The sequence below is a fragment of the Pinus tabuliformis genome, chromosome 8, assembly GCF_031772625.1.
Source record: "Pinus tabuliformis cultivar Carrire ecotype Pingquan chromosome 8, CPIR1, whole genome shotgun sequence".
In the NCBI taxonomy this organism is placed as follows: domain Eukaryota; kingdom Viridiplantae; phylum Streptophyta; class Pinopsida; order Pinales; family Pinaceae; genus Pinus; species Pinus tabuliformis.
The window spans coordinates 1,893,125,934-1,893,198,022 of NC_142294.1; positions in this window are offsets into that span (position 1 = coordinate 1,893,125,934).

Consider the following 72,089-nt stretch of genomic DNA (forward strand, 5'->3'; position numbering starts at 1 on the left):
ACTTTAATTCATGTTCACAGGTCACAGTGTAAGACAATGTGTAGTTATGTGTAGCCATTAATGGTATTCTTTGTGTATCCATAGAAATCAACTATGGAACTACACAGGTAGCCAAAATCAAGGATTTGTACCATGAGATCCTGGAATTCCACTTTCTTTGGGATTATTTAGATTCAAAATTCGCAGGGGAATGCTATGGGACACATTTTTGGATAGCAAGAGATACAAACATATAGTTATTTTCCTAATGTGACAAAATGTCATGTAACAGATTGCCCCCTAAAGCACAAAGTCAAAAGAAATATTTTGATGATTGAAGTTCTTTATCATACGAAGGTTTGGGTTAGATGTTGTAGTCGAAGACCTAAAACAATCAAACAAAAGTTAAAAATCAATATATAATATCATTGCTGAGGTAGCCATTCCCATACTCAGAACATAAATGTATCAAAGAACAGTACGAAAATACATCTGAAGATCCATGTCAATAGATGACACAGTGTGGACGCAGCCAACAATGGATATATGTTTTCAATCATGAATATTTAATAACTCCACATAGCCTAAATGGATGAAACTAGATCCAAGGTCTTGATCTCCACCTCTTGATCTGTAGTACGAATATAGCCATGCGAGTGAATGTCTGTTAGTCGAACTTGGTTTAAACCACTTGATTATTGGTCAATGATTTGAACCATTAACAAATGCGAGAGAAACCACCAATAACAACAATGGCTCTCAAGGTACTTTTAGTACAATCTATGAAGTGTTAATAGATGTGTTGAGGTCGAACACTCGTAGAATCATTCAATTAAAGGTCAATGATGAGAACTTATCATCAAAGGCGAGGAACCTACCATTAAGGAATGTAGGGCTCAAGGTATTGAAGGCTTCTAGATCAACCTCCTAGATAATGAATTGAATTCGATCGGAAAAAATCCATCGCAAGAGGGCCTACGACATGAAACTCATGTCAAGTTTTGAGTAACAACATTTTGGAGTAATTCAAGACTATCTCAGGGATGGTCGATATAACTGAAGGCTAAGACTGACAAATTAATTTTACTGAGGTCAAACTTCTTTTGAACATATTAGAGACACGAAATAATGACTTTGCAGCATTTGACTCAAAAATAAAACCAAAACCAACTGAAGACTTTCAAAAGTGGTATGGTCAACTGAGTAGAAAATGGATTTTCCAACTCGGACATGAAAGTGACAAAGTGTCATATTCAAGAGCGACATACTACCTTTTACAAATACAAAACAAAGATTCTTTCTCACTTTTACCCCACCATTATTGGCAATTACCTCTTTATTTTTTACAATATTTAGGATAACATATGCTTGTCCTGTAAGCTCATCCTTCGGATGAGTCCTCCGAAGTATTTTTAACAAACCCTAAGAAGGAGTGGTTCAGTCTCTTCATGTTGAACGAGTCTTCTATTGTTTATATTTTACGATTCCAGTAAAGGGGTAACTCGATGTCATTTTCAATGTTTAAAGAGTTTGAAAATACACAAAAAGAAAACACTTTCATCTCTTTCAATGTAAATTTTAACGAGTCCAAAGAAAGTAAAGCTCGGTGTTTTTTAGTTTTAAGGATTCAGAAGAAAAACATAAGTAAAATCCATGGTTGAAAGAGCACGATAAGCTAGGCATTGTACCAACAATACATGGTGGTTAAAACCTTGTTAATAGCTTCCACTTGGCCATTTTCTTACGGGTAATATGGAGTAGAACTGTCATGCCACATGCATTAGCTTTGTGGTAAGATTGGTCATCATATATTTTCGAAAATGGATACCATGGTCTGTGATGATGGTTTGTAGAACTCTAAACCAAGCAATTACATGATTGAACAAGAAAATGGATGTTTTTTCACCTTCATCCTTATATGTAGGCATCACCTCAGCCCATTTCATAAAATAATCTACCGCAAGGATAATATACGCATGCCCCCCAACCAAGTGAGGGTTACATGTAAGAAAATCAATGCCTTATTTAGGGAAAGGACCGATAGAAATGATTGGGTGAAGAGGAGTTGGATGTGCACGCATTTTTCAATCATAAATTTCACCGCAAGCATAATATACCCATGCCCCCCGGTCGAGTGAGGGTTACATGTAAGAAAACCAATGCCCCATTTAGCGAAAGGACGGTCAATAATGATTGCATGAAGAGGAATTGGATGTGCACACATTTTTTAATCATAAAGTTGACAATTATGGCATTTCAGGACTGTAGTTATGCAGTCTTTAAACATAGAAGGCCAGAATACCCTACGCACATGATCTTTTTATCAGTGGAAAACCTTGACATGACCACCAAAAGCTCGGAATTCATTTAATGCCTTTTCAACTTCCTCATGAGTTAAACATCATTGCAAAATAGAATCGACACCACAATGATAAAGTGTATCACCAATAATATTATATTGTTGGGATTGATACTAAATATGGTGACAATCATTTCAACTTAGTTCTGGCCGAAATGTTTGGGTATGAAGATAAATGGTGATATCTCCATACTAGGGATCTAAAGTACTGATTAGAAAGAGAGATTTGTTTGGAAGAGAATCCTCTACCACGTTTTCCATTTCAGTACGGGGAAAGTCACACAATAATTCAGCGAATACCAACTATTTATTAGATTTGGATTTAATGAATTCCAAATCAAATTCCTATAGGATTACTATCCATTTAGAATACTTTGCCCCATCAATTGTCTGGTAAGAATGTAAACCATGGGGTTCCAGTCAGGAATAACAGTAGTTTTGCATAATAGATTGTAGTGACGGAAATGTTAGACAACTTGAACAGCTTCCAGGGCCAATTTCTCTACATGTGAATATTTTTCTTTGGTTTTGTTCAAATTATGACTTAAGTAATATATCACATGATCTTCGTTTGATTCATATTCCTAAACTAGAACCATGCTGGTGGTGGCATCGGACACGACTAAGTATAAAAATTAGTCTCGGTGATAATCTGGAGGATGCAACAATAGTGTATGGGTCAATGCATATTTAAGTGCATCAAAGGCCTTCTGAGCCACTTTATCCCAGATAAATGAGATTCGATTTTTAAAAATTCGAGTAAAACATTTAGTCAACTTGACGTAGTTCTGGATAAATCGATGTAGAAAGTTTACCTTCCGTTGTAAACAATCGAGTTGGCGAAGACTGGAAGGAGGAGGCAGATTCAAAATAAAATCAACCTTCAATGGACCGACACAAATGCCTTCCTTTGAAACAACAAATCCTAGCAATCGACCAGATTACACACAAAAAAAATACTTATGTAGATTCAAGTGATTATTGTAATGACGACATCTGATAAAGATTTCTCAAATGCATTGGATGGTCTTATTATCTCAGTGAATGCACTGGAAAGTCATCCAAATAAGGTTGCACAATATGCATGATATCGTGAAATGCATAAGACATAGCCCTTTGAAAAGTTGCATCAGCATTCTCCAAACCGAATGGGACTTTTTGATGGGCAAAAGTCCCCCCTGGGTAGATGAATATGGTTTTGTTTTGATGAGTTGGGAGTATATTGATTTAATTGTAGCCACAAAATCCGTCCATAAATGAAAACATTTCATTTCTAGCACATTCTTCAATGATTTGATCAATATAGGGAGTAGGATAATCGTCTTTTGGACAGTCCTTATTGATATCTTTGTAATCGATGCATACTCTATGTTATCACAAAATCGTGTACTAAGGGCTGCTACTTAGCAAGATCTCATGCAACTATTTCAAACCAGGCTTTAGACTAAGGCTTAGCCTCCTTAGTCAGAGAGGGCTCTCTCACAGATTTTTGATATGGATCAATGACAAGAAAAGATGGCTAACTCTTCAAACAGTACATAAAAGTAAGCTGGTTGGAACAACAAAATAACACCTCTTCCATTGGGCTCATGGAGTCAAACACCTCTGCAGTAAACTATTTACTACTCAATCATGGAAGCCAAGGCATATAATGTTTAAACACTCAGAAACATTTCTCAAGAAGAACCTCAATTCATAAACATACACAGGAAGTCTGAGCACTAGGTGAATTCAAAGTGATTGCATGTCTATTGAGATGTAAAACAGAAAGGATAAAGACCAAACCATATATATTCTGAGCCTTTGAACACAAGATGAATCTTGGGAAGAAAAAGTAATCTTTCTATTACTGTCAAAAGTCTTTTTACATTAGCCAATATAAAAACTCTGTTTTTTCATAAATCTCCAACCCTACTTACATCAGAGTTTTTTCTATATATAGGTAAACCAAACTAAAACTACCTCGAGTCTCCTCCTCCAGCATGAGGGGAGCTCGATGATCCATCATTAACTAACCTTATCTATTTTTAAACAAACTTATTAAATACATAAGGTATTGTGCTGTAAATACATAGAGTCCTAATCACATTGAAATTCTAACTCTATCTCCTCGTATGCATGATGCCTTTCTTGAGCTTTGACACCTGCACATTTTCTGTTGTGACCGAGATATGTTGAAGGAGCATTCACTGAATGAGCTGGCCTTGGATACTAGCTGTGTAGATGGCTCATTAATTAGTAAAGATGAGTGCCCTGTTTTCATGGTCCCTGTCTTCCATTATTCTTTACTACTTAAAGACCCCGCTCCAAGCTCTTTAATTCCTCAATAACAACGCATAACACCATATGTCTCATGATCTGGATGCCTTGTGGACTGAACAGGTGTACAAACCAAAAATTCCGGTAACCCTACCAGAACCCTAGTAATTCGGTCATAAAGTACCTTTAAGAAAACTTTAGCAAAAAGCAAAATATTTCACCTTTTCTCCAAAACTTACACCTGTCACTGTTTGAATTGCTATGATAGCCTTGTATGGTCTCCCTCCTGTCCTCGAGGCATTCCTTTCAAAATTCGCTGACCTCATCATCAAATTCATTGTTTTTTTTATAAAACAGCATCTACAGCAGTTTCGTAGCGCGCGCTACGAAACTGTTGTTTTTGTCAAAACAGAACATATTTATCTTGAAGCGCTTTCTGCTTAAACTCATGATTTCTTCAGACATTTTGTACAGGTGTTAGGGACCTAAATAGTTTCAAAATGATGGAGCTTAAACCAAAATTTATCAAAACTTGAAAAGCACCTTTCCTTTTAAATCAGTGAGCTAGTTTACCTAGCTTCTTCTTCAAACTGCTAACCTCTTTCTTCAAAGCCTTATTTTCATTTGTCTTCTTGTAATTGGCCTCCGTGGCTTGAACACATATTCTTCACTAGGCTCCTCAAACCGTAACCTTTTAGAAGCCTTTGATTTCTTCATGCTCTCTGGTGAGGATTGGGTTAAGTCAATGTGCATTGGCTGCACTGGCTGGTCCTGTTCAACCTCTATTGGCTCAATCTGCACTGGCTGATCTTGTTCAAGCTCGATTGCATCAAGTAAATTAGTTAAACTAGCTTTTGACATAGGACTTTCTTCAACAGCAATTGACTTACCTTTCTCCTTGCTTAACTGACCTCTGGTTTTTACTCTTGACGCCCTTTCAACTTCACTTGGTCCAGGTGTATCCTTCTTCTGTTTGACCTTCTCTTTTGATGATGATTGAGGTGTCTCCTTGACTACCAAGGGCTTCACTGGTTTCTTCAACTTGGTTTTGGACTTCTTCTGATCTTTCACCTCCTTTCTAAGCTCAGCAAGAGTAGGTTCCTCAATTGTTTATTCTCTTTCCCTAACAGGCAATGGAGTGAGGCCTGTCTTGCTCTGAAATCCAGCCATAAAAATAAAGGAGTTCCAATCTTTACCAATCTTCTGCAAACCATCTAACACTAACAGCTTTACCAAACCATGGTGAAATAGTGATGTTTCACAGTCATCTTTTTTCAGTTGAATTTTATCACACATTTTACTAAGGCTTCTGAACAAGTAGAAGGGGATATCTATTGATGCTTTGCCTGTGAAATGTAACAAAAGTTTAAAATGATAGGAATAAACTTTGTTATACCTCCCTTCGCATGTTAAATATTTTTGGATGCATGTAAGGAGCAGTGCAAAATGTTCCTTCACGTAACTCCTTGGCACAGCCTTGGTAAGATCCTCATTTACATAAGGCTCCTTCAAGAATTCCTTACAGGGGCTCATATCGAATTTGAAATTTTTGAACCATTCATGTCCCCCTCTAGGAATCTCGGTCACATTAGAAATGGCTTCTGGAGATACAGGGAATTCTAGCATTGACACCTTAGAGTTTAAACCAGTAAAATTCAATGCAAAAGCTTTTGTTACCTCTGCATGCCCTCCCTGCAACTTCTCACAAAACCTCCAGCAACCAGCATTTTTAAAAGCTCTTGCTACACCTTCATCCTTTAACGTAAGATCAATCCCCTCAGGTTCTGTTCTTTGGCACCTACCGGATCGATGCTCCCTCTTTTCCATTTTACTTTGAAAACTTTCGGACAGAGAACTAACAGCAGCTTCAACTCAAAAGGCAACTTCGAACTTTGGAATGCAGGCTCGCTTGCAATTAGGTTCTTTTAAATGAAAACTCGGGCTCCTTTGCGCTTCAATAGTCTTGTCATATAAGCAAGTCAATTTACGCACTAATAACAAATATCATGACACTACCATACATCATAAAATCACTTTGAATGATGTTTATGTGCGTGGTTCTGAACCTCATGGCGGAATGATGACCCATAATGACCTGGAGAGGACATCAACTGACAATATATGGACGGACCTAATGACTCATCCCCCCAGACTTGACATTTCAAGAAAACGCGCTGCAAAATCCCCGAATCCCCGATTTCGTAGCGCAGACAGTCATAAATTAATGAAATGCACTACGAAATGGCTGATTATTGACACGCTACGAAAAGGCGGAAACATCATTGCGCTGCCAAATTGGCCAATCAGACTGCGCTGCGAAACTGCGCAAAGGACCAATGATGCAAACAAGACAAGACATGCCTTAAACAATTATGATGGAGGATGATTAATGGTTTTTGAAAATGATTCACATCAATACCTTTTTAAAACATGATCCCTAAGTAACACACATAGGAACATAACCACTAGACAACTCTTTTTTGAATATGAAATTTTTTGGACATCATTACATACATTGACTGCAGTTCTAAGTGATAACACTCTAAAGGTTCCATATTTCTTGTTAATGGGTATGCTATTAGACACCCAATTAGTTAAGGGAACTGGGTAGATGAAACATGCTTTGAGTAGTTTCTTGACCTCAACTTTAATTGCAACAGCTTTCCGCGGATGCATCGGACGTAATATTTGTCTGATAGCTCTGGCATCTAGGTAATTCTTGATTTCATGTATTACAATGCTTGGGTCAATTCCTAGCATTTCCTCATAGGACCAAGAAAAAATGTCACGGAATTATTGAAATAAGGCCTTATAGGTTCGAATTTCTTCGACTGAGTATGAGGCGCATATGTGAATATTTACAATAATTTCTATTGTAACTGAGATGTCAATGGTAATCATTGCAGATATATTCCCCAAATTCCTTTCAGACTCGGCTTGAATACTGAAAAGGGTGATTCTGGAATATCCACTGTCTCAAGTGAAAATATAGTGGAAAAATCATTCTCGATTTTATCAGGGTCAGATAGAAAATATGAATGATGATGGTAACCATTCCATGGTATTTCATCCGAATTCATGACCTTCATGATACTCTCATCAATTGGAAACATGTAATCGAAAGGATCAGAGAGTGAAACCAGTTATAACCAAGGTAAAGGAGAATAGTCATCATTGATCATATCCACTCAATCAATATCATAAGATGAAGGGCCAAAAAATGATTGTATTTCCTGATAATCCAATTCAAAAGGGCTCAAAGGTATCTCATTTCCATAGGAAGCTAATTTATACTCTAAAGGAATTTTCGTAGTGCTTGATGTAATTATGTTAAACTCGAAAATATTAGAATGAAAAATTGGTGGAGGCATCGTAAAGGTTTCCATCAATAATGAGACTTTGAGTAAACCAACACCAATATCCTCATAAAGAGTGTTTATTTTTCTAACAAAAGATATGCTACTCATAGAGTTAGGGTCTGAAGTGTAGTAAGACAACAGGTCCACTTTGACAATTTTCCCTTTGTGAGGAAATTGTATCATTAGAAACAGCGATGAGACCACTGCTGACATAGCATAGTTCTAACTTTGACCAAGAAAACGGTTGTAATTGAGATGAGAATTAACAACTTCAACTTTGATCACGATCGTTTTTACCTCTAGCTCTATGGGAAAATCATTCAGGATCCCATAAGGATGAAAACGTATTCCACCAAAGGCTTTCACAGTGATAGGTGATTGATTGATGGTTATATAACCTAAATATTTCCAACAAGAAATCAACATAATGCATGTATAAGATCCTTCATCAACAACTATGTGAAATACTCGTCTAGTTTTAACAAAAACTAGAATCTGGACTGACATTTGATGAGGGAGTCTCTGGATATGACTCTCGAGATCAAAGATAATTAGGTTAGAATCATGTGGATCAATAACTTCTATAGCTGATAATAAAATATTTTTGTGTGTCAAGCACGTTTGCAGCACCTCCAGAGTTGACATTGCAGAAGGAGACATAGCCAGGTCTTCAATAATGTTATAATTTTGTGTAGCTCTAATGTGTGGGTTGAAAGCTGATTTTCAAACCACACCTTTGGGAGGTGATCAATTAATCATGTTAGGATTGGGTTTCTCGATCTATAATGGTTCATAAGGAAAAGGAGGACTTGAATTGGAAGGTTGACCAGATGAGCTAGCCTCATTTCCATTATCAACAGGATGCTTAGACCCATAATATTTTGATCTCATAGCTACCATAACTTCTTACTAATACATCATCATGATATCTTGCAATGTGGAAGAGGAAGATGTGTTATGAGAAACCATTTTTCTATCTTGAGAAGGAAATGAATCTTTACAAACAATGGGAGTTGGAGAACCTTTAATGAATTTGGAAACCTCTGTCTGATGTAAGCATTCCTTAGTATAGTGTTCCTCATTGAAAATAAGGAAAGGATAGTGAGTTTTTTGTTTTTCGTCCTTTCGCTCAGTTTTAGTAGGTTTCTCTTTTGAAGAATCATATTGTTTTGTTTTGCCTTTCCCCTTCTTTTTACCTCTATTTGATTTTTTCTTGCTAGTAGATAATTTTACGGCATTAATCTTAGAAATAGCTTCTCGAGAAAGGCTTTAATATGGTGTATCTTGTATGTCCAAAGTCTGAGTACTTTTAGAATTTTTATTTTTCCCCTTAGAATGTTGGATAACAAAACCTATAATACCATCAGCCACATTAAATCTTATAGGAGACGTAATGATTGGTTCACCTGTAGGGCACGGTAAATTCAGGATTTTCTTGTACAAAGTGCCAGATTGAGTGTACACTAAGTCTAAGTATTGGGCATGAGAAATTACTTGCTCTTATGTGACGACACCTCCCTTAGAAACATCCTTCATAATAATGGGAAGAAGTTACATTGTAAACCACTTAGCTAAAATATGATCTAGAATAAAAACCTTGACTAAGAGACATCTACATCTCCATTCATGGATATGATCAGAAATGTGAATCTATTTTGATTGTTTTAAAGAATTCAATAGTTCGGTATCAGTATCATAATGGATCAGTAACTAAAAGTGGGTTAAAAACCATTGTTGAAATGGTGTTAAAGTTGTGGAAAGAAGTGTGAGGTAGCTCAATTTGACATTTGGTTGTCGAACCATTTAAAGTTCATTAGAAAAGGAGAAGATGGATGGAATCAACGATTAAAGAATTGGATGGGTCTTCTCTCGATTTGCCTTAAAATTTGGGTATGTCACTCGGTAGCTTGGTAGGAATCACTAGCCAATAAGGATAATAATAAATAGGATCGTTGGTTAGTCAGGATAAATCTGGTAAATATAGCATTGCAATAAATGGTAACTCTTGGTTAGGTTTTTTTGGTAAAGTTTGATAAATTTGTGGGTTAATACTAACCCCCGGAGGAGGATACCCAAGATATCCTGGAATAGCCTGTGCAGTTGGAATTGGAATTCAACCAGGGTATCCATGGTGAACCATATCGGGTTGAGGTTGAACGGGGACTTGATAAGTATGACTAGGGTACGGTTGACACTGAAAAGGTTGAGCTTGACCCATTTTCCCTAAGTAATATTCCCCTGTATAATTTGAACTTGCAAAGGTTTACCTTGAACAAATTGACTTTGAACAGGTTGACTTTGAATAAATTAACCCTGAAAAGGTGGGTTTTGGAAAGTTTAACCTTGGAAAGGTGGACTTTGAAAAACTTATCCTTGACAAGGTGGAACTTGGTAAGATTGACCTTGAAAAGGTGGGCTTTGGAAAGCTTGACCTTGAAAATGTGTTTTCATTGTTCTGAAAATGGGTTGCCCGATAGGAATCTGTGGTATAGACTAGACTGTGGGAATAGTTTGATAAGCAAAAGATTGCGGGATTTCGTTAGTAGTCTGAGGAACAGGTATTTGAGGGGTTACAGGAATATTCATTTGTGATACTCTCAGAATACGTGTCTGAGCATAACTTGGAACTGGCTACGAAACAAGTGTTTGAAAAGGGGTATGTGGTGAACTATGAATAGGTCATTGAATCGGTTGCTGAATAGTTGTTTGAGGAATTCCTTGGACATGTTGTTAGACAATTGTTTGAGGAATCCCCTTAATAGGTTGTTGGATAGGTATGACGATACTTGGAATAGGTATTTGAGGAATACTTTGTCTAATATGCTAAATAGGTTGATAAAGTGGCACTTATGGAGCAACTAGACCATAATGTTGGTTAAAAGTGGGATTCCAAATAGTGTTCGTCCCAGGATAAGGAGTGCCAAGTAAATGTTGATTTAGAGAAGGTTGACCTAGACTAGGCTAAGGTATCTGACCATGAGTTCCAGTAAAAGATTGACCCTTAGCAATTGGTTGTCATCTAGGTGGAGGATAAGGTGATTTCCCCAAGGCTGGAAATAAACATCAGTCGGCGTTACTTGAGGGTTACTTGAATTACCATAAACCATGTGAATTTATTGGTTTGATGTCATAAGCACTTCAAGCCTAGAATTCATGCTCTGAAAAGTAGATTTGGATAAACCAGATGACCAAGTAGAAGGTTGGGGAGAAGAAGCAGCTCCTAAAAAGGTCCTAGTAAGTGACTGGTATCTGGGAGGAACTGATGAACCATCATACAATAGTGATTTTGGGGAGTTGGTAAACATATATGAATCAATGGGTTGGAATAGGAATTTATGACATAGTTATTTGTAGTGAATAAAAAGGAATGCATGGTGATGACAAATTTTGGCCTAAAAAACTCAAAGTGGTAGAATACCAAGGGTCAAGTCGAAAAGGAGAGAAAGGAACTCTTGGATCAAAATTTTCGCTACCGACAAATGGAGAATGAGTTGTTTCAAACTCTTTGGTAATAGATTCAATTCTAATTAAACCAAGAGGTAATTCCACCGTAACTATCAGCTTCCTTTGATGTGAAGGTGGCTCGGGAGTAGGATCTATAACAGTTGAAGGTGATTCAGGTTGAGAAAGTTTGGACTCGGGATGTTTTGTGTCTGGTTTGCTTAGTTTAGTATCTGAAACTTCACCAGTGTCAGATTCAGTGTGAACTACTTCGGTAATCTCTAGACCAAAGTAAACTAAACCTGATTCTATTTCTTGCATTGGATTCACTTTAGTTTCTACTATCTCAAATTGTAAAATTATTGATGCTTCAAGTTCTTCTAAGGATTTTTATCTTGTTGACTTTGACCTTTCATTTTTATCTTTTCCAATTGACTTGGTGTGCATCAAGGAGGTTTACCTTTCATTCTACGTGACTACCTTGGTGATTCATCCAAGATGAAAATTTATCACAAAATTAAACAATATTCACTATCCAATCCTAAGGTATCTAAAAATAAAAAGACAAACAATTAACACATGCTAAAAAATCTAAGGATTCCAACCATGCAAACAAGATTTTCACAACGAAATCACTAGTTGGTAATGAAATACAACGCTGCAAAAATCAAAGTGAAAAGTTGTTGTATATAGAGTGAGGAGAACCAATTACATTGGAAACCTGCTTAACGAAACAATCTGGTGCAAGTAACTTCACGTATTCCATCTTGAACGAAGATTACACTCCAAAAATTCCAAGAGATTCTAATCAACGTATATTCTAGGTACAGTAGGACCTTCCCTTTGTCGTCACCTTGGGTAATAGCCCTAGGATTATGGTCACTGAGGTTACCAACTACAACAATTATGCCTGTGATAACAGTCGCATATCGGACATACATGCAAGGGCAGAGTAACAAAGCTCAATCCCCTTCAAAGTTCCTCAACATGGTTAATTGGAGGTTTACTTTCAAGTGACCCCAAGTACAACCCCATTGTAATACTTTTAAATCATTGTACCATAGCCAATGAAGTGGGTACGGTCACTTCACCGGGTCCGATATGATCTCGTGCTTGACTCCTTTGTAAGGGGAGCTTCCCAGAGAAAAATTGAAATAATTGGATTTATCTCCCTATCGCAAGATTTTAGTGTTTGTATGCAGCTTTGGAAAGTTTACTCACTTCCCTATTCCAAATCCCTATAACCTAACCTATTGTAGTTGGAAAAGATCCCTAAGAATAAAAACTTTTTAGATTGATTTCATTTAGCTTTGGTTTTAATAATTGTTCTTACGCAAAGGTAATGGATGTGAAACTTGATGAAATTGTGACTTCACACAATCCTAATGCAATCAAAAATGATAATACAATATTTTGTTTCAATGAAAATCTATCTAAAGTAAGGAAAGAGTCTTTCACTTTTTCAACTAAAGTATAAACAAAAACTCTAAACCCCACTACAACCCTTTTCCTAAAATGCAAATATGCAATTCAAATCACCCAAATATTGAAAACAAATTCAAATTTTCAATTTTCCTAATAATACAAGCAAATAAGAAATGTCTCTTTTCATACAATCAATTAGAAATTCGAAATATGCAACAAGAAAACAATAATTACTAAAAATAAATTTTCTTTAATGGAATGTTATGAAATCACTTGCATCAAAAGTATGGTTCATGAACACTTCAGCAACATAAAGAAAAACGATTTTCCATTTCAAAACTAGTACAAGAAGTATTTTTCACAAAAAATACCTAATATTGCAAATCATTGATTTTTACACACAAATCAAACTTTCGCAAAAGAGAAAACTGGACTCAAAAACTTATGTAATAGATAGAAGAAAGATAGATAGTCAAAAAGACAAGACTAACATACCTCTCTTTTGATAAATCAACCATTCATTATATAAGACTTACCCTAATTTGAAAAAAGAAGATAATCACAAGAAAAACTCTTCATAACACTTAGCTCAACTGAGAATCACTCGCAGGAGGTTCAAACAAGTGTAAAACAACAGGAAAAAACCAAAAATTTGGATTTAAAGAGAATAATATAACTTATTTTTTCAAAAGTTTCAAGCATGTGTGCGAGATCTGAATTAAACCTGTGCAAATACGCTCTGTTTCTAAAAGGAAGATGCGCAGAAGTGCACACTGTGCCTAAAGTAAAAGTGAGCAGAGCAAGGAAATTCAGAAAATTAAAAAATAAATCAAATCTAACCCAAAATCCAAATTTCCAAAATTTCCAAACACTCAAAGAAGGCTTATGCAGCAGGTTGAAAATTTCAAATAAGGAAAACTAATGGAGATTGAAACAATTCCCTAGCGGATTCGCCAATTTGTTATGTGGACTTATCCCTTTTGCATACAAGAGAGATCTCCCTAGACTTAAAAGAACCATAGTAACAAACCTTTCTCTAGACTATGATTGATTGAAAGTAAATAGAATGATAGAGGCCTCTTATTGATTTAACAAAATGATTGATCAATTCCCTCAAAGACTTCGACCATTCACTCCTTGATGCTCTAGATGTACTCTTGTTTCTCCCGAAAAATTATCCATAATTTCTTGAAAGAGATATGCATAGAAAGAGAAAAACAAGAGATCAAAGCATCCAACATATAATCAAAGAAATAAATGGACTAGTTAACCAATTATATCTCATAAACTAATCAATATGCAATCAAAACCCATGTAGGTGATAATGGAACCTACAAATTAAATCAGTGAATATTTAATTGAGAAAGAACAATTTCTTTTATATTCATAAAACTGGAGAAAATCCTTACCACCATATAGCCTTGATTTTACAAGTCCCTTCTACAATATCCAACCCTATCCCTTGCAAGAAAATCCTTCTAACCTAATCTCAACTGCATAAACCTACTTCCAATAGTCCTCCCCCAATCCTCAGACCTGTAGTAGCTTTATAGCCCAAGAATGGGAATTTTTGGATCCATTATCCAAGGGATGAGATCCACTAATAGTGGGATAGAGGTTCCACAATGGAAGGGGAGTTACTCCATGATGGGAGGGATCAATACTAAATAGGCACCCATTCAAATCTTGTTGGTTGTGATAGATGCTACCAACAATGCTTCTAGACTTTAATTTTAATTTTTGTGTACTTTAAGTCATGTTACTAGGTCACAGTGTAAGACAGTGCGTACTTATGCGTAGCTATTAATGGTATTCTCTGTGTATGCGCAGAAATAAACTAGGGAACTACGTAGGTAGACAAAATCAAGGTTGTGTACCATGAAATCTAGGAATCCCACTTTCTTTGGGATTATTTAGATTCAAACTTTGCAGGGGAATTCTCCACGACAAATTTGTGGATAGCGAGAGATCCAAACCTATGGTTATTTTCCTAATGCAACAAAATGACATGTAACACCAATGACTCCCTTCATTCTAAGCATACAAAAAAATATTACATTGTTTCTAATTCTCATTTTCTTTCCAACCTTGGGATCATCGCTTGTTTTCTCAATAACTTGTTTAAGCCTCTTATTCTTTAGTTTGTAATCAGTTTCTCTATGCCAAACAATTTGACATTTATAGCATTGATTCAAATTATTCAAAGGAGAAAATAAATTTTTGTACATGGGTTTCTTCATCCTTTTTCTGATTGGTCGATTACTTTGTTGATAATTTCTTATTCTTGATTTGAGATTCCTGTATGATAGGTTCACCCTACAATTTGTTTCCTTGTGTCCATAATTAGTGCAGGTAAAGCAACATCTTGGAAATATGTCTGCATACGTGGAAGAAAATCGATTTCTAATGAATCGTTTAGGTGCCTTTCGTGCACTTCAATTTGCCTCTCCAACATTGCTCTTTTGCTGAGAAAAAATTCTCTTCATATTGCATTATTGTTGTTGGATATTTGGTTGTGTACTCTCTTTGTATTTTTTTGTTGCATTGACTCTCTATTAGTTGTTACTTTGTCACCATTTATGGTTGATTGCATAAAGGAAATTGGTTTCTTTCCCTTTGTCTTTGTTGTTGAGCTAGACTTGGCCTCAAATACAGGACTAGTTCTATTCGTGAAGACTCTCTATGCTTCCATAAGCTCGCTTATATTTTGAGTCCCCTTTCCAAACTTATGATTCAAGCTCAGCTGGTTCATTTCCTTTTCCAAATATTTCCTTACAAAAACAAATTATCTTTCAAGCCTCTCACAATCATGATTCTTCTCACTTAGTTTTTGGTTTAAAGTCTCTTGTATCTTCTTACCTTCTTCAATTTGCAGTAGCATATGTAACCACGTCAACTTTTTCTTTGATCAGTAACTTATTTTGAGATTCATTTTTCTTTCTTTACCTTTACATTTCTTTAATAGAACTAACCAACTCTCCTTCTGAGTCAACCTCATCCTCTTCACCATCAAAATTAATGGATTCAAATTCCATATGGTCTATAGCCATAAGCATGAATTATTTTGGAATTTCATCATATTTTTCCTCATCAGAGGATTGGCCGCCTTCACTTTCAGATGAGTTGGCATCTTCGGTGTAGAAGCTCTTCTTTTTAACTTTATTCCTATCCTTTTTAACTTTATTGAACTTCTATCTAGGATCATATTCCTTTTTCTTCTTTTCATGACACGTAAAAGCATAGTGATTAACTTTACCACAATTAAAGGAATTCAATGGTAACTTACCTTTGTACTTGCCTAAGAAGCTCTTGAGATTCCTCGTGAACTTGGCTTATTCTTCATCTTATTCACAACAATAATCATCATGCTCTTCCTAAGGCTTCTTAACTACCTTGAATGTTGACTCTTTTGCTGCAGGATTTCCATTTGAGATTCTCATCTCATAAGTAGTGAGTGTACCAAGTAGTTAGTCCAAAGTGAGATTCTTCAAATCTTTCATCTACTCAAGTGTTGATACTTTGAGTTTAAATATCTTAGGGAGAGGTATCAATACCTTTTGAACTACTACAATGTCTTTTGGTTTCTCATAAATGCCTCTTATAATGTTCACAACCTCATCAACTCTCAAGAAGTACTTTGTAATATCTTCGTCATCATGCATATTTAAAGACTAAAATCACATTCTAAAACCTTGAAGTTTATGTTGTTTTCATCTTCATAGCATCTACTCATCTTGTCCAAAAAAAATTGGAAGTTGTGCAATCCATGACCTTGGCAAGTTATAATCCAGGTAAGCCAACAAGTAGGGAATTCTTGGCTTTAGCATTGCATGTGAACTCCATATTCTAATATTTAGTAATGATTTTTGGAGCCTATTGATATTATTCTTCCACAACATCCCATACATCAAATCCAAGTGATTGAATGTAGGTCTTCATCCTTACTTTCCAAAACACATAGTTTGTTCCATTGAACATATGTGCCCTATTGGTGAATCATTCTTCTTGCTTTGCCATAGTCCTTGATATTTCTTCCATATATTAATTTGAGTTGAAGTAACATGGTGGCTCTGATACCAATTTTTATAAACTAGGACAATACTCAAAGGGGGGTTGAATCAGTATTGTAGGAATTTTAAAAATTTCCTTCACTTGCAATGATATTAAGACACCAATAAATTTTGCATCAATTAATTCATATGATTATGGTAAGAAATAACATATCTATCATAATGAGAACATATACTTTCTTCAAATATTTCTTTCAGTTTATTCACAAGGAAACCTACAACTCGTTGTTACAAAATTCTCTAGCTACAACCAGCAGGAAGTAACTACTCCCTTATTTATCAGGTACAATTGCTTGCTTGAATCTTTTTTTTCCTTTGTCCTACTCAAAATATGTCTTCTGAATTTTCTCTCCAAGTCAACAAACTCTGCTCTATTGTTTCTTTGAGAAAAACTGAGTTAAATTGTTGTTTTCCACAATTCTAGTGAATTACAGGATTTAGTTGAGCTTTTCTATCTTTAGCGATATCCAACTTTGGTTATTATGCCAAGTCAACCTCTTAACTATTTGTTCCACCTTCGGAATTCAAACTCGTTCATGTATACATTCTTAAACTTTGACGCTCCTTTTATATTTGGCATAACTACCAAATTCTAAGTTGTCGACTCATCCATGCCAATATGGCGTATAATGCCAAAATTAGTTGTTGACTCGTTCCATGCGCCCAAAGGCCTTAACACTGCCAATTATATGTATATGCCTTACTCTTTGCGGGCTTAATGTTATTCTTCCAAATAAATATATATTCCTGAGTGCTTTTAATAATAAAAAAATTGTTTCCAAATATGACTTCATTTGCCCATTTCTCTTTAAGCCCTAAGGGATTATTTTTCACTACAAATTCCTTTGTGCTCTTGGTTTCAAAAACACATAAAATTTCCATAGAACATGACCTGGGCACACATTTAGTTTTGTGACGGAGGTTTCACATGGCCATAATTTTTTCATCTCTCAGACCCATCATCCTAACCATTTATCTTTGTGTGCCTTTATTTTCCTTCTGAGATTAGCCTTCCGAGATGATGTTTTGCGTGGAGCCACACTACGCTCTGTTCTCGTTAGTTCTGTGCTTCCCAATTATACTATCGATGTGTCCTGGAGCACTTTCAACCCAACAATTCCTCCTTTGCACTCTTCAGAATCCTTCTAGGGTCAACCCTCCAAGATGACATGCCCCTATGGGTACCACCGTTATGCTTGTCGACCAATCATAATACCATTGGGATGATCTATCTTTAACACCTATCTGCCACATGTTCCTGGCACCTAGTTAACCTGCAATATCTTTCTCTACGCACTTTAAAAACCTTCCAAGATAAAGCCTATGGGATGACATCATGCTTACATCATAAATGACATGTGGTGCCTCCAGAGTGTGACATGTGTCACCCAAATTTGTCCCACTAAAGTACCTGGAAACACTTAATATTATAGTCACATGTCCCCTAGCCTGACATCATGTTGACTTCATCTCGGGCCAATAAAATGTTGTCATGCATCCTCTCGGGGAGGAGAGAGAAAGGTTCTTGAGCCTTGTATTTTTTGAACAATTTCCTCTATTATTTTTAAATAAAAAACAATTGGATTCAAGTATTTTCCCTGTTGTGACTTCCATGTGATCTAGTTTCCTTTCTATTAGTTTCTTCTATTGTTATTATTTGACATCATCCCAAGCCTTACCTCTTGCGTTGCTTAAAATTCTTTCGAGCAATCTTTCGCAAGCTTACATCATCTCGGGCATGCATCATCCCAGTCACTCCCTTAGAACGCAACTTTATTTCTTCCGAGAAGGTCCCTCAGGGATGAGTTTTCCATATGGCCTTCCGCTTGTTGAACCTCACAATTGCTTGTTGTTTACACCCTTTTTCACTCTATCTATTTATTTTTTACCTTCATAATCACACATTGACCATCAAATCATAGCAATTATGACATGGCAGGTACAAAATTGTCTTGTATTTCATAAATTGATAATTTTCTTTATTATTTAGTTTAATGTTTGCTTCAGCTACTAAATTATGATGATTTTGCAGCTAATACACAATTTTGCATCCAATTCTGTGGTTTGACAGAATCCAAGGTGCAAGCTAGGAAGTGAAATATATGTATAGGTGGAAATTGATGCACACAATGATTTCCTCCTATTCTCAAGAACCAGATCGATGGAAACAGGTCTTAGCAATGCGGTCAAAGGAAAATTCAACCTTTGTAATCGGAAACAGGCGAGCGAGAACAAGATTTGTGCCTCATGATTTGCTTTGATAATAGAAAATCCTAAGAGAATTATGAAATATTATCTTTTCAAGTTAAATTTGGTTTATGTTGATAGGGATTAGGCATATAGCTCTGAACAATTAATTGCCATGAGCTCTATAAATATGCCTCTCAGTAGAAATGAAAATAGTGATAGTGAACACGACAGTGAGACTTAAGCTTTGTTATTTGATACTCTGTTTTAAAAAAGAATCGCTTCATTTTCTCAATGCGTGGTTAAAGTGCTTGATCAATAACATAGTGATTGCTTGCTTCTCGTGGAGGGACCCCTCGAGATAGTAAGGATTCTTGTTTTGTTTTAATATTTAGCTATTAGCCTTATATTCTTGTAGATTTTTGTTTATTCAATTGAGTATTTATGTTTTCAATTTTCTTTCAGAGTTAAGTTAAAATCATTGTGCTAATCATTCTTACTATTCATATTTTGAATGCACATGGATAAAGCATAGCAGCAATGATCTAGTTTCACACATATTTTCATCTTAGATAGTAGATTTATTTGCATAATTAATTGTTAAATCTAAGCATGTATGATCTTTAATTCAAGTAAGTGTGAGTTTTTTTTAAGCATAAGTTTGTTTCATTTCATTTTTCATGCAAGTGTGATTTGTATTCATGTAGATGTGTGATTCTCTTTAAACATGATATTTCTTAAGTGAGACCAATTTTCATTTATGCAACAGAGTGTGAATTTCATTTAAGAAAAGTATGGATTTATTTTCATTTATGTAAAGTGTGAGATTGATTTACATTTATACAAGTGTGAGATTTATATTTTAAAGTAAAGTGTGGAATCTTATAAGTAGAAGTAGTTTTGTTTGAAAGCAAAGAGTGTGATCATCATTGTAGAGATAATCTTATTTTCTAGGAAGAACTAATTTGCTCATATGCATTTCAATAACTTAATTTAATTTAGAATTTATATTTCGATAACTCAATTTAATTTAGAATTTGCATGAATAACCAAAGACTTCTAGCACATGTAGTGCACTTACACTTCATCAGTTTACTATCCTTGGTTGATAATTCATATAAGTAATTTAAGATCAATTAAATCACTAAACACCGCTACAAATCATATTCCAACCAAAAGCGTCTGACGCCTGTTGACTCCACCCAGAGATACATCATCCTGAGCGTTCCCATAGTGCGCTCTCTTTGGCTCTTCCAAGAAAGCCTCCTGCTAGGATTGCGTTATGTAAGGGCTCCACCATGAGCCAATTAAAATTATTTTGTTATTTCGTTATATACTCCTTTCTGGTCCACCTTTAGCCACTCCACTACATTTGGAAATATTCCAAACTTAAATCTAATATCAGTCCTCCAACTACTATTGGCTCTGCAGTTTTGACTTTTGGGGGTCCTCAACATTGACTGGCAATATCTTATGATCCAAGAGGTTATTTTTTATCTTCCGTATACCATTGGAAAAATCTTTCAAAGCTCTATCCATCTAAGTGGATTCTAACTACATTTGAAGAGAGATTATGAACTGGAAATGGATTCAAAAATCTTGCATCATCTCCACCTTTTCCTTGAGCATACTTTTTCACTCATCTCAGCTTTTTCCTTCATCCTAATCATTGTTTTCTAGTAATGACAACACATTTCTAACACTTCAAATTCTTCCCTCTATCATTCCTTGTTTCTCTAAGATAACTGAACTTAGGGCTTACCTAAACAACCCTCACAACAATGTATCAATGGCACATGATTAACTTTCCTTAGGGAACAGAATGATCTGCCTTCTATCATTAGTTTGGCTCATCAAAATTATTGAATATAAGGTCTTCAATATTGTGCCTCCAAAAAATCCCCTAACTCCACTCTAGGGTCATTGAATATAGGAAACCAAACATTTGTCCTAATAGTTCTTGTAGGACAAACTTCAACCAATCATTCCAAGAAACTATCAACATAGAAGATGCAGCCCAAACACTAATGAATATGTCCTTAACTGGCCTCTACTCAGGACTCTAGGAGTCTCAATCATGTGCACATATTTCATAAAAAAAGGCCTAGTTATAAACCTTTGTAGCCACCTTAAATTTGCGGCTCCCTCAGGCCTGTAACTTTGCGGTAACCCTTATTCCTTGCCCTTATAAACCTATGCAGAACCTTGATAAGGCTTATCCCTTATCCTATATTTTTACTAGAACTTTGTTAGGAAGACACAAGGATATCAACCCTCATTTTTTGCACATAATGCAAGCTTACCCTGATCACAAAGATTACCCAACCACATGTGCACAGAACCATGCTCTAAATCACACCTCTAACAACTCCTAACTCGGCCTTATCCATAACAAAATACAAGATAAAAACACATCCTTCTTCTTCACTCCAACTTGGAACCTTTAGGTATGTAGCTCCTTAGGCTAGTCTTCACAATAGATTGATGAAGCGAACAAAGTTCCTTCTTGTTGTTGGGAAAAGTATCCAATACGGAATGACCCTATCCCACTCTAAGGGTGATAGTACCTCAGCAACAACCGAATGTAAAGCTATTCGAGATTACTTCTTTATGAAATGTAAGAGAGAGGAGAAAGAGATCCACTAACCGTTATCTTCCGCTAATGGTTGATCCAATCTTCCCTCTTTGCTGCTTGCTCCCAGCTCCTTGCTCTTTCACTGGCCCAGCTAAACCAAGATCCTGCAAAATAACAAGAAAGGGAAACTACAAGAAGCATACATTCATAATTGATCCAAGGATTAGAATAAATCAAATATACAAGTATCAAGACGCCATTGAGACACATGCATATAGAAGAACCTCAAATGCTTTATTAATGGAAGAAGTAAAGTTCTGAGAGTGTTACAACCATAAAAGGCCCAATCCAGCAACACCTCCCAGCAGAAAGAAATCTCCTCTTCACCTCCTTCAAAGCAATCACCCAATAGTTCTATACTCAAACCAACAGCACTTCCTTACATTCACAAGATTCCAGCCTCCATAGACCTCATGAGAGAGCTCTATATATAGGAGTTTTGGAGAAAGGATGAGTCAGCTTGAGCTTGGCATGGAGCTGACTAGTGTCCTCTCCCACTTCAGTTATTCTTCAGTTCTTGAGTCCACTTGGAGGTTCTTGCTTCCACTTGGAGATCTAGATCCTCTTACTCATCACAAAGTGAATTCCTTGATCCAAGTGTCATTTTGGAAGCTTCCTGGGCATTTGACACCTTGCAGAATGACTGTGCCACTTGGCCAATCTCGCCCAGTGCAGGTAGCCTTCATTAGAGTTGAAATTCAGCGCAGGTACAGAGTGGAGCAGTTGACATTCAGCGCAGATGCTCAGTGGAGCAGTTGACATGATCCAGAATTAGCTTGTTTTTTAGTGTTTTCAGGTGGAGAACTGATATTTAGTGCTGTGGTTTGCTGACCTTGTTCCTCTAGGGGTAGGAACAACATGTTTAGGGACTTTGGATCCCTCAGATTATTGACATTTCATGCTTCATGTTGTAAGGCACAAAAATGTCTATAACAGTTGTCCCCTAAAGTATGAGGTCGTTTATCGGGTGAAATGCTTTATCAGGAGGATCCGAAGTTCATTCAATCGCTGAGAGGTGACCTGTAATAAAATACAATACAATACATTATGATTCATTCTGCTTTCATGATCTAGCTGAGGCGGGCATTCCCATGCTCAGCTTTATAAATTCATTCTGGTACATAGAACAGACGATCGTCTGATGGTAGACTGATAATTCTCTGCTGAAATTATCATCCTTTGAGTAGGATGATCATCTGCTGCAATGATGTACATATCAAATGTCTTTATATCCTGAATATATATCGCAGCCCGGATGGATGAAACTAGATCCGGGGTCTTCAAAACTCGTTCGATCTTCACTCTAAGTACAAGTCGATCCATGTGAGAATTGCGCTGAAGTCGAACATGGAAAGACATCGCTTGATTACCGGTCAATAACGTAAACCGTTAACAAGCGCGAGAGGAATCACCAATAATTACAATGACCCTCAAGGTACTGCAGTACAATTCACGTGGCGTGAATAAAGGACTTGGCATCGAACACCACGCAAAATCTTCCGGTCGAAGGTCATTGATGTATACCTGTCGCCGGAGGTGAGAAACTTGCCATTGAGGCATGCAAGCTTCAAAGTACTGGGGGGGGTGTTCCTAGATCAGCTTCTTGGATAATGAGCTGAAGTCGACAAGAAGTGATCCGTCAAAGGAGGGCCTTAATTAATCCCACATCAGTGACACGGAACGGAGCTAATGATTTTAGTGGAGGTGAAAACAATGTGTGAAATATGATTCAGGGTGGCGATCATGGGTGGATGAAGGATAATGTATGGCAGTGGATGGGACACGGTTGACTCTTTCTGAACAACATCTCTTGAACATATAACGACACTAATGTGATGGATCGGTAGCATTACCCCAAATGTGGATGGTTTGGTGAGGACCATGGTGATGAGACCGGTGAATGAAACAACCCAACCCGATGTGATACGGAGGACAAAGTATCATGTTCAAGAGCGACTTGCTACCATTAAAGCTTTGAGGTTCTCCCAATTTTTCCCCAGTCATTTCTGACCAGTACCTCTTTATTTTTGTCAAGCTTGAGGAGGATAACATATGCTTGTTCTATAACCTGCCCTTCGGGCAAGCCCATCGCTATGTTTTAACGAGCCTAGCGATAGGGAAACTCGTTCTCGTCTAAAGACAAGTTTGTCGCTATTTAATCATTTTAACGAGTCTAACGACAAGGAAAACTCGGTCCTTTTCATTTTTAGAGAGTCTAAAAAGGTACAGAAAGTTAACTCCAAAATTCCTTTTTCGTCATCTAATCCCTTAAGTCCGAAAAAGTATAAAACAATACAGAAGGGATGAGTTTTCGATAACTTTAACGAGCCGAATAAAACAAGCGCTCGACCTTTTTGTGTAATAATCCCTCAGGTCCAAAAAGATTAAAATCTAGAGGAGGGATAGCTCTTCCGGTCACTTTAACGAGTTGGAAGGCCCAAAACTCGGCAAACTTTTCATATTTTACGAGTCAGGAGAAAAGAGCTCAAAGAAGACTCGTCTTTTGAGGAACGAGTGATAAACAGGGATAGCAGCAGATTCCAGGTACAGGTTGGAATTTTCCAATCACGGCAGTGTCACAAGGATGGCTAGGTGAAATCACTCTTCGCAGCTGTTCCTCAAAATGGGTAAACAATCATATGGAGGTGAACGATTGGCCAAATGGAATGGAGGTGGCAGGTGCAAACACGACCAAGGCTTTTTATGGCTAGTAAATTTACGATCACAATGGTTATTTACCGGAATAGGTTCATTTTTTAATGAGCTTAAACTCTGGGGGAAACTCTTGCTCACGCTTTTCTATTTTTTAACGAGCATAGATTCCACGGTAAAACTGCTCGATCTTATGTTTATTTTTTAACGAGCATGAACTATGTATTAAAACTGCTCGGTTCTATGGTCAAATTTTGATTTTTTACCATTACTAGCTTTTCTCTTTTCAAGTATAGTACTGCATTTTCAATTGCTGCAACAAACTTTGTTAGAAATGAATAATATTTGCATGAAAATGAGATTATAACCCTAATATTTCACTTTGAACTACGTAAAAAGCCCTTAAAAGGTGTTTTTACCTCTCATTTACCATTTCATTTGCATTTGGTTTGTTGGAGCTCTGGAGGTGCCTCTTCCCCCTTGATTTTCACCAGCTGATTCCGGGAGATTCTGCGGACGATTTTCGGCGCCGTATGGACCAGGTAGGAGCTAAACCCTAGCTCTTTCTTTTCATGGTTTCATTTCTCTGTTTTAGGCCTGTTTCCCAGTATTTCTGAGCCCCAGGGGTTTTGCAAAATCGCCCTAGTTTCAGCGCAGGTTCCCCTTTCGAAACCTGCGCTGAAGGTCAAGCTGCCTTAAGGCAGCCTGACCCTCAGCGCAAGTGGGAGACTCTTTGCCTGCGCTGGGCTCAAAAACTGAGTTTTTAAGGTTATTTTTTGATGATTTTTCCGCCAGTTTTTCATCAAAATCAGGAACTTACTCCTTCTCTTGTTTGCTTTGCAGGGAACTTTGAACAAAATGTCCCTTACATGGCGAGAACGAGAACATGAAGAGGAGGACATGATTGCCCTCCATGATCCGGTCACGGTGAACGCGCTGCGGAACTGTGGCCTGCTGAAGTTCTTCCGTATCTCTAGCATGAGAGCACAGATTTCTTTGCTGCAGTACATGCTTGATGCTTGGGATCCTGTTAACCAAGTGTTCCAGATTAGGGGAAAGGCCCTCCCCTTGACCATAGAGGACATGTACTTCTTGACTGGACTGTCAAGACGAGGTCTGGGGGACTGATTCCACCAGAGATTATGTCCGCCAGTATTGCAGGGAGGGTTCTCAGCCGAGCAGAGACGGCAAGATTGTTATCCGTGAGATTATTGATCGGGCTCTCAGATCCATTATGTTCACTATTGGTAGGATGGCCGGCAGTGCAGCTCTACATGTTGCCAACAGGTCTTATATGCAGCACGCCTTGGAGTGTCTCCAACCGAAAGTATTCAACTAGTGTGATGCAGTACTTGTTCAGATGAAAAGTCAATTGACCAAGGTAAAGGACGGGAAGCTGAAGAACTTTGGATTTGGTTCTATTCTGACTGCCTTCGCCTTGGAGAAAATCCCACTAATGCAGCCTCAGTACATCATACTCGACTTGCCTTCTCCGACCGAGCCACGCATGCAGAGGTGGGTCGACCACATGTCTAGGCATGCTGGTCAACCTCAGATTACTTTTACTGAGGCCTTCTTTAGGTGGTTCGAGCGCCAGGAGATGGCGTTTTCCGAGTATCCATACGTGGGTATGGATTTCCGAGGTGATCCGGATTTGGTGCTACCGGATGGCGAACAGTGGGGCGCCATTGGTAAACTCCTTGACCATATTACTGTTTACTGTTCTTATTTATAATGTTGTTGTGCTTTATTCTATCAAGACTTTTAATTGTACTCTTGGGTGCATGCAGATATTGGTCCTGTTCGTCCAGCAGTTCGTCCGAGATCGCCAGTCGCTGCCCCGGCAGCGGAGCCTGCTAGGAGAGTTGTTATTCGCGACCTTGACGATACTGAGACCCTTACAGCTGTGCAGGAGCAGGTTGAGAGCCTTACTCGTGGTCTTCCGGATGTACAGATTGACGAGTTACCTTTACAGCTGCAGCAGCATACTATTGGTGTGCCTAGACGATGGACTCGTCTCTTGCGCATGATTGCACAGGCCGTGACGTACTATCATGAGCACCACTAGGCTAGGGTGCCCCCTAGCATCTTTTGAGTTTTAGGTCATATGACCAATTTTGTCTTGGTTACAGAACATTATGTATGAACTTATATAAACAGCTTATATGTATTTTGATTTTCGAGTTTTATTCTGGTTGATTTATGTGATCCATATGTACAATCTTTGATGATGTGTCCCTTTTATAAATGTTGCAAATGTCTATCTAACACATAGTTTGCTAATGAGTCAGTTAATGTGTTTAAGTTTCTTGAAATATGTTGATATTGAATTGAATCAAATCGTCTTTCCAAGATCTTAACCCTTAGGAACATGCGATAAATAGCTGGATTGCGAACAGAATATATACCATTGAGTTGTAGTATTACGAGCTGTGAGTCTAGCCTGACAATTAGTCGGCGTATGCCACGTGTGATGGCATCAGAGAGTAGTTCTATCAACGCGTTGTACTCAGCGATGTTATTCGTTGATTGCCCAATACATACACCTCTGAAACTTACTAACTCGCCGCTTGGATCAAAAATGGCCCAGGCTGCGGAGGATAGGTTCCGCGAACTACGACTCGCTCCGTCGGCATATCCGACACATTTCTCCATAAGGTTCGACATCTGCAACGAATGAAAAAGGTGGATCACTCGACCAGAACAAACACTTTAGCGAAAACAAAATACAACAAAAGCATGCAGGTTACTATTTAAGCATAGTAACGCTTGAGGTACAACCCGTTACGGGGCTGCGCCAGTGGAATTCCGTCATAATCCATTAACTCATAGGCTCCTTTTGCTAACACCCTCTTAACAATATAGGGGCCCATCCATAAGGACTTGAATTTTCCTGCTCCCAATTTATCGGATTCTTGGTCATAAAGCAAGACCAAATCACCTTCTGAGAAGACACGGGGTTTGACGTTTTTGTCGAACTGAGCCTTGACTCGTTTCTTATGGGCCTCGTTAGCCAAAGCGGCATCACGACGGGTTTCATCCAACTGGATTAATTCCAAGAAACGAGCCTCTTCTTCTGAAGTTCCGGGGAGAAGATCGATTGCGAGTTTAAGTGACGAAATTTCGCACTGGATTGGCAAGACTGCTTCCAGGCCATACACCAGTTGAAAAGGTGTGAACCCGGTTGCGTTCTTTACCGACGTTCGGTAAGCCCACAAGGCTGAGTACAGGATTAGGTGCCACCTTCTTTTATGAACCCCAATCATCCTTTGCAACATACGCTTCAGGACCTTGTTGATTGCCTCAACTTGTCCGTTGGCTTGCGGATAATATGGGGTAGAGCTGTCGTGAGATAGCCCTAGCTTGGCAGCTAATTCAACCATCATGTGATTGCGAAAATGCGACCCATGATCTGTAACTATAGCCTGTGGTACGCCAAACCTGGCGACTACATGATTGAAAAAGAAAAGGGCAGCTGTTTCACCAGTGTTATCCAATGTAGGCATCGCCTCGGCCCATTTGGTAAAATAGTCAACAGCGACTATAATATACCCATGCCCCCCGGTCGAGGTGGGGTTACATTGCATGAAATCGATGCCCCACTTGGCGAAGGGCCCAACAGCAACTATCGGCTGTAAAGGTGCGGGTGGTCGTCTGGTTTTGCTATCAAAAATTTGACAAGCATGGCAACTTCTGACTGCTGTTATGCAATCTTTGAACATGGTTGGCCAGAAGTATCCTGCTCGTAAGATTCTTTGTGCTGTTGCATATCCAGACTGATGCCCCCCACACGCGCCTGAATGACAATCATTCAGGGCTTTTTCGGCCTCCTCATGGGTAAGGCACCTCCTCAGAACTGTATCGACACCACGACGGTAAAGTGTATCACCGACGATCATGTAGTCTTTTGCTTGGTATCGTATACGTTTTTGTTCGGAGCGAGAGGTGTTAGGCCTGAACTTTTGGGTTTGGAGATAAACTATGATATCTCCATACCACTCATCGCTTACAGATATCAGAAACAAACTTTCGTCCACGATTGACTCTTCCGATGTTTCATCGTTGGACGACGATGGGAGATCACACAATAATTCTGCGAAAACTAGAGCTTTCTTTGATTTGGATTTCACAAATTCCAGATCAAACTCTTGAAGGATCGCTATCCATTTTGAATATTTGCCCCCCAGCAACTGTCGCGACAGTATATAAGTCATGGGGTTGCAATCTGACAAGATGGTAGTTTTCCGAAAGAGGACATAATGTCGAAACCTTTGAATCGCTTGAACAGCTGCAAGCGCTAGTTTTTCAACATAAGAATATTTACTTTCTGTATCGTTTAAGTTTTTACTTAAATAATAGATAGGATGTTCAATTCCATCGACTTCTTGAACTAAAACCATCGCAATGGTCGTATCCGCTGCAGCCAGATACAGGTTAAAATCTCTTTGATAGTCTGGGGCGTACATTAATGATGCTTTTACTAGACAATCTTTCAGAGCATCAAAGGAAGCTTGCGCCACCTGGTCCCAGACAAATGGTACATCCTTTTTCAAAAGACGAGTATAACCCTTAGAAAGTTCTGCGTAATTTGGAATGAACCTCCTCAGAAAGTTTGCTTTCCCTTGGAGTTTCTGAATCTGAAGCAAATTTGAAGGTGGAGGCAAATTAATGATTGCCTGAACCTTGCAGGGGTCGAGACGAATCCCATCCTTATAGACTACAAAGCCAAGCAAACGACCAGAACCGACGCAAAACACACATTTGTGCGGATTGAGTCTTATCTTGTAGTGTCGGCAACGTAGAAATATCGCTCTTAAATGCTGCGGATGATCAGTCCGCTTTCGCGAATGAGCCGGAAGGTCGTCGAGATAAGGTTGAACAATGTTCTTGATGTCATGGAAGGCATAATTCATCGCCCTCTGAAACGTCGCCCCTGCGTTCTTTAAACCAAAGGGTAATTTTCGATAAGTGAATGTGCCCCACGGACAAATAAATGCAGTCTTTGACTGGTCCTGTGGGCGGATATTTATTTGATTATACCCGGAAAATCCATCCATAAATGAAAAGATTTCACATCCGGCGCATTTATCAATTATCTGGTCGATGAAGGGTGTAGGGTAGTTGTCTTTCGGACAAGCTTGGTTTACATCCCTATAATCAACACACACTCTAATCGTCCCTTGTTTCTTCATAACAGGGACAATATTCGATACCCAATCGGTTAAAGGAACTAGGTAGATGAATCCAGCATGGAGGAGTTTTTCAACTTCCGCCTTAATGGCAGTGGCTTTCTTCGGGTGCACTTGCCGAAGTCGTTGCCTTACTGGTTTGACATCAGGATACATTTTAATTTCATGTTCAACGATACTCGAGTCAATGCCTGGCATTTCATCATATGACCAAGCAAAGACATCTCTGAATTCGCGAAAGAGAGCGTCATATATTTCCAGTTCTGAAGGGGAACAACCTTTGCCGACATAAATATTCTCTACAACATTTGTTTTAGTCGAGATATTTATGGCTATAGTCTCTTCAATATTGGATAGGTTTCGCTCGGAATCCACCGTGTTTACAGTATTTGTTAGGAATTCAAAAACTGAAGGGTGATAAAGGTCACTTTGAGTATCTTCTTCATATTTCGGAAGAAGGGAACGATGGTGGTAATCATTCCATGGTGCCCCCTCAATCATCATTGATCGTAAGATTCCTTCGTCAGTCCCATGTACTTTCGACCAAGGATCTAATGGGGTTCCATATTCTTTAGACCTATCTACCCAAACGCTTGACGAGCGTTGATTTGGGTTCGCCTCCCATGCTTGAAACATTGATTGCTACAATATTTCTAAAGGGCTTGGGGGCAAAACCATTGAACGATCTATGTCGACCTTCGTGGAAGATATCATGTTGCAGGTTGCTACAAACGGTACATTTCCTGTATAAATAGGAGGTGGTAGCGCGAAAGTTCCCATCAATGTGGGGTCTTTCAATAATCCTACTCCGATATCTTGAATTGAATGGTTGCTCTCATGGATCATGGGAATGCTTCCTGTAACTTGTGAACCATTAGGGAGGAAATTCTGTTGGTCGACGATCGTAATCCCTCCTTCAAACGGGAATGCGATCTTCCTAAAATAAGTCGACACGACAGCTGCCATGGCATAAATCCATGGTCTTCCCAGCAGGATGTTATAGTCAAGATTTCCATCAATGACTTCTACATCAATTTCTACTGTTTTTCCTCCTAGTTCAACTTTCAAGTTATTAAGGATACCGTATGGGGTATAAGTCCTTCCGTCGAAAGCTTTTAATGTCGTCGAAGATCGCGACAAGGTTGGAGATCCTAAATTTTTCCAGCAACTCATCGACATAATACATGTCGAGGCTCCCTCATCAATTATTGTTCTGTGAACAGTTTTGTTGAGTGCTTTCACTTGAATAAGGAAAGCTAGCTGAGCTGGTAACTGAGGATCATATCCCTTGTGATCAAAGGATACAAGATTGGAATCCTTGGGATCAACCCCACCAATTTCCAATAACAACGCCTGCCTTTGGGTTGGACAATTTTGTAGCACTTCAAGAGTCGACATAGCGGATGGCGATTGGGCCAAATCTTCCACTATGTTATAATGTTGCGCCGCTCTGGCACGAGGATTAAATGTCGACTTGTGTACTACACCCTTTGGCGGTTTTATTGTTAATTCAGGGATGGTGGGCGTTACAACTTCTGTCGAAGTTGTTGTCGAACTACTTGGTTGATCTTTACCTTTTTCGTTCGACAGCTGAGGATTCCCATAATCTTTGTTCCTTGTCGAAATCAAAGCATCATTCTGCTGTTTCGAAACTGACAACATAAGGACTTGCGACGGGGAAGCATTTCCACTATCAACCAGATTTTGACCTGGGTTGGGAAATGGATCAGTTAACACAGCTGATGTTTGGGAACTTTTAAAGAACCTCTTTAACTCAGCTTTGAATAGGCAATTCTTTGTGTAATGATCCTCATCATCACATATTTGACATGGAAAAATTTGTTTCCCTTTTCCAGGAGGGTTTGAAGAATTTTTTCCAGGGGATGACTCGCCTTGTTTCTTCTTCTTCCCTTTGTTTTGCTTCTTCTTGCTTCCTGGTTGATTGGTTTCTTTGCCTTTATCTTCTGATACGGCATTTACTTCCGAAGCAAGAATTTCTTCTTTTGCATTTTGGTCCGAATTCTTACGGGATTTCTTTGACGAACCCCTTGTCGATTTCGTGTTTGCCGTGCCAATCACGTCGTCACCGGCATGAGAGTCACTATTTGATTTAGGAGGGGGAGGAATTGAAAATTCCGGTCTAGGGGCGTCAGGTATTTTGTCATAGAGCGTGCCGGACTGAGTATAAACTAAGTCCAAATACTGTGCACGAGCAATAACTTGCTCCTCTGTTACGACTCCCCCTTTGGCCACATCTTCCGTAATAGCCGGAAGTAACGACTTTATAAATCATTCAGCTAATAACTGATCGGGAACATACGTTTTCACCATCCTACGACGACGACGCCACTCATGTATATGATCAGATATATGGGTAGCAGTTGTCTGTTTGAAGTTGGTTAATATTTCTGTTCCCGTTTCATACCTTATCGGTAATTGAAAGTGGGTTAAGAAAGTCGTGGCTAGGGAACTAAAATTGTCGAAGGAGGCTCTTGGTAATTCAATATACCATTTAGCCGTTGGACCTGTCAATGTCCTCTGAAAAAGGCGAAGCCTTATCGAATCGTCGTTAAGGGTGTTCGACGAACACCACAGATGAAAAGTCATCACGTGATTCGATGGGTCTTCACCTGGATTTCCATTGAATTTAGGAATGTCAGATGGAAGTTTATGAGGAATCGCTGGCCACCAAGGGGCATAAACAATCGGATCGTTGGTCAACCGGTGTAGATCAGGTAACTCTAAAGTTGCCACGAATGGTAACTGTTGATTCAGGTTAGGCGAAGCGTAACCAGGGTACGATGGAATAGATTGAGCAGTGGGTCTTTGCATACCAGCATAATGTAATTGATGTTGGTATGACTGATACGGTTGGTGGACTTGACCACTGTAAAGTGGTTGGTTTTGACCGTTTTGGATATACGGTTGTCCACTGTTCGCAAAGATCTGCTGCTCAGAACCTTGGTACACTTGCTGGAATTGCGATTGTTGGTATTGTACAAGCCATGGTTGCGACGCCATGTTCTGTTGCGCCATGCTAACCATTGGACCAAGGTGTGGGGTAATTGTACCCATTTGTACTTGTGTCATCCCACCAATTGGCGATTGTGGTTGCGACCCATGGTCAAGCGACTGTTGCATTACAACCTGAGAAATCTGAGGTTGACATGTAACAGGTATCGCTTGAACTTGCGACACAGTTACAATAGCCGGTGTGGTTGGGATGTTCGTCACAGGTACACACTGTTGCATAGAATATACAATCCTTGGTTGTTGAGGTAGCATAGGTACCCAACTACTTGATGCAATTCCAGTATAACCTGAACATGGTTGTGAACTCACGTATGGGTACCCTCCCGGAGGGGGTAATGAAAGGGCATACTGCCCCCCATACGGTATCAATCCAGAACTCAAGGGGATTGATGGCCCAGATTGACCTCCAAATGGATCAATTTGGCGAGTTTCAACATAAGAGTTACCGGGTATTACTCCGGATGAACAAACTGGAACAGACCACACTGTCGAAATAGTCCCTTGGTGGACTCCTTCTAGCGGTTGAGAGCTAGTTGGGACAGCTGGTATGCCGGCAAACATCGTCGGAGTGACGGCAGGGACTTCTGCTGTCGCTGTGTCATTTGACACAGTCCTAGATGATGACGGTTGTTCAGACATCTTAAGTCTATCCAATAGATTGCCTAGCGATTCTACAGGAACTTCCACTTGTGGTGGATTAACTTCTGATGAAGGAAATAGAGTGACTCCGACTCCAAAATGAGTTGGAGTACTTGCTTGCGGATCTTCTACAATTTCCTCTATCGCAATCAAACCCGGTGGAAGAGGAAGACCGTCAGGTCCGTAAAATATTTCTGGTGCCGAAGAAGTGGTTGCTTCGACAGCGACAGTTGTTTGAGGAACAAAACTTTCTGGACCGGTTACAGATGGAACTGGTTCAGTTATACAAGTACTTGCCCCCAGACTAGGATCAGTATTACTGTCCTTCTGTGGCTGTTAAACTTCTTCTATAGAGGCAGGGTTTCCAGAAATGTTAGGAGTAACCGGAACCTCAGATGCAGTTGGAACACTTGTTCTAACTTTCAAAGGAGATTTTGAACCGGTTAAACGAGTTTGCTTTGCCCGTACTGTTTTCGATTCCGGAGACAAAGACGGTTGACTCGTAAGCCTCCGCGAATGACGGGGTTTCAATTGACTTTCTTCCACGATTGCGGATTAATCGATCAACCAAAATATTAAAAGGGGAAATTTGTGTTTCCGAATTGAATGAATTTTATTAGACGCTTTTGGACACAACTTGCTTTTTCACTTTTTAAGAGTCGAGAAAAAGCTAAAGATGACTCTAGTCTCCTTCGATGTATTAACGAGCCCGAAGTGACAAATGCTCGGTTGGACTTTTTCAGTTATAGAGTTTGAAAAAGGCCAAAAGAAACTGCTCTGGAGATCTAGGTAGAGGGTGTGCAAAACCTTTCGCAAAACCACAGAATACGTTTTACGGTACGGGTGGTCGATCTTCGTGAATGTTGTGTTCACTGCATTGCGATCAGTAGGGCGGCCGACACGGTTTCCTATGGATAAAGGCTTTGTTCCTATAGGGGTCTCCCAATATATACGCGACGGTACGTGGGAGCACAAGTCCGTATTAGTGCCACCGACTCTCAGGAGGAATCACCCACCTTCGTCGAGATCGACAGTCACTACGTTTAACGACGCCGGAACACGTCTCTAGCTTAGACCTCTAGATGTTTGCGTTATGTTTCAAAGCGTTGTTAGGTTCATTCAATATATTTTAAGTTGATCTTTTTAAAGTTTGCCTTTCAAGGTTCACCACGAGATGTTTTGATACAAATTCCTAAATGCAGTCTAAGATGAGAAGCAAGTTTTTTCAATCTTTTCGACTTATGAAAATCTTAACTACTGGGGGAAAAGAGAGACAAAATCTTTTCACACAGATCAAAGAGCACTCACTAATGCACTTTTTCCCTAAATCAACAAGCAAACTTATATGCAAAATGCAAAATGCAGGTATTTCTTTTCTCTTTCTTAATGTTTGTGCGACACAAAAAGAAAGCTGTTGTATAACTTTGAATTCGATTTCAAGTGAAAACAAACAAGCTTATCCAAAATCAAAAGACACCTTAAGATTTACTTGTTTCGACACTAGAAATGTATAAACTCAAACCATATGACGAAAGCAAAAGCTCAATCAGCTATGAACAGCAAACAAACTAACTCTTAAGATCAAAACGACACTTTATCACAGGTCTAGATCTAAGAGGCCACAGCAAGACGAGTTCACTTTCGTTATGGGAAACTGTAATGATATAAGAAATACACAAAGAACAAACACAGTTTCTTTATACAACCGAGGCGGAATAGTGGTAAGGAAAGTTGGTTTCAGATAGGCACATTGACTGGTAACAGGCAGCAAAAAACAAGGGTGAAAACAGGGCAAGAAACAGCAGGAAACCCCAGTAGCACAAGGCAAGACTGGTTCAGCGCAGGTGGTACACAGGCAGTTTGACCTTCAGCGCAGGTAGCCCCTTCGGGAACTGCGCTGAAATGCAGACAGCCTTCACACAGCCTGCACTGAAGAACGAAACTTTCGTTTCTCTTGGTTTCCGGGTCACATATTGCTCAAAAATTCACAGTTTTTGGCCAAATCAGAAGCTATCAGTCAAGTACACACTAAGGGATGAAAAGGAGGATGAAAAGCTATCACTAAGAGCTTATTAAGAGTCCTTGTGGATCAGCTCTTCAAATCATAAACTTGCCTAGAAACTGAGCTAGAGTAGCTGCCCTCTACTTTGCATTTGAAAGATCCAAATGCAGTTCGATTCGGTACTCCCTATGTTTATGAAATGAATAGCAAAAAACACAAACAACCAACAAGATACGATCCCCAGCGGAGTCGCCAATTTGTTGTTGGGAAAAGTATCCAATACGGAATGACCCTATCCCACTCTAAGGGTGATAGTACCTCAGCAACAACCGAATGTAAATCTATTCGAGATTACTTCTTTATGAAATGTAAGAGAGAGGAGAAAGAGATCCACTAACCGTTATCTTCCGCTAATGGTTGATCCAATCTTCCCTCTTTGCTGCTTGCTCCCAGCTCCTTGCTCTTTCACTGGCCCAGCTAAACCAAGATCCTGCAAAATAACAAGAAAGGGAAACTACAAGAAGCATACATTCATAATTGATCCAAGGATTAGAATAAATCAAATATACAAGTATCAAGACACCATTGAGACACATGCATATAGAAGAACCTCAAATGCTTTATTAATGGAAGAAGTAAAGTTCTGAGAGTGTTACAACCATAAAAGGCCCAATCCAGCAACACCTCCCAGCAGAAAGAAATCTCCTCTTCACCTCCTTCAAAGCAATCACCCAATAGTTCTATACTCAAACCAACAGCACTTCCTTACATTCACAAGATTCCAACCTCCATAGACCTCATGAGAGAGCTCTATATATAGGAGTTTTGGAGAAAGGATGAGTCAGCTTGAGCTTGGCATGGAGCTGACTAGTGTCCTCTCCCACTTCAGTTATTCTTCAGTTCTTGAGTCCACTTGGAGGTTCTTGCTTCCACTTGGAGATCTAGATCCTCTTACTCATCACAAAGCAAATTCCTTGATCCAAGTGTCATTTTGGAAGCTTCCTGGGCATTTGACACCTTGCAGAATGACTGTGCCACTTGGCCAATCTCACCCAGCGCAGGTAGCCTTCATTAGAGTTGACATTCAGCGCAGGTACAGAGTGGAGCAGTTGACATTCAGCGCAGATGCTCAGTGGAGCAGTTGACATGATCCAGAATTAGCTTGTTTTTGAGTGTTTTCAGGTGGAGAACTGATATTTAGTGCTGTGGTTTGCTGACCTTGTTCCTCTAGGGGTAGGAACAACATGTTTAGGGACTTTGGATCCCTCAGATTATTGACATTTCATGCTTCATGCTGTAAGGCACAAAAATGTCTATAACACTTCTACAAATTAATTATTCCAGAAAACTTGGAATATCAAGATATCCATGAGGATACAAATAATATATATTAAATATGATTAAGAATGAGAATAAGAATTACAATGAGAACGAGAGGCTTGCTTATATATCAAGCAAATGTCTCTTCATGAAGAGTCATGTCTCATTTAGACATGCCTCTTCAACCTAATTACTAGTTAACTAATCATTATTTACGCTTATTATCATTTATATTATTTTACATTATTTATGTATATTTTATTCATTACATTGCCTCCTTCCTCAAAAAGCTTTGTCCTCAAAGCTTGTCAATGAAAAAGGCTTGATCTCTTTTTCGGCTTCGAAAGTCTTTCTGTCTCGGAATAGTCATCTTCGTTAATACAAGTTTATATCATCTTCTTAGTGACAAACAAAATTGTCGCACTGAGAAGGGATCAAACCATCCCGGATTAATTTTCTGTGGAATATTCTGAACACTAGAATTTTGTAATGACTTGTTAGCATAAGACTGGATTGATGGTTACGTCATTATTCTCTGGAACATGAGTTTTTTGTTTCTGGTCTAAATGGTCCTGATACATAGCGCAGTTGATTTGTCTATTCTTATGATTCGGATGCCGATATGGGACTTTACTTTCTCGTATTGGGCATGTGGCAATTTTTAGATTTCCTTCTAACAAAGATGTTTTTGAGTTGGTTATGGAACATTCACTGGGGATGTTCATTGTCTGAACTGCAACATCTACGTGTGTAATTTCTTCAACTGACTTGTCTTTTAGAGTTGTCATATTCATTGGATTGGTTTTTTTTTGTTTTGTCATCAACTTGAATTTCTACACTTGATGCTTCTTTCTCGATAAGTTGTTGTACCTTGTTTGCTAATGACTTCTTATCCTTCTTAAGGTTCTTAATTTGTGTCAATAATTTTTCGTTATGGTTTTTAAATCGAGAAATTTCTTCATTTTTGACAATAGTGATTTTGTCAATTTCACTTTGCATATTTTGTAATAATTTTTTTTCTTCTTGGGACATTACTTTGAAATATTCGATATATCTTCTAGCGTTACTGAATTAGGTTTCAGTGTAACATCTTGGAGTGTTATTTTCTTCTTCTTGTACGAAAATGTTAAAAACTTTTTGTTAGTATTTAGAATATAGGAACCTAGAGTTTTCATCCAGGGTGATCCCAAAACAATGTCACTATCGTTAAAACATAAGGTTTTCATGGTGAATTGTGAGGTAAAATTATAATCTCCAATATTTAGGTGTAGATTGCTTATATCGTATTGTTTGTTACATGTGCCAAAAATATTTGTTTCAACTATATTTGATTCAGGAATCACCAATTGGTTAGCACATTTAGGACTAACATAATTACTTCTTTCAATAGGACTAATAGAGATTATGATGTCTCTTCCTGTGAGTGATCCTTTGATTTTAAATAGTGTGTAAACACATGTACTAAAGGTTTCAGGAAACCTTTCATTACTAGTCTCCATTTTTACGTTGATGTTTTTACGTAAACAATATGTCAACTGGAGCTATTTTTATTATAAAATATCACTTATTTCTTCTATATATATTTTTCAAATATTCTCCTTTAATGTGGACTGTTAAAACTTGAATACTCTTTTATTAAAAAAATACTCCTTTATATTGTTGCCCTCTATATATGTATGTATTTCTTTATATTAAGACCCCTTTTCAAAATAACTTTATTATCTTATAATAATAATAGTTTCACTTCTTTTTATAATAAATTGGTCCCTTTTTTATATATACTTAATTACTTCCTTGATAAATTTAATGTCACCCCACTTAATAAATATAAAGGTCTCGTCTTTTCATATGACACGGTCATGATGTTAAAATACCATGGGCTATTAACATGGGTTGTTTTTAAAACCTCCGTTAAAATGTTCACGTAAAAAGTAAAACGTATTCCTTTTGTTTTTTTTTTTTCTTAACTTTTTAAAATACCATGGGCAATTACCATGGGTTTTTTTTTAAACCATGGGCTTCTCCACGTAAAAAATTTTAAATATACTTGGAAATATTCCCTCTTATCTTTATTATGCACTTATTTTATTTTATTTTTTATTTTCTTTTTTTTTAATTTGATTTTTTTCTATATTTTTTTTATCTCTTTTTTTTATATGACTTTTTTTTAATTAATAATCTTTATTATTATTTTTGTTATATATATATAGCCAAAGGCTTGGTAGCAAGACGGAGAAACCCCAAATATTTAGCAAAATGCTTGAACTGCAACAGCAATAAATTTGACGAAGAGTCAATAGCCAAAGACTCGGATCGGAGAATGAGATCTGTGCACCGGTTACGCAACCTAGAGGACCGAACTGCTCTGATACAAAATGAAGCGAACAAAGTTCCTTCTACAAATTAATTATTCCAGAAAACTTGGAATATCAAGATATCCATGAGGATACAAATAATAAATATTAAATATGAATAAGAATGAGAATGAGAATTACAATGAGAATGAGAGGCTTGCTTATATATCAAGCATCTCTTCATGAAGAGTCATGTCTCATTTAGACATGCCTCTTCAACCTAATTACTAGTTAACTAATCATTATTTATGCTTATTATCATTTCTATTATTTTACATTATTTATGTATATTTTATTTGTTACAATTGATTTCATTATTGATGCCAAATGAGCTTCATTTCATCTCTACGTATAGTGGTCTTATGCAGTGTCACTTCCCTCAAGGGTCATGTCTCTTAGGTGAAGTTGACTTGAGCCTACACACAAAAAACCCCACTATCACTAGAAATAAAGTATTTTCATTTATCTTTCACCACTCCATCGAATCCCTAGGTGCCCTTTAGCCCTTCACAGGTGCCCCTCATGTATCTAATGAATAAATAATTAATTTTCCACTTAGTTCTTTGCCCACAACTTTGGGTACAAATCCCACCACTTGGGTACACTACCCATGAAGCTTCATTTTCATGGTTCAACTACTCATAAACCTAGGACCTCATGGATTATGGGAGCACCTCCCAAGCTACACATTTCAACACATGAAGGGGCACCTGCCTAGGTATATAAGAAAACCCTCATTTTTAATCAATCTCATATCATATATCATATCTCATATATTTTTTACATTAAAACATTTCTATATAAATATTATTTGTCCTATAATGGATTTATACATCTTCCCGATATGAATATTTATGTTGTGTATATGAACCATGTTTGTTACATTGGTATTAGAGTTTCATTCTCTGATCTCAGCATTTACCAAGATTTTACCATATACTCGAATACTTTGGATTTTCTCCTACACTTCAACAGTGACCCATATTTTGGCCTTTGGCCACCAGAAATTGAAATTGACCTTTGGTCATTACACCAAAAAAAAAGTAAATAAAAAATAAAGGTTGACCCTTGGCCATTGACGAGGGAAAAGGGAAAAAGAAACAAATAATTATATATATATATATAGAGAGAGAGAGAGAGAGAGATTAAATAATTAAAAAGGATATATTATTTTATAAAATTATTAAAAAAAAGTGGTCAAAAGCTTACCTGCAACTACCGCCACTGTGGAATTTTCCAAAAACCGTCTCCAAAGTAGAATTTTCCCCCATGATAAACTTGTTGCAGCTACCCATTGTCACCCACCACTCGTGTTTGTTTACTTCTTTGTCATCATCGACTAGCGCCCCATCACTAATCGCTACCTTAGTCACCCCCTTTTGCAATCTGCCCCCACAAATCGTAGTAAGAAGGTAATATCTCTTCTTCATTTACTAGGTTGTTGGTTTATATCAAGAAGAATATAGAGGCTAACCAATGTACTAGTATCACTCTAACTCCATATCCACTGTACGAAAATCTAAACTAATGTGAAGGTTGTTCAATTCACCAATGTTTTGCAAGAGGAACAAAAATTGTCCCATTGTTACAGCGATCCAATACACCATCCATAGAATGCTTAATCTCAGCCATCAAGGGTATTTGAAATCGCATTGAGATCAATGCAATAGTTTAGCATTGAGATCAAGGGAATAATTGAAAGTCACATCCAACATCCAAGGGTCAAATTAATCAATAATGACATTATTAAGTGAAGTGGAAGAACTGATCCAAATTTTATTAAAGGTAAATACATCTTGTATCAGACAACAATTAAAGTACTTTTCATTAGAGTACAAAAAGAGCACAAAAGAAAAAAGGGATTATTTAATAGTAAAATTGTAGAAATTTTGAATAATAAACACTTATTCACAGAGATTATCCCGATTATACACTATTGCAGAATACATGCACAATACTTAATCTCCTCTACGTTGATCATCAATTTAGCAGCATTAAAAACAATGAAACATCAATCGCATGCACACATTAACACAGTATGTAACCCAGGGAAAGCTTACAAGCTGAAAACCCCACACTATCTGTATATTAATGATTGAGAACATGTAACAATACATAGTACAATACTCCTCTCAAGTATCCAACACTATCTCCACCTGTTACACACAAAACTAGCTCAGATCCAAACAAGTCACAGGTTCAAATCTCCTCCGCTGCTTTGTCTACCTCTATTGCACAATACCAAGTGAAAATCACGTGAGCACAGGCTATTTCACTGGGCATATATTGTGCAATCCTCATGGGCATACTCAATCCATGATTGTGCAAATCTCATGCACAATTGATAGTCACAACTCACCCTTTCACTTACCTATAACACCTGTCTCTGTTGAACTGTCCATGCACTGGGTTAACTGATGTATTCTTCATTTAATTTATGAGTTAATAATTAGTGAATTAATTAACAATCAATTCACACAACTCATCACTAGTTTATTCTCCAATTAGACTGAATACAACTAGTTCAACTGAACACAACTCCATCAACTCCACATCCAACTCCACAGAACTCACATGCATGAGTTCTAATTGAAGTCCTCCATGCAATAGCTCAACTAACACATAAGAAACCATGTGATTCATTTTGTCAGCTGCATGTGCCACATTCGTAGCTCGAACTAAAGTGCTCCAAGAGAATAAGATAATGTTTAGAGTCCAAATATTACTAAGGGCTAATAATATTTGACTGTTTCTATTTTTAGCCTGGCAGTCTAAAAATAGACTCTAATCACTCTGCTGTGAACCAAAAATAGAAGTCCATCTATTTTTCCCAACATGACCAATCATCCATAAACAGCATCTTGCAACTCATAGACCATGATCCATATGTCTAAAAATAAACATAGTCTAAAAATAGACTTTGCGCCAAAAATACCCTGCGAGCCCACTTAGGGAAGGCGACTCCTTTCCACTAAGCTCCATCATCTTGTTGCATTCTCAACACTCCCTCTCAACAAGATATGGATTATCATCAACCCCTACCCTGCCTCGGTGGTATTCAAATTTGCTACTAGTGAGCACCTTCATCAAGATATCAGCATCCTAATCCTCCATTGGAATGTATGAAAGTAACATGATTCTCCGCTGCACACAATATCTGATATGATGGTACATGATGTCAATGTGCTTAGATCTATCATGAAATACTGGATTAGCCGAGAGTTTAATGCAACTTTGGTTATCACAGTAAATCACAATAGGCTCCAAGTAAGAACCGAACAACCCGACTAAGATCTTCCTCATCCATATAGCCTCGCATGCAGCCAAACTTGCTGCCATATACTCAGCCTCTGCTGAACTGAATGCCACGGATCTCTGCTTCCTGTTGTACCAAGAAACTGTTGTCGACCAGATACTGAAGACCCCTCCTGATGTGCTCTTTCTATCCGTTGGGCTCCCTGCCCAATCTGCATCCGTGAAGCCACATAGCTTCACCTCATCCTCCTATATCTACCACAAACCATATCCCAATGTGCCTCTCAAATAACACAATACATTCTTGCCCGCCTTCCAGAAGAGCTTGGTTGGCTTAACCATAGCTTGTGAATGCTGGTTAACAGCATAGCATATATCGAGTCGTGTATTGACCAGATACATAAGCGACCCCACCAACTGTCGATAAACAGTGGCATCCACTTCTTCTGCCAAAGTGGCATCCTCCTTCCTCCAACCTCCAGGAAGAGGAGTATCAACAGGCTTGCAGCCATGCATGTTGAACTTCTCTAGTATCTCCCGAGCACACTTACCCTAAGAAACAAATAGTCCATCACTGCGCTGCCAAATTTCCAATCCCATGAAATAATGAAGGAGGCCCAAGTCCTTCATCTCAAACTCCTGAGCAAGATCATCCTTGCATGAAAGTATCAACAACTCATCACCCGTTAGAATCAAATCATCTACATAAAGTACAATGATAAGCAACTTACCCTCCACCACAATCTGGTATAGGTTAGGATCCGCCTCACTCTTAGAGAATCCAAGTTTGGTGAAATAGTTGTCTATCTGTGTGTGCTAAGCACGTGGTGCTTGTTTCAACCCATACAACACTCTCTTGAGCCTACACACATGCGACTCGCTACTGAAGATCTCAAAACCTTCAAGTTGTTCTATGTACACCTCCTCCTCAATGACTATGTTGAGGAATGCAGTCTTCACATCCATCTTATGAATGTTCCATCCCATCTACGCTGAGAGAGTAAGAATCATCTGTATGGAAGAATACCTTACGACAGGTGCAAAGGTCTCCTCATAATCGATTCCCTCTATCTGTGAAAAGCCTCGGGCAACAAATCTTGCCTTGAACTTCTCCACACTCTCGTCAGTTGCCTGCTTAACTTTGTAGATCTATCTCGAACCCACCACTGATTTCCCTTCCGGTCTTGGGACAATCTCCCATGCACTGTTTCTGACAATTGAATCATACTCTTCCACCATGATGTCTACCCATGCAGGATCCTCCACAGCTTCCTCGAAAGAGGATGGCTTAGTCACAACACATTTGCTCACAAGAGCCATGTATCCAGTGTACCGATCAGGTGACTATCTCTGCCTGCTTTGGGTTGTAGGTGGTCCTACAACTTTCTCTGCATCTTGAGCCAGTCGCTCAGCTTCTGTCAAGCGCTTTCGCCCTCTGATGGTTGGCGTTGCATGAGTGGTCTCTTCCACTCCATGAACTTCATCCTGTGGCTGATCCACGTCCTGAAGCTCATCCTTAGGAACTAATAGCTCCTCTTCTGCATGCAAGTGTGGCTCCCTCTCAAGCGAACACTTCATGGCTTTCTACTCCTAAAATTTTATATCCCATCGCACAACAGTCTTACCACTGTCTGGCAAATACACACGATAGTTGTGGGGCGTATCAGTGTACCCCACAAATATCCCAACCTCTACAGTCGGCTCTAACTTCTTCCTAGCATCCTTCGTCACATGCATGTAAACGTTAGCACCAAAAATCCTCAAATGAGAAAGATCAGGCTTCTTACCAGAATAAGCCTCCTCGAGTGTACTCATGCCAAGTATCCTGTGAGGACAATAGTTCTTCACATATACTGCAATATTGCATGCTTTCGCCCACAAGTGAAGGGGTAGGCCCTAATCATGCAACATCGCCCGTGTAGCACCTACGATCGTTCTTTTCTTCCTCTCAGCAACCCCGTTTTGTTGTGGGTTATGGGGAGCTATGAGCTCTCTTCGAATCCCTTCTGCACTGCAAAAATCCTTGAACTCACCAGAGATGTATTCACCACCATTGTCGCTCCTAATAGCCTTCACTTTCTTCCCCGAATCCTTCTCGACCAATGCTTTGAACTCACAGAACTTTGAGTATGTCTCGCTCTTCTTCTGCATGAAGAAGATCCAGCACTTACAAGAGAAATCATCAACAAAGATCACATAATACCTATATTTTGTTGTCGAAGCTACTGAGAAAGGTCCACACACGTCTGTGTGAATTCTCTCAAGGATCGTCGTGGCGCGACTATCCTTCTCATGAAAGGTGGCTTTCACAAACTTTCCCAAAGTACACCCCTTGCACTGATCTGACTGCCAAGGGTGCCTTTAGGAAGCCCTGTAGTCATCTGCTGCAGTATCTTCAAGGCTCCATGGTGAAGGTGACCCAATCTCTTGTGCCACAGCTCGCCATCATCCCGGCTCACCAATCCTCCTGCCTTGCATGCCATTGCTGCACATCCATCTACATGCAACTGATAAAGGTTCCTCACTCGAACCCCTATCTTCTGGGTTTCTCCAGTTGTCTTGTTGCGCAGGAAAGCCTTTCCCTCGCTGAAAACAACATCATATCCCTTGTCTTATAACATCGCCACAGAGATAAGATTCTTCTTCAATCCTGGAACATGCATCACTTCCTTCAATACGAAGGGTTTACTAGACTCCCTCTCAAAGGAAATGGTACTGATAACGGTCGCATTGTATCTACCGTCATCACCATCTCGATGTGCACTCCAAGATCTTTGTCCTCCAGATCAGAAAAAAAATCTCGATCTCCTGTCATGTGAAAAGACGCACCACTGTCCAAGAACCACACCGAACCCATCACACTTGAAACCAAGCATGCGATCAATGAAAAATCAAGCTCAAACTGCGAGGCTAGAGTCTCTCCTGCTGCAGATCCAGCAGCTTGCTTGTTCTTCTTCTTCTGCAGATAATTAGTGGCATAGTGTCTATGCTGGTGACAGTGAAAGCACTTCACCTTGGACATGTCCTACTTCTTGCCTTTCGCACCGGAATGAGAAGCTTTCTTGCTCTTCCCCTTCTTTGCTTTGGCAGCCAAAGCGAAATTTTCTTCATCAGGTTCCTTTGATGAAGATCCGTCCCTGGTATTCCGCCTGATCTCCTCCTGCACAAGATCTGACCAAAGTCTCTCCCATCCTGGAAATTCCTCCCGACCATTGACAGAGTCCTAATAGGAATGCCAACTCTTCGGAAGACCAAGGAGAGCCAAGCTCACCAAGTCCTCATCATCGACAGTCCCCCCCACACTTCCCAGCTCATCCCTGCACTGAGTGAACTTCGTGAGATACTTGGGCATACTGTCTCCCTTCTCACATTTGATGTTTCTGAGTTTATCCTTGAGCGCCAGCTTCCTCTGATCGCTCTTTCTTTGGAATAGATCTGTCAACACTTTCCACATCAAGTATGGAGAAGCCTTTCCATGCAGGCTGGACACAATGTGATCCTTCACGTCCTCCAACAGAATCCTTCGACACTTTGTTGTCTTCTTTTGCCAAGCATCAACTTGCGCAGTATCAGTAGGCTTTGGGACCTCAACCTCTATGAAATCCTTCAGCCCATTATCATCTAACACTGCCTCCATCCTGTCCTTCCATGCAATATAGTTCCATCTGTCCTCAAGAGCATACTCCAATCGCAATCCGTTGAAAGACATTGCCACGTTGATACCAAGAAAACACTGCTGCAAATTCGAATTCCACCAGCTCCAAACTCAACCACCTCGGATCTAAAATTCGTGAGAACAAAGTATTTCTCGTACAGATATTGACTGTATGGGCTTTTATCGGATATCTCACCTTCCAAAGGAAGGATGAATCCAGAGGCTAACTGGCCCGATTACAGACTCTGCCTGAAGAAATAAGATGTAAACACGTTCTGAATAACAGATCTGATGATCAACAGCTCTGATATCATATAGAAATTTTGAATAATAAACACTTATTCACAGAGATTATCCCTATTATACACTATTCCAGAATACATGCACAATACATAATCTCCTCTACGTTGATCATCAATTTAGCAGCATTAAAAACAATGAAACATCAATCGCATGCTCACATTAACACAGTATGTAACCCAGGAAATCTTACAGCTGAAAACCCCACACTATCTATATATTAATGAATGAGAACATGTAACAATACATAGTACAATACTCCTTTCAAGTATCCAGCACTATCTCCACCTGTTACACACAAAACTAGCTCAGATCCGAACAAGTCACAGGTTCAAATCTCCTCCGCTGCTTTGCCTGCATCTATTGCACAATACCAAGTGAAAATCATGTGAGCACAGGCTATTTCACTGGCCATATACTATGCAATCCTCATGGGCGTACTCAATCCATGATTGTGCAAATCTCATGCACAACTGATAGTCACAACTCACCCTTTCACTTACCTCTAACACCTGTCTCTGTTGAATTGTCCATGCACTGAGTTAACTGATGTATTCTTCAGTTACTTATGAGTTAATAATTAGTGAATTAATTAACAATCAATTCACACAACTCATCACTAGTGTATTCTCCAATTAGACTGAATACAACTAGTTCAACTGAACACAACTCCATCAACTCCACATCCAACTCCACAGAACTCACATGCATGAGTTCTAACTGAATTCCTCCATGCAATAGCTCAACTAACACATAAGAAACCACGTGATTCCTTCTGTCAGTAGCATGTGCCACATCTGTAGCTCAAACTGAAATGCTCCAAGAGAATAAGATAATGTTTAGAGTCCAAATATTACTAAGGGCTAATAATATTTGACTGTTTCTATTTTTAGCCTGGCAGTCTAAAAATAGACTCTGATCACTCTGCTTTGAACCAAAAATAGAAGCCCATCTATTTTTACCAACATGACCAATCATCAATAAATAGCATCCTGCAACTCATAGACCATGATCCATATGTCTAAAAATAGACTTTGCGCCAAAAATACCCTGCGGGCCCACTTAGTGAAGGCGACTCCTTTCCACTAAGCTCCATCATCTTGTTGCATTCTCAACAAAAATAAAATAACAAAATAAAAATAAAAATTGAAAGGTATTATTAAAAAAGGGAAAGAATGTTTAAGGAGTTTGGTAGTCTTTGAAAACAATTGGAAGCAATTATAAAGAAAAAAATAAAAAATAAAAGATAAAAATGCGATATTATAAAATAAAATAAAATAAAAAATAAAAATAAAAAAGGGGCAATTAAAATAGATAAATAATCTTAAGTTCAAATAAAAAATGTCGATCAAGTTATAAACGGGATTTGAATTAAAGATGACCTCCTTTAATAAGTCAACATTTTGAACTAAATGTCCATTTTGTGAAATGGAATTTGAGTACCAATCGATTTTTAAAAATTGCAAAACATGTGGAAAGATATTTACTATGGAATAATATTAAGGTAATATAAAGACACAAGTTAAATAATTAAAGGAAGAACTTGTATAACTTCCACAAAAGAAAAAAGCATCGGAAATGAAATTTAAATATCTCAAAGATCAATTTTATGAAGAATTAACAGAAAGTAATTAAGAAATTTGGCATCTAAGGGACCATAGTCAAAAATTACTTGTGAAGGTCAAGAAATCCAAAGATACATAGAAAAAACTAGAAGAAGAAAAGGAATGTCTTGAGAATATATTCAACGAGAATCTAAAGGAAAAGAAGAAAGAAAAATTGTGCTTAAAAACCCTTAATCAAAGGTTAATAGAACAAATCATAGATTTAAAAGATTAAAATCTTGAACGTCAAAACACTAAAAATAAGGTTGATGAATCCTAATTTACTAAATTACCCTTACATCTGATAAATCATAATCAAACTCTACTCACTCAAATTAATAAACTTTAAAATGATAAGAAATCATTGGAAAACAAATTAGATAGAACTTATCATGAAAGAAGTATCAAAGTCTTCAGATGTAACAGTCCAAGTTGAAGAAAAAGGAATGAATACCGATCTACTCAATATCACAACTCAAGAATATGACAAATTAGTTGAATTAAAAATATATTAAGATGTTGCAGTTCAAACGATGAAAATTCAAAGTGGAGGATTTGTAACCAACTTAACAACATTGTTACTTGAAGTAAATCAAGAAATTGTCACACACATGATAAGGGAAAATCAAATCAAAATAACTCCTTATCGACATCTGAATCAAATTAGTAGGCATCTCAATTAGTATACTTACCTGTATCAATCAGAACAAAACAAAAAAATTATTTTTGAAGAATATTGAAGTCTACACAATCCAATCTTACGATAACAATTTATCCCAGCTATCAAATAATTTCAAAGTTCCACAAAAGATTGATTTAGGATGGTTAGAGCCTTTCTGATTTTGAAATTATGTTTATAACTCAGAGGATAATATCATCTTGTATCACCAAAGATGTCAACTCGAATAATTCTTAAAAATATAAATAGATTACAAGACAAAGAAACATATGATACACCTGATCAACAATAAGCTTTGAGGACAAATATTTTCTGAAGAGGAAGGAAATGTTATGAATATAATATATAAAAATAATATAAATAACATAAATAATGATTAGTATACTAAAGAGGTGTGTCTTTAAGGACATGACTGTTCATGAAGGGGCACCTGCCTAAGTATAAAAGCAGGCCCTCATTTTTAATCATCTCATATGTCATATCTTATATACATTCAAACATTTTTAAATAAATATTACTTGTCCTACGGTGCATATATACATCTTTCAGATATTCTGAATATTTTCATTCCATATATGAACCTTGTTCGTTACATTGTGTTTGAAATTTGGTGTGGAATTATTCGAATCATAAGAAAGAGTTATGTAATATGCATAATCACGTGCCCCTATGGATTTTTTAGGGCTTTGAATCCATTTATGAATACAAAAACACATTTTAAACAGCGAATAATCATAACCTCTACCAAAATTGTATCGCCACATTCCAGTTAAAAAAAAAACCAAAACCTCGAATAATTAGATTGTGCCTTCTTTATTTCTTAGTTACAAAGATGAGATTTCGAGGTGGATACATCACTATGAAAAAAAAGTTATAATTGTAACATCCCCATCTTGACCCCTATTTAATTTTTAATTATATTTTTAAATTCTTATACTCGCACAGATACATTGTTATTGTGATGAGATAAACTCGTTAAATGAGGAACAATATGTAAATATTTCTCTCTTAACTAAAAATATTCATTAAAATTTTGATTGAAGGGTGGAAAACCTGTATTAGCTATGACATCACAAGTAGGAACCAATGTGGCGGTTGGACAGTTACCTTTCCTACTATGGAAATAATCTTCGTGAAAGATCCATGTTGCCGAATTTAAATTTGAATTATTTCCCTCTTTCCATTTCCGCAAAAATTAATTATTGAGAGAGAGTTGGTAAATTGGGCAGCCAACCACCCACAGTTATAATGGTATGGGGAATAGTTGGATAGAGGAAAAAGATTTGGCTAATTATACAAAAAGTACCCACCTCAACTTCCAAGATTGACCCATAATTCTTGTGCCAAATGTAATAAAATTATGGGATCAACTCCATGATGCCTTCATCTAAAAATGGGCATACAAAAAATTTGGAATCTTATTGATTACATAGTTTCACGAAATGAAGAAGAAAGATAATGAAAATGTTCAATAATTTAATTAAATATTGCATAGCTTGATCAAATTAATCATTACAAACCTCAAACCCCTAAAATATGTTATCTTATTGCAATATAATAATTCTTCTAAGGGACAATTTGAATTTTTTCTAAGGAATAGAGGTCCTACCACTCTCCCCTAAGATAGAGAGTTTGATACCAATATTGAAGAGAGTCTCTTAGCTTTGAAATTTGATTTGTTTTCTAGTTCTAGAGATAAACCTAAGACCAAACCTAGATCCATGAATCTTGGCCCAAAATGAATTATTCTATTTTTCTCAACAATTTAATAAAGTAACTAATGAAATTATGTAAAGACAACTTTCTATGATGAATAGACTAAACATCCTAGAGAAGGATAGAGGATCACATCCAAACTATCCTCTCAGACTTCAATTGAATAATAATATCCCACTAATAAAATACTTTTCTCTAGACACTTTCTCATGGAAAAAATCTCATGAATAAAAATTTAGCCTAAAGGTTATTCAAGGCCCCTCAAGGTGCACACTTTACCGTCAATCAAAGCAATCCACCCCACTCATTTTTAGAATGCATATTTTTCAAAAATTGTTTGGAAGTTGGTTTTGTAAGGCTATCTCCCTAAGACTATTGGGCCTTCATTTATAATAGCACTCATGGACATCTAGGCCAAATGTTACTAGAGAACATTTCAGAATAATCTCATTTTCAAGAGAGTTTGGGCAACTCTTTTGAAGTTTGAATGTTGGAAAATTTGGATTGCTAGAAATAGAGAAATTTTCCAGGGATAAAATATAGTCCTTGGGAAAGTGGTAGCAAGTGCCTTATAATTTATATTGAAGCACTTAAATTATAGGCGCCTCAACTCACAATCCCCTGAAGTCCTAAAAAATAGAGGAAAATACCAGTTCTCCCCCCTCAACATTGTAATTGTTGAGGTTGTGCATTCAACTTCTAGATCATCTTAGTAACTTCATCTCCCCACTCTATATTTATTAAAGTGGAAAATCTCTCAAAACTCGTATATATTATGTTTTGATGGTGCCTCTAGGAAAACCCCTGAGGTGGCATGTGTGGGAGGGATTATTTATGACCTGGGAGGACATTTGTTGTTTTCATTCTCAAGGAATATTGGAGCTGCAATGAATAACCAAGTAGAATCTTATGCTTTGTATCAAGGTATTCTCATCATAGTTTTAGGAGCATTAAAATCTTAATTGTCTCTGGAGATTCAAAAAATATTATTTGTTATCTTTAATTTGGCTCTTCCCCTTCATATCTTTATCTCAAATTAATCATCCATAGAATAAGAGAGGTTCTCCAAACATTTTCCCAAATCAAATTTTGCCACACCTTAGTAAGTAATAATCATAAAGTGGATTAGCGAGCCAATAAGTCCCTCCAATTGGATGAAGGAACTCTTATGATCAACAGATCTTGCTCCACATTTCAAATCCCATAAAGCGCAAATGTCAAAGGATAGACTAAAAGAAGGTCTTTAGCATGTCATCAAAGGATCCTCCTTGAGTGAACATTAAATCTTTCCCGTTGCACAAGCCTCATCCCTTGCCAAAAAGCATCATCTACATTAGAGGAAATTTTATTTTAAAAGGTTAACATTGAATTTCCATGTCATAATTTGTAAACCAATCAAAATCCTTTAAAATTCAAAAGAGATACATATGTGACTAGGCATTGGAAAATTTTTTAATAATTCAATTTACCTATAATTGTGAATAGTCCCCAAGTGACCCAAACTACATTAAATATTTAAAATAAAATTAATATCTTATTCCATAAAAGTTATAGTATCAATAATATTTTTAATCACGTGCAACTAATTTAAATTTTAGATTTATTTTTTTTATTTAAATTTTATTAAATCTTGTGTAAACAATTTTATTTAAATATAAAATATATATATTATTATTTTGATAAAAGTGCATATATTTGGTTAATTTAAATTTAAATTTTAAATTCATTTTTTAATATAAATTTTATTAAATTTGTGTTAATAAATTAATTTAAATATAATATATATTGTTATTTATTTTTAATGAGGCGCAACTAATTTAAATTTTAAATTTTCTTTTCTAATTTAAATTTTATTAAATATTGTGCTAATAAATTAATATAAAGATAAATTACATATACTGTTATTTTGATAAACGTCACATGTATTTGGGTAATTTTGAAAAAAAAAAAGTGATATATTAAAAAATTGTCTACATGCCATTATTTTATTAATTCCTTAATTTTTTCTTAGGTGGATATTTTTCAGTTGAAATTTCCTCTAATGTGTATTGTTCCCTCACCACTTCTGAGTCCGAACTCTATTATCCCACACTATGGTGGATTTGGTTGTTTGAATTCCCCATCATTTTTTAGTTTGGATTCCCAATTGGTCTTGCAATCCTCTTATGGTCAATTTCCCTTATTTCTAGTTGTTTTGTCTCTAAACTAGTGTGCCCCATAAGTTCTTAATTTATATTTTTTGTTGTCTATTGCCCCTAACCTATCCTTAGCTATTGCATCTCATCATTTTTCTTGCAATGACTGCCCAAATATCCCTTTCCATCCAATCATATACCTCTCAGTCTCGCGGATATTTTTATGGCACTTTGATCTAACATTTCAAGCTACAAATCAAAATTAACAAATTGGAAGTTTAGGTAAATATTTTACTAAACATAGATCTCCAACACAGACACTCAATGTAGAGATTAGAAGATGAATTGGACACCATTCGTATTATTTATTGAGAATTACGGGTTTCTCAAATGGGATTATAGAACCAAACTCCTCCATCATGTCTCGCAAATAACACTTCGTCGCCAGCATGCAAATTCACTCTTCTGAACCTAACCAATCATGTACAAGAGGAGAAGTGGGAAGATAGCCAGCACAAGTTGATTCTAACTACTCCATATTTTACTTAATAAGGTGCTTTGTTGTTTTAATTCTATTAGGTCCCTATACTACTAGTGTAACCCTTATTGTTATTAGTGAAACCCCCTTATTATATTGGTGTGCTCATGTAGTCCCCATATTGTCATTATTGTGCCCCATAGAAGCCCACTATTGTTATTATTGTGCCCTTACATTATTATTGTTATGTTGGCTCTGATTATATTATGACCCCTTAGACTCCTATATATAGAAAGGAGGTCTTGTCATTTGTATCATCCAATAATTGTTCATTTATGTAATGAAAGGAGGTTTCCCGCTCGAAGAGCCTTATTTCTAGGTCGTTGATCTATTTTTTCTATCTTTTTGTGAGTTGGTTTCATAACATTTGGTATGAGAGCTTTGGATTCTAGGGTTTCGCTGCTCCAAATAGGTCAGTGTGGCATTTTCTCTATAACTTTTTCGCTGCAAAGTTTCAGAAGCTAAAAAAAACCCATTTTAGCCGAAATAGTTATGAACCTCCGGTCTGAATTTCATATATTTTCTCGCTACATTTTTGGAGATATGATCTGAGGAAGTTAGGGTTTTTTCAAGCTCCAGAATTCCATCTCAAACAGGTCATTGTGGAATTTTGACTATAATTGTTTTTCTACGAAGGTTGCGACTTTGAAATTCAAACCCATTTGAGCCAAAATCATGGTGAAGTTCAGGTCCAAATTTCAGATCTTGTCTCACTACATTTTTGGAGATATTATCCAAGGAGTTTAGGGTTTTTATAGGATCCTGAATTACATCCCAAACAGGCGACCTTGGTAAAATAGTCATAACTTTCTCTCTAAGTATCAGATTGAAATTTCGTAAGAAGTTACAAAATAAGGACGGACTGTAGTTTTTGGTGTAGAATTTACAAGTCCAAAGATTGAAACAGTGACACGTGGAACTTCTTATGAGCTTGCTCTATTGAAAAAGTATATAATCGGGTCATCTTGGGAGATTGGACATAACTTTTTCTTGGAGAATCCAATTTTAATTAGACTAGTGGCATTGGAAAGAGGACATAAAGGTCTACTTCAGGTCGCAAATTCAGACCTTGGAGATCCAAAATTTATTATATACAACATATTCAAAATCAAGCTTCTAAAAGAAAGAAAAAGAATGACTCGAATCAAGAAAATAAAAACACCTAGTAAGCAAAATTGGATGGATGATTTGAAGAAGGTGATCGAAGCTAAGATAAATAGTTTTATATATTTCATGGAAGCTAATATCGATGGTATGGAATAAGATTTGAAGAGAGGCATGGAATATTTGAAGAAATACATTGAATGTTTGAAGGAAGGTGGGATAAAGCTGCTACAAGAAAGGCCTCCCAATGACGAAAAGGTAGTAGAGGAAACTCATGATGAGAACAAAATAAATATTAATCATGGTTTCATAGAATATAACAATGGATTGAAGACCCACCATATTCCAAAGATCGATATGAGGAAGTTTTATGGCGAGGATCCCATAACATGGATACTACAAATGGAAAAATATTTTGATTTACATAATGTGCAACTATTACAAAAGGTGTGTATTACATATTTATATTTAGAACTGAATCAATTTTTATGGTATAAAGGTCTTTGTTCTCGTAAAACACTTGTCACCTGGTCAATTTTCATGGAGGAAATTATAGCACATTATGAGGATACAAAGAGAAACACCTTCTTTAGTCAATTGATAAATCTCAAACAAAAGGGTTCAATGGCAGAGCACGTTGAGGACTTCCAAAAATTGAATACAAGGGTAAATGATATTCTAGAGAAGCGAATGATTGATGCCCTCATAGTGACTTTAAAGGATAACATGCAAGATGAGGTTCACCTTTGGGAACCTGATTCACTGGAGAAGGCATACAGGTTGGAAAGAAAAATTGAAAGCAAAATTATGGCAACAAGGAAGCCTACCACTCATAACTATAAATATGGAAGTGTTGTTGCTCCTAGCCTTTCACCACCTACAAGGTTGATACCACAACAATTGGAATAAAAAAGAGATAAAGGTCTTTGTTACAATTGTGATATAAAATACACTAAAGTTCATAAGTGTGTTGAGAAGAAATTAATTTACATAGATGGGGAAGAGGAGCAACAAAAGGAACAAGAAACGTCAAAAGAAGAGGATATACACCAGGAACCAATCCCAAAGAAAGAAGAAATGAATCTGACCATGTCTTGTAATTCATTAACTATAACTACCACTCCTCAAACTCCCAAGATAGAAGGGCATATCAAGAAGAAAAAGGTAACAGTGTTGATTGATTAGGGTAGTACCCATAATTTTATTCATTGTAAGATAGCCAAGGAATAAAATTTATTCCTATATCAAGCACCTGGGTCAAGTAATGGTTGTAAATGGAGGAACCATAAATTGCTCTGGAAAGTGCCATAATATCAATCTATCCATGGAGAATATGTCTTGAATAGTCCAATTCTTTCCATTCCAATGGTTTGTGCGGATGTTGTACTAGGAGTTCAATGGCTACAATCTTTGGGTACAATAGCTTTTAATTTTCAAGAATTTTTCTTGAAATTGTTTTGGGAAGGAAAGGTGGTTGAATTAAGGGGTATCATAGGGAAATCAGGAAAGATAATCATCTCTAACATCATGACAAAGCTTCTAAATAAAGAAAAACGGGGTGAAATTGCACAATTATGTTCACTAGAGGTACCCACATCGAAATCATTTATTTCTCCAGATCTCCAAAATTTTTTGGACAATCATTTCAAGGTATTTGAGAATCCCAAAGGCCTCCCACTTATTTGTGATCATGATCGTGCTATTCATTTGATTCCAGGAAGTTTTCCCCCAAACATTAGGCCTTACAAATATCCATATTCCCAAAAGAGTGAAATTGAACATATGGTTGCATAAATGCTAAAGGTTGGTATAATGCAACCTAGTAAAAGTTATTTCTCTGCACCAGTGGTATTGGTACACAAGAAGGATGGATCCTGACACATGTGTCTGGATTATAGGGAGCTCAACAAGCTTACTATTAAAGATATATTTCCCATTCCTATCGTTGACGAATTATTGGATGAATTACATGGAGCAATTTACTTCACCATGTTGGATCTTCGTTCAAGATATTATCAAATCATAATGAATATTGAAGACATTCCAAAAAAAAGATTTAGAACTCATGAGGGTCATTATGAATTTTTGGTTAAGCCTTTTGGCCTTACCAATTCACCTTCTACATTTCAAGGTTTGATGAATTCCATTTCCAAACCATTACTTAGAAAAATTTTGTTAGTATTTTTTGATGATATACTAATCTACATCAAGCCTTGGAAGAATCATGTTCAACATGTTGACAGCGTGCTCAAACTATTGGAAGAGAAACAATTATATGAAAAAAGCTCCAATTGTTTCTTTGGAGTACAAGAGGTGGAACATTCGGGTACTCAGTTAGCTCATAGCTCATCTTATCATCCTGAATCTAATGGGAAAACTGTGATAGTGAACAAATGTTTGGAAGGATATCTTCGTTGCTTTGTATCTGATAAATAAACATAATGGATCAAGTGGTTTCCTCTGGCTGAATGGTGTTATAACACTTCCTTCCATACTGCAGAAAAAATGACCCCGTTTATGGCACTTTATGGATATCATCCACCATCCATCACATCATCTTTAAAAGAAAATTCTAAGGTTCAAACTATGGAGGATCACATTGAGCATCAACAACAAGTTCTCAAACTCTTAAAGTATAACCTCACTTTGGCACAGAATACAATGAAGTAAGAGGTAGATCAACATCGCAGCGAAAGAAGTTTTGATGTAGGTGACTGGGTATTTTTACGACTACAACCATACAAACAAATGTCCCTCAAGCAAGCTAAGAAGGATAATAAATTATCACCAAACTAATATTGTCCTTATAAAGTGCTGCAAAATATTGGTATTGTGGCATACAAATTGGAGCTTCTTGCATCTTCCCAAGTGCACCTAGTTTTCCATGTTTCATGCTTAAAGAAGGTTATAGGTGAAAAGCTCCCAGTTCAAACAATATTGTCGAAACTTGAAGAGGAATGAAAAATCATATTGGAACCTGAAGCAGTCACAAAAACAAGAACCTGACAGCTACGAAATCAATCAATTTCAGAGTATCTCATCAAGTGGAAGAACTTACCTGCTGAAGATTCCCCATGGGAGGACGAGAATTTTACACATAAGCATCCAAAACTATTCAAGTGTTGAGGACAACACTTTTTGAAGGAGAGGGGCATGTTAGGTCCCTATACTACTAGTGTAACCCTTATTGTTATTATTGCAACCCCCTTATTATATTGTTGTGCCCATGTAGTCCCCATATTTTTATTATTGTGCCGCATAGAACCCAACTATTGTTATTGTTGTACCCTTACATTATTATTGTTATGTCGGCTCTGATTATATTATGACCCCTTAGACTCCTATATATAGAAAGGAGTTACTGTCATTTGTATCATCCAATAATTGTTCATTTATGTAATGTAAAGGAGGTTTCCCCCTCGAAGAGGCTTATTTCTAGGTCGTTGATCTATTTTTTCTATCTTTTTGTAAGTTGGTTTCATAACAAGTTCTAGGGATATATTTTAGGGTCTACTCTTCGTCTATGTTTGAAAAAAAATTACAAGGTTTTATTGGTCAAGAACTATTTATGCTTGAAGCGAGATGTTGGAACCCATCCATTAGCTAGAGCTAAAAGTGTAATCCTTTGTTGTACTTTTGTTGTGCCTTCTAGGCATATATTTTACAAATAGAAATATCCTAGTTCTAGTCATAGAAAAAACAATATACCACCAAGAAGGAACCAAGTCCTAACAATAATAGACCTCCTCTTTAAAAAAGTGTTCCTAATACCCTTTCTCCATCAAATATGATTAATCATGAAGAATATTTTGGTGCTATTATTGTAATGAAGCACATAGAGGGGATGAATGTCCTTACAACCAAGGATATCAGGGAGAACATTTTGAGCATTTGAATTTAACTAGTGACCCTTGTCCTCTTTCTATTTTTCTTAATATAACTTACCATATTTGTTAAGATATGTTTTAAACCCCTAATTTAGAAACAAATGTTGTTGAAACAAGGGATATATTTGATAAGGGATTACAATATACAAGATAAAGTAAACAACTTGAAACCCTTAACCAAGCAATAGTGATGTCCAACCAAAACAATGTATTAGAGCATCTTTACCTTTCAATGTTGATCCTAGTCACCCTCCAACCCAAAAAGATGATAATCATGCTTTAAATATTGATTTTGATAATGCACTTGCTAAAATAAATGTCTTTATGTCTATACTTGAATTAGATAAATTTCTCTTCAAAGAGAAAAGTAATAAATTCTTTAACTTTGATTAATAACTTGAGGACCCTCCTATGATTTTACAAAATATGTATCATGACTGAAGGAATGGAGGACAAGCATATGTTTTCTCACATTAATTGTGAATGATATACTTCTTCAAAATTGTATGATTGATTCTCGAGATTCCACTAATGCAACACATTTAAAGGTCATGAATCAATTGAACTACAAATTAAAAGGCCTTATAGAAATGTATTTTTTTTCGAATCAAATATATCAATGTTCATGGTCTCATTAAGGATTTAAATTTTTTCTAGGCTACTTGTCCTGACATAGGTATGCTAATGAATGTTGGTGTTATAAATGTTGTTCATCTCTAAGGGATATTTTAATCTAGAAAATGCCATGCCACCTTAGGAAAGAATTTTCAAATGGACTTGTCCTAGCCACCGTCATAATCTGTGATTGTAAATCAAATATTCTATATAGGGAATCCACTGTGAAATATTGCGTAGAACACATTAAGGAACCTAATGTATCAGGTGTCTAATATTGATAGAAAATTATGGAATCGTCATGCATCCACAAATTCAAGGATATCAATAAAAGGTTTTTCTAAGGATTTTTATGTTTCCCCTCTCTCTTCTAAATAAAATGTTGATGAATTTATCCAAGAAACGAAATTTAGTGAAGATGAGAAAATTGAGTCGTTAAACCTTGAACTTTCTTGGCAATACTTTGGCCCTCGAGCAACCATAAGAACTAAAATATTGAAGAAACGTACAATCAAGAGTTTGAGAATGCATATTCCATGTAGATTATAATACTTCATCATTTCCCATGCATAATAAGAACTCTAAGACCAACTCTTGTGATCAAAATATGAAGAAAAGAAAAGATACAGAGTTAAGAAAAATTGTCTTGAGCAAAAGGAAAAGGGGGGATATTTCAAAAATGGAGATCGTGTGCTTGTTGTAGATGACCCCTACCTATATAGGATCCATGGAAAGGTTGGAATTGAATATTTTCACTTGTCTATCCTTGATGGAGTGAAATTACCATTGCCAATAAGTGGCCAAATTTTTATACCTTATATTAGCACTTGATTGACTCATCATATATAGCTTAGAATAGCTAGGATCATGTTATGAATCTTGATTTTGCATCCTTCCTTGATTTGTATCATGTTGATTTTATTGCATTCTTATGTACTTATTATTAAAAAATGAGAAGAAATGTTATGTTAGAAAGTATTTATGACATGTATGTTGGATGGTGTTTTCATTGATGTCAAACTTGAGGTTTGACTTTGACTACAACACTAGTCATTGATGTCAAATAATTAATGAACGCGCTTATATTTGTTTGGATTACATCAAGTTGGAAGCTCCATTGTTGGATGGTTGAAAAACCTAGTTCTAGGATTTTGGTTCTCGGGAATAAGAACATACTCTACACTTGTCGAGGGTTTTTGAAGAAGATAATAATTGATTCTCCTCGTCGAGCTGATTTTGGTAGTATATGGCATTCCCCGAGAGGCCTATGTTGGGTGTGTATTATATTCTTTCCACTAATACCTATTAGGTGGGTGGACCTACCTATGGTTTTGTGCATGGGTTTTTCACATGGTTTTGGGGATGATGGTTTTATGCCCATGTTATTTTGTAGATCCGATCAAGGGAACTACAATTATGTTCTAATCCAGGGTTAATGGATTGGAGTTTATGAATGCTTCAACATGTGACATGTGTGTGTGTGTGTCTATATATATATATATATATATATATATATATATATATATATATATATATATAGATATATAACATTGAAAGGAAGATAATGAAAAATCAATCTAGTAGTCCTGGTTTTGGGATCCGAGGGAAATCTTTGTGTATTTGTTTTATATTCTTGTCATTGTTTATTTTATGTTCTTAGAATTTGTCTGCTGGTAATTTCTGTACAGGGTTAAAACCTACAGACTCCGATTTCAAATTTATTCACATTTTAAGTTGAAGCCCCCAGCTTCTAGGGAGAAACCCCAAAGGGTTACCATATGTTATCTTCTCCATGGTCAAAGGTGGAAAGTAATTAAATTAAATTAAATTAAAACTAAATTTAAAACTAAAAGAAAAATAAAATAATTAATTATATGTTAATTGTTAAAGTATAAAATTATTAAAATAAAATGTTAGCATTACATTTTGGATCAAATAAAATTATTAAAAATAAAACATTGATTAAATTAAAGATTAATGTTACATTTTGTATCAATAAATCCTTATTCGTTAGAGGTTTTGATTCTGAATTAATTTTCCTTTAAATATAAGTTGAATATTTCCCCCAAACTATGGTATTCATTAAGCTCTCCTCACCCTATAAATAAATATAATTTACTATCCTAAGAAATATGATTGCAATGCTTATCTAGAAAATAAAGCTCTGAATTTCATTTCGGCCTTGCAAAGCAGTGAGACATCAAATGTGGAGGGTCAGTTTATGGAGAAAGACCAGAAAAGAGTTGTTTTCTGGTCTGGATTTTTCCTTCATGATTCGTTGGGCATCACTTCTTGCAAACTACAAGGCTCAGTCCTATATACATAATGATTTCTCCATAAATTGACCCTCCTTTTGTTGACTTCTTCTTGTGTTGGCTTTGGGATTTTCTTGGGTAATATATAATGCAAGTGGAAGATTCAAGTACTTCTAGCAACCCTCTTATAAAGCATTCTTGAGCCATATATATTTCCTAAGACTTGTTAAGGTGTGTTGTATTTGTATGGTATGTCAATTTGATGAGCATATGAAATACGTCGAACATTGTTCATTTATTAATAAGACAGTACTAGATACTTTTATCAAAAGTATCATCACTCTTGCTTAGAGCAACAAAAATTTACTATAATTTTTCTTAAGGTTAGTTTCAGTAAAAGTAAATCTCTAAGTTAGTAATGCAGTAGGTAGATGTATAGTATAGACACCTTGATGAATTTGACAGTGACGTGACACATAGACATATAGACTTGAAAGTGACATATGTAAAAACACCTTTTCCAAGAGGTCCCATTTTCAATATATGTCATTGATTTTCACCATAAGACAGTGGAAATAATTTAATTGTATGACTGAACAACTTCAAGAATTAAATGAACTAAGCCAATGTTTAACATAATTTTTGTGTTTTAACTCAAAGCATTGCAGTTCAAGTAATTTCTTGTAGTTATGCTCAAGAACAATTGGATTCATTTCTACAAATCAAGAGGCAGCAAAAGGACTATCATTTCATATTCAATCATAGTGATAATTTAAAAATATACATAGTAAAACCAAGTAGAAGCAACAAAAGAGGTATTCATATGTTTCATTGAACAAGTAAACAAAGAATCACAAGACATATTTAGGTGTAATATTCTCACAGGGTTTTGTAGCAGTATCATTTCACCTTTAATATGGTGCTTCACCATAATATATTGTAGGGTGTTTGGGTTCAAGTCTAAGTATTAAGTTGCACTTAATAGTGTTTGACCTTATATTATTTATATAGTTCTTACATACTCGCCCATATGACTATCTTAATGTTCCTGTGCTATTAAGCTAACATATGTAGTTACTTCATAGTTGCATATGAGCAGTTATAAGATGTATGCCAGTAGCCCTCCTTGGGTAGAGTTTGAGAGCATTGCAACCAGGTCATAGGGATGAGCTGAGGAATCTTGGATTGAGCCATCATCGAACTTTAGTAACCAGTATTTGCAGCAGCATTAGAAGCTTGGTATAGTGGTTTTATGTTGAGTGCTTCATGAGCACTTGAACACATATTCATTCATGAGAAATTCAATATAGTGACTTTGACTATTGCAGGTTATACAAGACTAAATGATATAGAGATCATATTGATTTTTAATTGCAGAGTAGTGAGTGTGTTGTGGTTTCGGTACAACTAGAGTTTACAAATGATGTCGTGTTGGTTCTAACCATGTACATAAATTACCTGCAAATGAATTCTTAAAAAGAAAAAATATACAATGGTGATAACATAAAACAAATATACACAGATATTTTCACCCGGATTCCAAAATTAGGACTACCAGATTGATTTTTCATTATATTCCTTTCAATGTTACAATACATATACATATATATATAGATATAGATATATACATGTCGAAGCATTCATAAACCCCAATCCACTAATCCTATATTAGAACGTAACCATAGTTCCCTTGACTAGATCTACAAAATAGCAAGGGCAGAAAACCATCATATCCAAAACCATATGAAAAACCCATGCACAAAACCATGGGTAGGTCTGACCACAGTGTTTGGGTCTGTCGCCCATCCTTGGGTCTACCCAACTATTAATGTGGAAATAATATAACACACACCCAACTTTCTCCCACTTGTTGTTTTATTTTAACACAGGGGGTCATAAGAGAGCTTAGTCATTAGTCTATCCCTGAAACATCCATTATTTCTCTACGCAAAGAAAATTTATTAGTGCTCACATACTTCATTAATGCATCTACAACATTATTCAAAGTGTCCACCTTTACTAGCAACACCTTTTTGTCCTCAACCATATCCCTCACAAGGTGATAATGAACATCAATGTGTTTTGTCTTTGAATGGTAAGTAGGGTTCTTTGCCAATAAAATTGCACTTTAGTTGTCATAATCTATCCTTATAGGTCGGTGTACTGTAGAGCCTCTAACTTACACCTCATCATCCACTATTACCTACTGTTTTTCATCACTTACCTCTCTCTTTTGCCTCATTTTCATTGTAAAACCACCCAAATCATTACATTAGATGTCATTAAGCATGATCAAGTGAGCTTTTCTAATGTGTGACTGTTTTGTTTAGATTTTGACATATTTACAGGCATTCCGCAGCCATCTGCTGATTCCGCAGCCATCTGATGATCCCGCAGCCTTTTTGTTAATCTCAAGGTTCCACGTGTCATTTTGCCAAATGAGCCACATGGGCACTTAGGAATCAAGGTGCTCGAGGTTCCTGTGCTATTTTTTCAGCCATCCACGTCATCTGTACCTCCGGTCAACAAGGGTCAAGTTACGGTCAACAAAGGCAGCTTAACGGTGATACGTAAGCTGTTGGGTCACGTCAGTTCAAACGATGACTTGTCCATGTTACGCGGGTTGTGGGGGACATAATCCAACTCTGGATTCAATGCCCATAACGACCAGAACCTCCAGCTCATCCACGCAGGCTTATGACGTGTTATTGAACCTTAATTACGCATGACAGTTAGTTTATTTTTCAGTTTTAGCTGTACGCATTAGGCCATCTTTCAGATGCCTATAAAAACTTGCGTCTGCGTACGCTTATGTTACTTTTTAGTTGCTGTGTTTTTATGAACTCGTTATTATTTTAGTGCATTCCAAAACTCTGTTTTAATAGTGTTGTTCTAGCACTCTTGACTGTAATTTTCTGCACATGGAGTAATAGAAGCAGTGTTGTTCTGAAGTTTTCAATACCTTGAGTCTTCTCTGGCATATATGAATGGAGGGCCCCTGTTCATGTTAGCCTTGTATAGTATTTTATGATCAGCATTTCCTTATTTTCCATTCAGCATTTCCTTTTCTTGAAACATGTACAGCTTGATTTATTTTCATGTTATTTCATTTCTGGCCTTTATTTTAAGCTGATCAGCATTGTTCTTTTGCAGGTTTTTAACCCGGGATTGCTTGTGTGTTGTGTATTTGCTTTATATCTAGTGGTAGTTTCATTTGACAGATTCTAAGTTGCTGCCTTTACTTTATTTTCATAGCTGATTTTTAGTTTTATTTCTCAAAAGTTGTCTGCTAACATATAAATGGTCTCTTTATTATAAATTGTCTATCTTTTAGAGATCAGAATACTAATAACTTGCAGCTGGCTTTGGGTACTTTTTAGACTAATCTTTAACTACTTTCTAATCGTGTCTTACACAGTACTATGTGTTAGAGGCAGAGAGTTAGAAAGAGCAAAACATTACAACTAGTCTTTAAAGTAGATTTTTCTCATTTTTTTATCATTTCTTAGACTTATCTTTAGCTACTTCCTAATCGTGTCTTACACAGTACTATGTGTTAGAGGCAGAGAGTTAGGAAGAGATAAACATTATCATTGGTCTTTTAAGTGATTTTCTTACCTTTTATTTGCAGCAGCATGAATGGTGTCTAATACCATTAGAAAGTGGTTCTTTGCTTTCAGTTCATTTTGATTTATTTATTTCTTTCAAGCTTTTCCTTTTCAGCAAGTAGTTAGAAACCACTAATCACACACTCTCACTCATCTAGAATTCACCTTACACACACTTTCACTCATTTGTTTATAATCATCACTCCATCTTAGGAAGATAAAATTAACCACAAACAACACCCCCAAACGACAAAAAGACTCTAAGAGGTTGCTTAAGTACATATAGTACACCTTCACTTCATCAGCTTACGAGCCCCGGGTTGACAATTAATGACATCAATTTAGGAACACTAAATTGACTAAACATTTTGGCGCCGTTGCCGGGGAAGTGAAATTAAGTAGCCATATTCTTAGAAAAAAAAAACATAAAAATTTCAAGGAAAGAAGTTGATAACCTATCAAAGTATGCTCTCCTCTTGCACTTCAAAGTGATCTGGAGGATCAGAAAAGAGAAAGTTATTGATTTAGTAGTTTCTTGAGTATGCTCTCTTCTTGCACCTAGAGTGACCTGGAAGATCAGAAAAAGAACTATTAACTTGACTTGAAGAAAAATAAAAAATGACATGCATAGAGCTAGAGATTCTAGGGGAAGGTTTTTAGCTAGAGCTCGAAGTTCAATTTTTACAAGTCCATTTGCTTCAAGGGATAGACAAGAGACACCTCCCTTATCTCCAACCGAAACTCCTAGTCCTAGAATTCCTAGAATTCAAGAGTCAAGAGTTGACTCTCCTACACCTTCTATTGAGTTTGAACCAGGAAGAGACTCTTCTCTTTCTCCTACAGGAAGACCAATTGTAATTGAGGAAGTAGAATCACCTGAAGAAGAAGGAGAAATCTCTTCTCATTCACCCTTTGTAGAGGAACCAGAAGATTTTGAAATCCCTAGGAGAATCATCATGGCAGAGGAAGAAGGAGGTGGTAGAGGTAGAGGTAGAGAAGGAGGAGGAAATAACAATAATAATGGAGGAGGTAGAGGTCCCATTGGAGGAGGAAATAGAGATGGGGATAATTCATTTGGGTTTCCCATTGTTAATGAGGATTCCCGAGCTACTATGAAAAACATATCACCGTCTGTCCTCCCTAACTTCCATGGGTTAAGGACTGAGGACCCTGAAACATTCTTATTTGAGTTTGAAGTTGTGTGTCGAACTTATGACTATCTGGATGATACTCAGAAACTCAAATTGTTCCCCTCAACATTAAAAGATCAAGCTTTGAAATGGTTCATGGGGTTACTTACTCAATCCATTAGGACTTGGGATGAAATGAAACAAACCTTTTTGGATAGGTATTTGGACTATTGTATGCCTACTAATCACAAGGACGAGGTATTTAAAATGATGCAAAGAGAAGATGAGAGCTTAGAAGATTTACTTGAAAGATTTCAATATAACTTGAAAAGAGCAAAAATGAGTAGCTTGGATGAAGAGACCTTAAAAGCCCTCTTATTAAAAGCCATTAGGGATGAATGGATAGATATCTTAAACATGATGGGGAAAGGGGATATTTCTCAACTTTCACTCAATGATATAGCAGAACTTTGTATCCATCTCTCAAGGGGCAAATCAAAAACTCAAAAAGGGCCTAGAGATCCCTCTCTCCTTAGGGCAAATAAATCTGCAACAGGATCAGTGAGTAGGACTGAAATCGGCAGTATGCTTGATGAATTTAAAACTGACATCTTAGGGAGTCTTAGTGAACAACTTGATACCCTTAAGATTCATAATAAACAAAAAGCAGAAGCTGAGGCTTTGGCTATCTTTTGCCCGAAGTGTAGAAAGAAGCATGCTTTAAGGGAATGCCCCTTAGATGCACACGTTGTAGAAACATGTGTAATTTGCTCAGAAACTCATGAGACCAAGGATTGTCCTTCAATTCCTGGCCTCAAGGCAGTCTTTCAAGAGGATCCAGATACACTTGAATCTCTCTGTTTTATTGCAAGGAGACCTTGGCAAGGACAACAGAATCAAGGGTTTAACAACTCTATGAATTCTCAATCCCAACCAAATTGGAATCCTTGGCAACAACCTTGGCCTCAACCTCAAAATGCTTTTCAAGCATGGATGCAAAGCATGCAAAATCCTTATGCGAGACTTGCTCAATTCTATCAATATCCTCCATCATTTCAGAATCAGCAAGCTCCACAACTTCCAAATCAAGGTCAACAACTATCATTGCCATACCCTCAACAACAACAACCTCCTCCACAAAATCAAAATTCTCAACTCTCCCAGCAGAAATCAAATCAACTTCCCTCTCAGCCATTACCAAATCCGAATAATAGGAACCCTCAAAATGCTTACATGATGGAAGGTCAACCATTCCCTACCTATATGGTTGTTCCTCTCAATGAAGTACAACTCAGATCAGGTAGAATCCTAGATCAACCTTCTACAAGTGTTCAACAACCAAGCATTTCTGAGGAAGAATCTCTCAAAGTCAATAAAGGTTCTGAAGTATCACTTCAAAACCAAAATATCCAAAAAGAAAAAGAAAAAGAATCAACCTCTACAACTCCCATAGTTGAGCAACCTACATCTTTAGCTACACCTCCTTTTCCTGAAAGGTTACAAATTGACAAAGGAGTGGAAAAGCAAATTTGGTTGCCTGACTATAGCTTTCTAGATGAATTGAAGAATGTCTGTATCAAGATCCCCTTGTTACAAGCCATTAAGGAAACTCCCATTCTAGCAAAGACAATAAAGGAGTTGAGTTTGAAGAAAACAGTAAAAAGAACCAGAGATACCAAAAGGATACATCTAGTTGGAAAAATTGCAGACATTATGATGGGTAAGATTACCATGCAAAAGTATGTGGATCCCGGTAGTCCTATTGTCAAAACTCATATTAATGGGGTTGAAATCCCAAATACTTTGATTGACTTAGGAGCCGCTATCAACATCATGAGTAGACAGACCATGGATCAGTTAAAGCTTCCTAACCTTCTCTTTACACCTACTTTGCTGCAACTTGCAGATAGATCAATCATTAAACCTGATGGTGTATTGGAAGATATTCCAGTCTCTCTAGATTCTTGGGAATATCCAGTTGATTTTATGATTTTAACTCCCAAGAACAATCTAGGAGGACATCCTCTTATTTTAGGAAGACCTTGGCTGGCCACAGCTGATGCTTTCATAAGTTGTAGGTCTGGGGACATGTATATATCAGATGGTAATTCTACCAAGAAATTCAACTTGTATCCTCCAGCAAAGGCAATAACAGAAATAGGAGAAGATGAATGGGTAGAGGATGAAGATACTATTCAACCTGTTCTAACCATCTCTGAGATTAGTGAGGACAGTCAAATTCTAAATACATTAGAAAATTTTGAAGTATCTTTAGAATATGACTCTACACATTTTCAGATAGATTCAGACATTGAATATCTCTCCTCTAGACAGATGTCTCTCTTCTCAATGGAAGAGTTTGGTAGTTCTACAGTTGAGATCCTTCCAGGAAAAACATTGAACATTAACAAAAACTTGGGAAGACCACAACAAGAAGAATTAACCAAACTGTTGCAAAAACATTCCACTGCCTTTGCATGGGAATACACTGACATGAAAGGAATCGATCCTAAGACTTGTATTCATCACATCTATATTGAAGAAAACAGCAGACCTATTAGGCAACCACAAAGACGGATGAATCCAAACCTTAGGGAAATCGTGAAAGAAGAACTCCAAAAATTGCTCAAAGTAAACTTCATTTACCCCATTTCAGATAGCCAATGGGTCTCTCCCTTGGTTATAGTGCCCAAAAAGAATGGTAAATGGAGAGTTTGCATTGATTATCGAGAATTGAACAAGGCAACCTTAAAGGATCATTTCCCTCTACCTTTTATCGATCAGGTACTAGACACTTTAGCAGGTAAAAAGTATTTCTCATTCTTGGATGGTTTTAGTGGGTATAATCAAATTCAGGTAGCACCTGAAGATCAAGACAAAACCACATTTACCTGTCCTTGGGGAACTTTTGCCTACCGAGTACTCCCTTTTGGATTGTGCAATGCACCCGCTACATTTCAAAGGGTTGTACTAGGAATCTTTTCAGATCTGATTCATGATTGTGTAGAGGTATACATGGACGATTTCACAGTGTATGGTAATACATTTGAAGAAGCTTTGGAAAACTTGGAAAAAGTACTGGTAAGATGTAAGGAAACAAATCTTTCTTTAAGTCATGAAAAGTGTTTTATGATGTTTACTGAAGGGATTGTTTTAGGACATCATATTTCAGGAGATGGGATTAAGGTTGATAGATCCAAAGTCGAGGTCATCTCTAAGTTACCTATTCCGAATTGCCAGAAGGATGTTAGAAGTTTTCTTGGGTTTACTGGGTATTACAGAAGATTTATTGAAAACTTCACTAAGATAGCATCCCCTCTTTTCAAATTGCTTACCAAGGACTGTGAGTTCAAATGGGATCCTGAGTGTCAATCTGCTTTTGAAGCTTTAAAGACTAGAATATCTGAAGCACCCATCTTAAGAGGGCCAAATTGGAAACTCCCTTTCCACATTTCTACTGATGCTTCAGATACAGCTCTAGGAGCTGTTTTGGGACAAAAGGACTTGATCCCTTATGCCATTTATTACACAAGTAAGAATTTGACTCCCACTGAGTTAAATTATACTGTTACAGAAAAAGAGTTCTTAGCTGTGGTACATGCGATTAATAAGTTTAGACACTACATAACCGGCTATGAAACCTTTGTCCATACTGATCACTCTGCCATAAGATATTTAATGAACAAACCTGTCACTAATGGTAGAGTTACAAGATGGCTTTTACTTTTACAAGAATTCAACATTACTGTGTTAGATAGACCTGGAAAACAAAACACAGTAGCTGATTTCTTGTCTAGAATCCAAAACACTAATGAAGATTCTCCAGTAGAAGATAAGTTTCCAGATGAATACTTGTTTGTAGTGACTACCAAGACTCCTTGGTATGCAGATATGGCTAATTATCTTGTTACAGGGAAGCTTCCTCTACACTTATTTCCTAATGAGAAAAAGAAAATCATTCAGGAGAGTGCACATTATTCTTGGATTTCTAATGAATTGTTCAAAACAGGGCCAGATTGTATAATCAGAAGGTGTGTTCGGGAAGATGAAATGCCTGGCATCCTTAAGGCATGTCATGATGAACCATGCGGCGGGCACTTTGCTGACAAGAGGACAGCCTATAAAATCCTTTCTCTAGGATATTATTGGCCTTCTCTCTTTAAAGATGCAAAGCAGTATGTTAGAAGGTGTGATAGCTGCCAAAGAGTTGGGAAACCAACTCCTTCAAATGAAATGCCTCTACAACCTCAGGTATGAATCGAACCCTTTGAGAAATGGGCTCTAGATTTCGTTGGACCAATTAATCCACCATCAAAGCAAAAGAAGTATATACTGGTTTGTACTGACTATGTTACTAAGTGGGTAGAAGCGAAAGCATTGCCTTCTGCCACTGAAAATTCAGTTGTTCAATTTCTTTTTGAGGATATTTTCACTCGTTTTGGTGTCCCAAGGGAAATTGTGACAGATCAGGGCAGCCAGTTTACATCTAAATTGATGGAGAAGCTGATGGAGGAATATAAGATCAAGCACAGAACATCTACTCCATACCATCCACAATCAAATGGCCAAGTGGAATCTACCAATAAAGTTCTTGAAGGCATTATCACCAAGACTGTTCATCTTCATAGAAGAGATTGGGCGGAAAGGCTCCCTAAAGCCTTATGGGCCTATAGAACTACATGGAAGAACACAACAGGACATTCTCCCTATGAACTTGTTTATGGGAAGGAAGTCCTGCTTCCTATTGAGTTCCAAATCAAGACCTTCAAGATGGCAGTCCAATTGGGAATGAGCCTCTCAGAAGCTCAAAGACACAGAATGGACCAGCTAAATGAGCTAGATGAAATAAGACAAGATGCAATTCTAAGGACCGATCTAGTTCAGCACCAAAGATCTAAATGGCATGATCGTCATATCAAAGAAAGAAAGTTTCAGAAAGGAGATTGGGCTCTATTGTTTGATTCAAAGTTCAAAGACTTCAAAGGAAAGTTTCAAACTCATTGGCTTGGGCCATATGAGATTGATGAAGTCTTTAGCAATGGAGCGGTTCGAGTGAAAACTATTGATGAATTTCATACTCCTCTTATTGTGAATGGCCATCGCTTGAAGATCTACCAAAAGCCATTCTCAAAAGAAGAGTTTATCAAGTTGTTTAAAGAAGATTCTGCAATCAGGTTGGTGGAGAAGGATTCTTCTCCTCCATCAGCCTAATCTTTGGTTTTTGAAAAAAAAAAAAAAAATAAAAATAAAAATAAAAAATAAAAATAAAAATAAATGTATGAGCCTGAAAACCAATCTCTGATTGGCAGTCTCATGCAGAAAACCTGAGGTGAAAATCAGGGTCACCTGACACCTCATGTTTTCCAAAAAAAAAAAAAAAATCTCCCTTATTTCTTCTCATTTTCATCATTACCACCATTTCATCCACCATTTCATTCATTTTCACTCCACTTCATTTTTTTCATCCATCCATCCATTCACTACATTCCATTCCATCAATAAAGTCATTTTTAGATAGCTAAAGTTGTTTTTGTGCAGCCGGAGGTTACCACTGCAGTTTCCGCAGCTGTTTGGCAATTCTGCAGCCATTCAGCCATTCCGCAGCCCTCTGCACCTGCATAAGAAAAACACAGTCTGTTTGAAAAAATTTTACAGTTCAGTAGTCATCAACAATAAATGAAAAGAGTCATGCAACAGCAATAAATCAATGAAGGGTTAGTGGCAAATCATCAAAGGCAAATCCAAGCGCGGATATGAGGTATGATTTAAAATCCTAAACTTACGGTTATCTCATTTTGCAAAGTTTTCTGGGTTATGTTTATTTGCCACTTAATGTAATGATTACCAGTTTCTCCCATCATGCGACCATACATCCACGTATCTCCCAAATCTATCAGTCCTTAGGTATCACGATTTTGAAATTCAATTGCGGCTGTTCTTTCATTAAGGCTTTCGTACCTAAGTGACGTAGCCTACTGTACTACGTCTCTCTATGACACAATCCCGCAGCCAAGTGTAAATCTACGCCCGAAACCTAAGGACCTAACCGTTTCTACTCATCATTTCATAACCCTTCTACCCTCCTACGCTCATATCATTCCATTCACGCTGTTTCATTCCCACGCTGTTTCATTCCATTCACGCTGTGCTCACTACGCTGCTACCATTAACCATACTCTGTTTTATTCCTCTCTGCTAATTCTGATCACCAGTGAAAGTCTATTACGGCTGTATCAAGAGCCGTAATCCTCTGTGTTAAGGCCGTAAACCCACTGTGTCAAGGTCGTAAATTCACTGTGTTAAGACTATTGCTGAAAGCCGTGTAACCTCCTTTTCCACAAAGTTCTAGAACAGAGCCGTGAATTTACTGTGTTAAGGCCATTATTGAAGCCGTGTTTTAGAACAGAGCCGTAGAGCCAATGGGGAAACTCTTAAGGGCAGAACCAGAGGGTTCAAAATTTCTGGAGGGGTATCCTCAGGTTAAAGAAGCGTTGCAAAAAGCAAACTGGCTACAATGCATCCAGAAGTTCAGAGGTTACCACAAAGAGGTTACGAAGGCCTTTGCACGGTCCTTCAGAGATAAAGATAATCAAGTGGAGATAGGGGATTTAAAGTTCACAGTCACTGAGAGCAGCATAGCACAAGCTACCTCACTCCCACAGACTGGAGAAAGATGGTTTAAGAACCGGTCAGTTCAAGATCAAC